Source organism: Salvia splendens, chromosome 10 (assembly GCF_004379255.2).
Source record: "Salvia splendens isolate huo1 chromosome 10, SspV2, whole genome shotgun sequence".
Lineage (NCBI taxonomy): Eukaryota > Viridiplantae > Streptophyta > Magnoliopsida > Lamiales > Lamiaceae > Salvia > Salvia splendens.
Window position 1 is genome coordinate 12,702,171 of NC_056041.1, and position 71,697 is coordinate 12,773,867.

At 38.5% G+C, this 71,697-nt stretch overlaps 6 protein-coding genes, 1 long non-coding RNA gene, 1 other non-coding gene and 2 pseudogenes across 8 annotated transcripts in view; 1 reads left to right on the forward strand and 9 right to left on the reverse strand.

The window, feature by feature from the left end:
- Positions 1 to 647: 647 nt before the first annotated feature.
- Positions 648 to 4,574, reverse strand: LOC121752086 (protein TIC 62, chloroplastic-like). Its single transcript, XM_042146968.1, has 13 exons — positions 4,293 to 4,574; positions 3,790 to 3,907; positions 3,629 to 3,701; positions 3,502 to 3,547; positions 3,197 to 3,373; positions 2,788 to 2,869; positions 2,594 to 2,666; positions 2,391 to 2,501; positions 2,012 to 2,161; positions 1,747 to 1,901; positions 1,474 to 1,671; positions 1,055 to 1,282; positions 648 to 933 (listed from the first exon to the last, which is right to left on the reverse strand). The coding sequence occupies exons 1-13, from the start codon at positions 4,459 to 4,461 to the stop codon at positions 885 to 887; spliced, it is 1,629 nt and encodes a 542-aa protein (XP_042002902.1). The 5' UTR covers positions 4,462 to 4,574; the 3' UTR covers positions 648 to 884.
- Positions 4,575 to 4,911: 337 nt separating this feature from the next.
- LOC121752087 (4-hydroxy-3-methylbut-2-enyl diphosphate reductase, chloroplastic-like) lies at positions 4,912 to 8,213 on the reverse strand. The gene is made up of 10 exons (XM_042146969.1): positions 7,861 to 8,213; positions 7,402 to 7,598; positions 6,801 to 6,980; positions 6,590 to 6,721; positions 6,433 to 6,507; positions 6,253 to 6,358; positions 6,082 to 6,176; positions 5,589 to 5,774; positions 5,419 to 5,505; positions 4,912 to 5,215 (listed from the first exon to the last, which is right to left on the reverse strand). Exons 1-10 carry the CDS (start codon positions 8,126 to 8,128, stop codon positions 5,150 to 5,152), a joined length of 1,392 nt encoding a protein of 463 aa, XP_042002903.1. The 5' UTR covers positions 8,129 to 8,213; the 3' UTR covers positions 4,912 to 5,149.
- A 2,978-nt stretch (positions 8,214 to 11,191) lies between these two features.
- Positions 11,192 to 14,156, reverse strand: LOC121750490 (annotated as a pseudogene).
- Positions 14,157 to 14,487: 331 nt separating this feature from the next.
- On the reverse strand, positions 14,488 to 15,674 carry LOC121752638 (annotated as a pseudogene).
- A 4,149-nt stretch (positions 15,675 to 19,823) lies between these two features.
- Positions 19,824 to 20,483, reverse strand: LOC121752639. The gene has a single exon (XM_042147755.1). The coding sequence runs from the start codon at positions 20,481 to 20,483 to the stop codon at positions 19,824 to 19,826; it is 660 nt and encodes a 219-aa protein (XP_042003689.1).
- A 1,210-nt stretch (positions 20,484 to 21,693) lies between these two features.
- TRNAA-CGC lies at positions 21,694 to 21,766 on the reverse strand. The gene has a single exon. It is a non-coding gene; the product is annotated as a tRNA-Ala (tRNA).
- Positions 21,767 to 23,921: 2,155 nt separating this feature from the next.
- Positions 23,922 to 28,321, reverse strand: LOC121750216 (extra-large guanine nucleotide-binding protein 1-like). Its single transcript, XM_042144709.1, has 8 exons — positions 26,821 to 28,321; positions 26,594 to 26,731; positions 26,403 to 26,507; positions 26,138 to 26,320; positions 25,641 to 25,815; positions 25,054 to 25,304; positions 24,789 to 24,952; positions 23,922 to 24,665 (listed from the first exon to the last, which is right to left on the reverse strand). The coding sequence occupies exons 1-8, from the start codon at positions 27,943 to 27,945 to the stop codon at positions 24,077 to 24,079; spliced, it is 2,730 nt and encodes a 909-aa protein (XP_042000643.1). The 5' UTR covers positions 27,946 to 28,321; the 3' UTR covers positions 23,922 to 24,076.
- Positions 28,322 to 28,908: 587 nt separating this feature from the next.
- Positions 28,909 to 29,844, reverse strand: LOC121751335. Its single transcript, XR_006040057.1, has 2 exons — positions 29,300 to 29,844; positions 28,909 to 29,164 (listed from the first exon to the last, which is right to left on the reverse strand). It is a non-coding gene; the product is annotated as an uncharacterized LOC121751335 (long non-coding RNA).
- A 25,590-nt stretch (positions 29,845 to 55,434) lies between these two features.
- LOC121753385 (protein JINGUBANG-like) lies at positions 55,435 to 57,387 on the reverse strand. The gene has a single exon (XM_042148676.1). The coding sequence runs from the start codon at positions 57,280 to 57,282 to the stop codon at positions 55,873 to 55,875; it is 1,410 nt and encodes a 469-aa protein (XP_042004610.1). The 5' UTR covers positions 57,283 to 57,387; the 3' UTR covers positions 55,435 to 55,872.
- A 12,959-nt stretch (positions 57,388 to 70,346) lies between these two features.
- Positions 70,347 to 71,697, forward strand: part of LOC121752249 (cold-regulated 413 plasma membrane protein 2-like) — a 1,646-nt gene continuing 295 nt past the window's right edge. The window contains exons 1-4 of the mRNA XM_042147222.1: positions 70,347 to 70,587; positions 71,226 to 71,333; positions 71,422 to 71,492; positions 71,588 to 71,697. The exon at positions 71,588 to 71,697 is cut by the window's right edge and continues 295 nt beyond it. Of these exons, the coding sequence (XP_042003156.1) occupies positions 70,397 to 70,587; positions 71,226 to 71,333; positions 71,422 to 71,492; positions 71,588 to 71,697 (480 nt within the window). The 5' untranslated portion in view covers positions 70,347 to 70,396. The remainder of the gene's footprint in view (positions 70,588 to 71,225; positions 71,334 to 71,421; positions 71,493 to 71,587) is intronic.

The window sequence follows — 71,697 nt, forward strand, 5'->3', positions numbered from 1 at the left end:
CCACCCATTGGGTTCTAGTCTTTTTTTTTTAATTGGTGATACTAGTCGTAAAAATTGCAAGTAAATTTTTGGTTGTTTTTTATGCACTGGTTGTTAGAATTGGATAAAAAATTAATATGGAGAAAAATATTAAAATGTTACTTAAGATGACACGTTTTCCTTTTTAGTTTGTCTCAACTAAAATGACACATTTCCTTTTTTTGAAAAACCCTCTCTCCAATTAATACATCCAACCCCTTTTTTCACTCATATTAAAGTATGCATCTTTCTTTCTCTCTCTATTTTAACCCTTACACTCACATCTTCTCTCTCCAATTAAACATATTAACCAATAACTTCTAAAATCTCATGCCGGCCAAGAAATATGTCATCTTAGCCGGGACGGAGGGAGTACAAAAATCACTATGTATCTTACACTGGTTTTTTTTCATTTGCCAGTATGCCAGTAGACAGTAGTACCTTTCATGAATTTTGATCCGCGATATACTTTATTACTTCACTTACAAATTTGTAGCAAATAGGCTCGTCCTATTTAAATTTTTATGAGAACGCTTATTTTACTTAATCGGTCATAAATGATGTGATCAAAAAGACAATTATAGGCAACAGTTTATCATAGTCATAAACAAATGCCATCAAAACGAGAATTACAGAAAATGGTTTGAAATCTTCACGATGCAAATGAGAATTACAGATGGCATTAATCACCTCAAAACATAGCCGATGCATCATCAACTTGCTCAGAATCACATAGTAAGTAACTATTTAGACAAAGAATGATCTCTCATTCAAATAGTCATTGAAAGGGGGAGAGTGTGTGTGCGCTGAAAAAAGAATGCAAAACCTGCACCTCTTTACCGAAGCTTTTCACTCACACTCAGAGCTTAGTTTGGAGAAGGTGTTGGGGTACTCGGTGGTTTCATCTCCTCATACCTGCTCATCAACACAAACGCAAACTATTACGCTGCATTCCTCTATATACCGATTTCCTTAATCACATTTTCTTTTCTTTTTTTGCTTGGGAATATTTTATAAACAATAGGAATGTGCTTACATTGTGTAGGGTGATAGGGGTTTGGCCTTTGGTTCAGTATGGGTTTCTGGTGTCTCATCAACTGGCTTTTCAGGTTCGCTGTTTGAAGACAGTGTTGGCGAACTAGGAGAAGGAGAAGTTGGGACATCATTCCCCCCAGTGAGCTGTGGTTCCACTTCTACAGGAGTCTCCTTTTTTGAACTACTAAACGTTGGAGTTGGCGAGCTGGGTGGTTTTAAGTCTTCATAACTACCAAACAAATCAAGTGGTTCACAAACAGAGACTCTTTCTAAGAGGAACTTGCACGATTAATGGAAAGGATCAAGTTCCGAGAACGGAAGGTAATTAAGATAAATATGGTGATTATATCAAGAAAATGCTAATGCAATATATATGATAGATGAAAAATCATCCTGCACGCTATGGCCAAATGGACTTACTTTATGTACGGCGAGTAGGCATGTGGTTTCTTGGGTGCAGTCTGAGGAATCACATCTTTTATTGATGTCTCTGAAGAACCGGCTTCAACTGATGATGGCGTGGAACTTGCTGCAGCTGGTGTGATCTCTGGCTTGGTGGAACCAGTACCGGTGCTCGCAATAGGAGTGGGAGATGATGGTGGCTTTAGATCTTCATAGCTATAAGAAGAGATTTTCGATGAAAAATAGCACAAAGCAAAAAACAAAATTTTGTAGACGCTAGTGCAAACTCACGCAGCATAGGGAGACAGAGGTGTTGCTCTAGTTGCCTTAATTTGCTCAGGTTCTTCCTCGGCAGGCTTAGGTTCTTCCACGGCGGGCTTAGGTTCTTCCACAGCGGGAGTGCTGTCTGAAATAACAGGCGGTGATTGATCTGATTCATCTCGTTCCTAGCAGCCAGATAAATTTTCTAAACGTTAATCATTTAAACAAAAATTGAATTTGCTAAGTCCTATATAACTCAAATACAAGCAGACAAAGGAACATTGAATAAAGTTACCTTAACACTGTAATCTGGTCTCTGAGATGGTATCTTTTTCAAGAGATCTCCGAAAGGAGTCAAAGGAGCTGTAGTTTCTGCAATTACTTCGACAACTTTACAGTAAGAAAGGCTGCGGTTCTTTGCCATGAATGCCAGTAGTTCTGCTACCTGTTATTTATCATGAGTCGACAAATTCCAGTAAAACATGCGTGCAGTTTGTAATCAACTGAGGGTATAAAAATTTGTTGCCGACTACATAATACAAGAAGACCAGCCATCGAGAAAGAGCATGAAAGCACATTACTGCTGATGCTAAAAAAGTTCATTCTACTTGATTACCCTAAAGATACGGTTTATAGGTATCTTGTGAACTGAAAAAATGTCGAAAGAATATAACCTGCAGGTTTGACACTAGGCCGCCAAATAAAGTATCCTCCTCTGATAAGGTAACATTATGAGTTTCCTTGAACGAATCAGTAGGCCGCTCCATCCCTCCAGGCCTTACTATCTGCAACAATTTTGTGCAATGAGAAAGTTTATATGAAAGAAATTAACCATCTTTATCTTGCTATGTACTAAAGGTGCACTGGAGAAACTCACTGTATAAGGAAGACCACTCGCAATGAGTGCTTCTTCTGCTTTTCTTTTCCATATAAGGACTCCCCAGAACAGACTTTGCCATGTAAGGAAAGGCGAGAATCAATAAAGGACGGAAGATTTCGTTGGAAATTTCTGCTATGCAGCCTATAGAAGAGTATCTGCACTAAGATGTTGAAATGTAGGAAAAGCCTTACTTCAAGATAGCAGCAGGAAATCCAACTTTGTTTGTTCCCAGAGATGTGACCAAAATGAAGTGGTCAACTTTTGCAGAGGTTGCTGCATGGAAAACCGACGTCACTATAGCATCTTTTTATATTAACATGACAGATTTCCGACAGCATAAGGAAAAGATGCTGACAATATCAAGTCTTTGATAACCCTAAGGTTAGAAACCCCAACTGAGACTGCTACTATATAAGCATACATCATTAAGAAATCAAGAGATTGTGTCCCTAATGAATGATGGCAAGAACAAAAGGAAAATCCGTTTTGTTTTGGGCGTCATTTGCATATTATTTCTGTGTGTTTAGACACGTGGCTTCAAAATTTGGAATACTTAGACTATAGCAATAAATTCCTGTGTATCATTAGAACTTATTTTACCTGCATCAATCAAATTTTTGGTAGCCTGGTAGTCAATTCGGTAAGGTCCAGTAATATCAAGAACCTCCTTCTCACTAGCACCGATACAACATATAACAATTGATGAATTGCCTAGTGCTGGCTTTATCCGGTCCAGCTGCTCCAAGTCACACTCCACGAGTTCAAGCTTATCTATAGCTGGGCTAAAGACCAAAGTAACATAAATAATTTCACTACTTGCATATAGCCATGTATAACATATAAATCGTTAAAAAAAACTTCTAGGGGAGCAAAATAACTATCTCCCGAGCCATCCACAAGCTTACGTTGAGTGCCTCCTGCAACATCCTCAAGTTTCAAGTTCCGGACACTCTGTTTAGAGAGAATATTTTCATGAATAATAAGTTTGCAAATATCATGCTGTTAATGAAGCTTAATAAATAGAACTCATACTTGCACAAGAGGTTCAGCTCTCTGAACACTCCTAACACCAGCTCGAACATTTACTCCTAATTTTAAGAGCTCCCTGCAGGAAAACGAAATATTTCAGAAACACGGATCTTTAATACGCCTACATTGCTGCAGCTTCACATTGAGATAAGCCAAAAGCACACCTCACAGTTCGTGATCCAACTTTTCCAGTAGCCCCTGCGACAAATACAAGATTTCCATCCTTTTGGTCTGCATTACTCGGTGTGGCAGATTGCGCCTGTGATCTGATTGTTGTGATTCCTTCACAGAAGAGAACAGAAACAAGGTACATTAGTTGTCAAATGCACCATTCCAACACCTTTCACTTCTACATTCATTGGGATATAACTTAGGAAGAATGGCCATAAAACAAATATCATAGAAATTCCACAATATGAAATTGCCATAAATTTGGCAATAGTTACATTTCAACAATAACTTAAGTAGATATTTTGTAAGAAACTCTAAAATAGGCGGCATTGATATTTCCCCACACAAAAATACCTAACTCTTGTTATTCTATTGGAAAAGAGATTGAGCCCTAAAAAAACAAAATTCCGAATTTCAAAAAAACAAATCAAGCAAAAAGGTTTCCCCACAACTCACCCCCCTAAATCACAGAGAGTCAGAAAGATAGAGTAACTACCTGGTGATCGAGCTCCGAAATCAAGAAATCTAATCCTCCTGGCATGGAGACAGGCCTTCTTACCAGCGGTCAGACTGAAAACAGGTTGGCCACATGAAAAGGGCTTCTCAAACGGCAGGCTCCGAGGAATGCTGCTCACTACCGGCGACTGAATGCAGTGAAGCTTCATTGGCGCCAGATAACAGCAAAAAACTATTATCTCAGAATTGTTTTTTTTTTTTTATTTCAGCTTTTGTTATGGAGTAGGAAATACGGATGTCATCTTTAGACGATCACGTTTCTGCATGTTCGATTGGTCATATTTGAAAGTGAATTGCAGACCACATATTTTTGGGGTGATGGATTTTAGCTGATTTTATTCAAGAATTGGATTGGGCCGTTTTTACCTGCTCTAAATTGTTTTTCCTTTTTAAAGTTTCACTTTATTATTTCCTTTTCTTTTATGTCTTACAATATTATGACTCTGAAGAAACGACTTCGCGAATTCGTGATTTTCATGTCACTCATAGCATATTCATTATTTTTTGTAGTACTCGATATCATGTTTCCCCATAACTAGCAGATTGTTTATTACAAAAGTAACTGAGAACAAAACTACTGCTTCTACAGCCACAGAGCATGCTATCACACGTGCTAAAATTTCTTTATCATCAACACTTAGTATTCGCGCATACTTTTCCTTACAGAGAGAGCGCATCTGAGTAGAAAGGAAGGCAGGGAACTTTAGTTTACGCGATATTCATACAGACATCTACATATGGTTTACACAGAGCAGGGAAACAAGATGCGCTACTACTCTGATTAATCAACGAATGCATTCCAACTGATCACAGCAATGTTGAACCGTGTAGCAGAGTTTAAGCCGATTGCAATAGCTCCGCGCTCTTTAACTTGAAAACCTTTTCAAGAACATCTTGAACAACCTGGATTAGATAACACAGAAAAGGAAAGAAAGCATATTAGCATATCATTGAATGTAGCAAGCGTACTTGCAAGAATGGCATAATCGTAACGCGTGAAATCAGAGGGAGATGCAGATGCCCGGGAATCCCATATCAAGATGGTTATCACGAGTTGCAAATGAGTTTGTGGCTTGGTATGGGAAACAAGAACAGAGTAGACTCACCTTGTCAGGAGTGGATGCACCGGATGTGACACCAATTGTGACAGGACCCTCTGGCAACCAGTTCTCTTTCTCCACCAACTCACCATGCTACATTGAGAATCATTTAGAGTTTTAAAGATAAATTTTCATCTCAGAGTCAATCATGAGATAAGATAGATAAGAAGACATACCATCAATTTGTGACTAATTTTGTTTCCAGGGCCTATCCTCTTCTCAGTGTCAACCCAATATGATGGAATTCCACGCAATTCTGAAATTTCTTGTAGATGTGATGTGTTACTTGAGTTCCATCCTCCAACGACTAGGATGAGGTCAACCGGATCATCAACCAATTTGTACATTGCATCTTGCCGTTCCTAAATATAGGTACAAAGCAAAATGTGTTGAGCTGAATGATATGTAAATAACAGCTCTGTCTGTCATGTGTTCTGAAAATAAACATTTGAGATGGATACACCACAATAAAAGCACTTTCAGATATTTCTCTATAGTGCATGCACACACACATACTGATACACACAAGAATAAGCAGTCTTTTGGATCCCAAAACAAGTGAAGGAATTGCACTGTCATTGAGTCCATAAAACCCAATAGTGCATAAGAGGCAACGCTTGGAGTTATACAAGAGTAGCAAATAACAATTTATTGAGAGAAATATTTTACCTGAGTTGCATCACAAATAGTGTTGAAACTTATGAAGTGTTCGGTAGCATTTTCCACCCCGTACTTGCGCATAATGGTCCTCTCAACTAATTTTCCTGCAGAATAAAAGTATTAGCAATGCAAGTCACATAGTGCAAAAATTTAAGCATCATACTGCAGATGATCACTGACCAATATCCTCTGTTTCTCCTTTCAACATAGTAGTTTGGTTTGCAATACCAACTTTCTCAAAATCCGTGTCAGGGTCAAATCCCTTGGATATTGCAAATTTAAATTTCTGCAGAGAAAACACGTCACATGAAATCCAAGCATATAAGTAAATTCTATATTAGTGCGTTATAATAAGCCTACCTCAAGAAATGCTTCTTTAGTAGAGCTGGATCCATCGAGTCCACCACCCAAGATGTAGTCACATACATATGTTGCCTGCAGTGTGTTATCATGTCCATTAATATGCTGGTGATCTATTGCATATAGAACTACAAATGAAACAGAGATTTCAAACTACCTCTTTCATGTTCTTGACAATGACAAATTTCCCGGCAAAGGAAGCAGTGGCTACAGTCTCTTCATGAGAATATTTACCATGGATTATAGAAGTATACTCTCCTTTCTTGTGCTTTTCAACAGTATTCCAAACCTTATAACAGAAACATGTATAAATTAACATAGCAAATTAAACTTCAAATAGCAGTTAGGGGTAGGAAAGTGGTGAATACCTTAGACACCCATGGGCAAGTTGTATCAACTATTTGAACATTCTTGTCGTTCAGAATCCTCATCTCATCAACAGCAGCTCCAAAAGCAGGCAATACCACCACATCACCCTTGTCAACCACATCAAATTCTTTCTTCCCATCGAGATGAGGGATGATCTTTACATTCATATCATCAAGCCTCTGGGGTGAAAATATTAGTTGGTAACTATGTCGATTAATTAAAAATTCTGTCTTCCAAATAGTGCGTGACTTGACATCAAAGACCATCAAGGGTCAGGCCTTAAACACACACCAACTCAAACAAGCACAAAATATATATAAACTCAGACTGGTGATATGAGCAAGGCAATCCAAAAGTAGAAGAGGTTTTAGAAATAGAGAAGTGCTTATTACTGATCAGACTGCAAGAGGTTGGAGTTAATAGATTCTTATATACAAATGCACAGAGCCGTGAAAATTTGACGCCCAAAAGATAGATCCTTCATGAGAAAATTTGACCTTTGAACCATGAAATGCACAGGGATTGCTACAAGCCAATCAACATAAACAAGTTTGAATGGAACCCTCTATATCGAAAAGAAGGTTGAAGTAAACAACAAACCTCATTAACCGTGGGGTTATGGATGACTTCATTAGTCAGCCAGATGTTCTCAGATGGAAACTGTTTTCTAGCTTCATAAGCGATCTGAACCGCGCGCTCGACTCCCCAGCAGAATCCATATGCTTCAGCAAGCTTCACAGTAACATTCCCCCATGTGTATTGGTAACCGTTCTCCTTCAATTTCTTAATAATATCACCTGAAATTATCCAGAAAATGATCGATCAATTACCAAAAACATCATAAATCATAGTCAATTTGTAAAAATATCAAATACACAAAACATCGCGTTATTCCATAAAATCGCTAAAAATAGTAGGTAAGCGAACGCAGAGGATCATCAATTCATCAGCACTAACAGACTAAAATTAGATTCCTGAACGGATAAAGCTAAAAAAATCACGTTTATGTCCAACAAACTAAAAACAAATGCGAAATTGGAGAAATCTAGGAAGTCACACTCGTAAACTCTTGGCTCATTTGCTCGAGAGTCTCCTCTTTATGGCCGAACCCCTTCCGATTGTAATTCTTACTCCTAGTGAGGTTGTGACGGAAAACCTTGGAGTCAAAATCGGCGGATTCAGGTTCCACGGCGGAGGAGGAGGCATCGCCACCTCTGGCGGCGGAGCAGCGGAGGAAAGAAGGCCTCCGCGGCTGGGAAAACCTGGCCTTGGGCAAGGGGATTTCAGTCGTCGTCGAGATGCGACAGAACTGCAGGGAGATCGCCATGGGAAGGGGTGGATTGTTGGCGAATTGCAGTGGGACTGCGCAATTTATCTGTTGCCTGATTAATTGAATGAGCTCGTTTTTGGCGAGTTGCATTTATTTAATGCTGTCTGTAAATGCTGACGCATATTCGCCAACTAAACTTAATTAAACGATTATTAGTAATTTTTAATTGGATTTGATTTCCCAAATTTTCTTGTATTTGTCGCTCTCGTATATCTGTGATTCCACGAAACACGATGTTTGACGCTGGCAGATTCTTAATTTGTTTGGAGAAATTTAAATTGTTAAATGTGTCAAGTGTGACTGCTAGAGCAGAGCAGCTATCATCATGCAATGGTCAAAATAATTGAACTTTTGTATGAATTCAATTTTTAGTCAATTGCCTGAATTTAAGGTAAAGCGTATTGTGAAACAAATCTAGATTTTTATTTTTTTTATAATTTCAACTAAGATATCTTTTAACTTTTGGCAATTATCTCAATCATCAAAATCAGAACTAATATGATAAAATCAAATATGACGTGATTACAAAACAATATTGGTTTGAACAAAGTATCATTATCATTCTATTTGAGTGTTAATTAAAACGCCGGTATCATATTATTTGTCAAGTAATTTTGATTTTAATTAGATAAGTAAGTTTTTATAAATTATAGGATCGACTAAAAGTGAATAAAAATGTGATTTAAATAACAATTACGGTATCTTTTTATTCTTTGTAAGACTAGTTGTCAAACACATCCTTTATTAAGCTGGTATATTAGTATATGCAATCCAACTTTTAATTACTCCTTTCATCTTATTTTAAGAAAATTTGTCTCTTATTTTACCATTTCTCTACTTTAATTATTATTATTATTTTATAAAATGAATGCAGAAAAGTAGGGGTGGCAAATCGTGCATGTTGGGTCGTTATCGTGTCGACATGATAACAACAAACACGAACACGACCCGTTAAGAAAACCTCAAACACGAACACGAACACAACCCGCTACCCTCAGACACGAACACGACAGGAACCCATTAACGACACGAACCACTTCGGGCCAACACGACACGATAACAACACGTACATGAGATGACACGATAACGACTCGATAACAGCACGGCCTGATAACGGTTAAACCTATTAAAAACATCCAATTGCTAATTAAAAATTCTGATCTAAACATTAAAACATCAATAATTTCTTAGTAACAAATTCCAACAAAAATTCAACAAAATCCAACAAAAATTTAACAAAATTAAAATAATAAGAATTAATAATATTATAATATTATTTCTTAACGGATAACACGAACACGACATGAAATTTTTGTGTCCTTAACAGGTCGACCCGATAAGGACATGAACCATTAAGCTTTGACTCAAACCCATTAATTTCGTGCCGGTTCGTGTCGTGTTAAAAATTGTCAGCCCTACAGAAAAGTGACTGAGACTCATAAAGTGGGATGACTGAGGCATGAGGGAGTATTGTTTTCTACAAGTATAGCTTAATATATTAAAATTACAAATTAATCACATGTACTACCATTCATTAAAAACATATAACTATATCGCTAGCAATTATACCCTGCCAATGCCATTATGAAAGAGCTAAATTTATTTTCTTACAACTTCAATTTGAGTGATCAATTTTTGAGAGTTGTAATCGAGACAGTTACAAAAAACCTCTTTACCTAATCTACGAAACACTTGCACTAATTTCTCGATTCAACATAAACTTAAATGAGAATTTTAAGTTTTACAACCCACACAATCCTAACTCCTAAGTTCCTAACAAAAAACATCAATTTAATAACTCCATCGTATAGCTAATGGACTTTTCCGGCAACAATACCCATAGTAGTAGTCATATTTTCACAAATACTCCTATATAGGTAAGTGATACATTAATGCCTCTAGATCACATTAGACGAGCGGCTGACATTATAATTTTGTTAATGTGTGTGTGTGCGCTTATTAATGGTTATTAATAGTGTTGCTAAACACTTTGTTAATAGTGTGTGTGTGTGTGTGCTTATTAATAGTTTTTGCAACTATACCGTCAGTTGCACATGATCAGTCAATATATGTTTATCATGTATTTATAATTAATAGAGACTCAAGTAGCATGTGGCAACTGGCAAGTGCAGGTGTTTAGAAAGACTAGTTCACTAATATATGCATATAAATATATTTGACTTCAAAGCACAAAAAACGTAGGTCATTTTTGTCTATCTTTTTGTCTAAATTCTATTCAAATGTTGCTAGCGTGGCTACTCCGCCAAACATATTAAATACTCATTTTCAAACGTATAGAATTAGTGTTCGACCAAACCTAATAAATACGCCGCCAGTTAGAATTTAATTGATATAATTAAAAAATCAGCACTCTTGATTAATCACTTGACTTCGAAGTCAATATTAATTTCGTACTTTCTTTTAACTCCATATTCCTTTTTTTTGGAAACTAAATGTTTCATTATTATAAATGATGACGGTAATGGATTTTTAAATTCTAAACTTTAATAAATTGTACAAATACTACTGCACTACTAAATTGAAGAGACTATATTAATCATTGTTAAAAGAATACATATTAAAGGATTGAAATAAATTGGAAAATATAGATGGAAGAAAGTCAAATTCATGTTTAAATTGTGTGTTTTTTCGTCTTTCAAATCCTTGACTAGCTAGCCGCCTTTCGTCTAACGATATTAAAATTAAATATTTACTCTTATAGTATTTCTTTTAAAAAAAATTGTCCAATATAATTGACCGGCTGATGGTTATAAATTAATTATAGTATTTCGGTCATATTTATTAATGTTACTTTGAACTAGTAAATTAGGAGTAATTTCTAGTGAAATACTTCCTGAGTCCCAACTAAATTGAGTCAAAACTTTTAGACACAAAGATTAAGAAATTATATTAAAAACACATTCTCTAATAAATAAAAATGTCAAATAATAGTAGTTGGCTTTTGAGAAATTTTAAAGTAAAAAAACGACTGTAATAATAGAATAAATGGTGGTCGTTGTAACTATAAATAATTTTCATAATTTAAAAGGATCCCAATAATGGTTTTCAAAGCCCACTTAATCTCCTTGTTATTAACTGAACATTACAACATTTTCGTTCTGTATTTGGCTTTGATAAGATTATTACATACATTCGATAATTATCAAAGCTACCTCCTATTAAAACCATTCACATTCAAAGTTTACAATTAAGACTATAACTCTGTATATATATATATATATATATATATATATATATATATATATATATATATATATATATATACACAACTAGCAACGAACTTCCACTCACCTAACTGTGTTGATCTTTTTCGAGCTAATGTGGAATCACGAACCAGTTTACGCCGTTTGCAATACTTCATCGCGCTTCAAGAGAAACACCTTTTTCAGAACATCTTCAACAACCTGGATGAAAAAAAACAAAAAACTGGATGAGAATATTCACAAGAAAACATATTGGCAGATGCATAAGTACCAAGCAAACTCACTTTGTCAGGAGTTGATGCACCGGATGTAACACCAATTTTAATAGGACCCTCCGGTAGCCAATTCTCTTCTCCACCAACTCGCCATGCTGTGTGAAGAACGATTCAGACGACGATCATCAAGGTTCAAACACATTCATAAGAGAAAGATTAGAAGGCATACCAACAGCTTGTGACTGATTTGTTTCCAGGCCTATCCTCTTCCCACTGTCACACCAATACGATGGGATTCCACGGAACTCTGCAATTTCTTGTAGGTGCGAAGTGTTACTTGAGTTAAATCCGCCCAACCACTAGCATCAGATCAACCTTATCTTCAACCAATTTATACATTGCATCTTGCCTTTCCTAAATATAACAAAGTATGGTTAAATAAGAGTGATGCTAGTCTAGATAGACCCTACTATATGTATATCCCTCTCTACACCAATTTTTACAAGAAAGCACACAACTGAGAAATACTAGCATCTAGGGAGAGATTTTACTTGAGTTGCATCACAAATGGTGTTGAAACTCATGAAGTGGTCAGTAGTATTTTCGACTCCATACTTGCGCATCATGGTCCTCTCGATTAATTTTCCTACACGATACAGAATTAGCAATGAAGCCACATGGTGAAACGGTTTAAGCAAGATGCTTTGGGGTGATGAACAACTGACCAATTTCCTCTGTTTCACTTTTTAACATAGTAGTTTGATTTGCAATACCAACTTTCTCAAGATCCTTATCCGGGTCAATCCCTTGGATACTGCAAACTTAAATTTCTGCACAAGAAGCAAGCAACATGAAATCCCAGCATAAGCAGATGGACTAAAATCAGCAGGTGACAATCATCGTACCTCAAGAAATGCATCTCTAGTAGAGCTAGATCCATTCAAGTCCACCACCCAAGATGTAGTCACATACATACGTTGCCTGCACAATCATGTGTACGTAAGCAACAACACTCTATTACATCCACAGCTTAAAAGTAATGAAGGAGAAACTCCAACTTACCTCTTTTAATGTTCTTCACAATGATATATTTCCGAGCAAAAGAAGCAGTAGCCACAGTCTCTTCATGAGTATATTTACCATGGATTATCGATGTATAATCTTTTTTCTTGTGGCTTATCAAACAGTATTCCAGACCTATTAAACACTAATACATGTTAACATAAAAGAGAATGACTACTTCTTAAAGCTGTTGGGTGGGGAAGAGGGAAGTACCTTAGACACCCATGGACAAGTTTGTGTCAACTATTTGAACATTTCTTTTCACTCAAAATCCTCATCTCATTCGACGGCAGCCCCAAAAGCTGGCAATACCACAACATCGCCCTCATTAACAAGTTCAAATTCTTTCTTCCCTTCGTTTACGGGAAGGGTTTGTACTTCCATATCTTCAAGCATCTGCAGATGGAAAGTTAGATAACTAACTATATTAACTCGCAAGCATTTCTTCTTTCCTAATACAGATTTCTAACCGAACAAAAGTAAGAAGTGCATTCTATAAGAGTAAATTTGAGAAAAAAAGACCCTCAAAAACCACAGCTCACACACACAGCACATATGACATCAAATGATTAAAAAGAGGCAACAAACTAAAAGAAGTTTTCATTCAACCAAATTGAAATGGTTCATTCTTCATCAATTCTAGTAGTAGTAAACAACAAACCTTATTAACCGTGGGATTGTGGATCATTTCATTAGTGAGCCACATGTTATCAGAGGGGAACTGTCTTCTAGCTTCAAAAGCAATCTGGATCGCACGCTCCACCACCCAGCAAAATCCATAAGACTCTGCAAGCTTCACTGTAACATTCCCCCATGTATATTCATTCCCATTCTCCTTCAATTTCTTATTATTCACCTGAATTGAAACAAATCACAATAAGGTCACACACACCAAAAATTCAATAGATAATCAAAACAACCAATAGATATGCATACAACCATATGCTTAAAATATAAGGCATTATTGTAGAAAAGCTACTAAAATAGTAGGTATAATAAGTCAAAGCAGGGTCAATCAGCATTAACATAATACACAGATCCATTTCTAACGATAAATCTTCAGATTAATCTCAAATACATAAAAAGTTGTCATAAAAAAAACGCAGAAATTGGGGATTTCAGAACAACATACTTTGTAAACTCTTCGCTCATTTGCTGGAGAGTCTCCTCTTTAAGCCCAAACCAACCTTCCGATTGTAATTCTACTCTCGTCAAGTTGCGACGGAAAGCTATGGGCGTCAAACTCGGCAGATTCAGAAGCCACGGCAGACGACGAGGCACCATCACCGCCGGCGGCGCACCGGAGGGAGGAAGTCCTCAGCCATCGGAACAACCTGGTCCCTGGCACCGGGAGCTCGGTTGGAGTTGAGATGCGGAAGAAGTGAAGAGAGATCGCCATGCCGATGAAGTCTTCTACTCAACGCGAACAGTTGGAATTGGAATTTCTTCACAGTGAGTGAGCGGTATTGATTCGGCGTATGATGATTATGGGAAATTTCATGGCATTGCCAATCACAAACTGGATGACATGTGTCGTCATCGAATTATTTTTATTGATATTTTTGAGTGGTTAAGAAATTAGAAATTTACACGTGTGAAAATTTATCATCGCGCAACACTCCGTGAGGAAGTAGCGCCACACAAAAAAAATAAAAAAAAATAAAAAATAGCGCCACACAAAATATGTTATCATTTCTGTAATCGATATTTTGTCCATTCTCAAATAAATCAAAGCCAAAAATGGCATCTTTAAGAAGTGTCTATGCTTCATGCCCACATCCCCCCAAAAAAAAAAACCACACAGAAGCCCAAGGCAAACAACCACCCCACCCCCCCAATCATGCATAACCAGATCTCACTTGGTTCCACACGCACCATTCTCTATTCTCAGACTAACCATACCCCCAAAGTAAGCTTTTTTGCATCCATCATACCTGCACAATTAGCATACATATCTATTACAGCTGAACCAACAAAGAGATCATCTTGCAAACCAATTTTCAAAACCAGACCGTGCATTCGCCTTCCCTGCTCCAAAGCTCCGAAACAGCTACAAGCCGAAAGCCTAGTTATAAGAGATACATAATCCAGCGCTATCTTCTCTTCTCCCATCATCTTCTCTCGAAATGTTCAAGGGTCCTTCTCCAATTTCCACTCTTCGAAAACCCTCTCAACATCAAAGTCCAAGCAACCAAGTCCTTCTTACCGATCTCCTCAAATATACTATAAGCATCATCAACAAAATTTCCATTTATATACGATCCCACCAAAGCCGTTCTAACTAGTGGATCATTCTCATATCCACTTCTAACCACCAAGCTATGGATCCCTACTCCTACTCTGAAATCCTCCACACTAATCAAGCTCATCGCCGTAAAAATATCCCCAGGCAGCCCATTCCTCCTCATCCAGTTGAACATCTGCAACGCTTCTCCTCCATATCCGTTACTGGAGTATCCCGAAATGATCGCATTCCACGAGACTACATTTCTTACAGTCATATTGTCAAACACATTCCTCGCAATCCTCATGCACCCAAATTTTGAATACATATCAACCAAACCTGTTTCCACAAACACATTACCACCAAAATTGCGCCGTCTCCAATAACAGTGTACAGATTTCCCCAACAAGACCCTCCCTAACTTTCCAAATGCAGGCAAAACAGTCGCGATTGTTCTCTCATTCGGCCTAATTTTTAGTGCCATCATCTCATTAAAAACCTCAGCAGCTTCGAAGAAACGGTCATTTTTCGTGAGCCCAGATAGCAAAATCGTCCAAGACACCAAATTTTTGTCCGAAATTTGAGAAAATATAATCTGAGATATCGATACAAGTCCGCAAGAGGCATATGCGTTCATCAACCTGTTGCATAGGAAAACATTTTCAGAGAGATTTGACACGATTATATGAGCGTGGGCTTGATGCAGAGGCCTTATATCTCTGATCTTTTGGAGAATCGATGTGTGCGACATTTTTTCAGTTGAATATAAACTAGGCGTATTTTGAGAACGTTTTGGCGCCATGAATTGGATGCTGGTGAAAGCAAGTTCATTTACAACTGCTACAACAGATTTTAGTGGTTTGATTTTGAGGTGCTAATATTCAATTTCAATTCAACTGGTAGAAAGTGCTGTGATTCAATTGCAACACGCTTTTTGGGAGAGGTAAAATATTGAATTCGTTTTATTCATTTTTGTTGACATAATAGTAAACGATGGAGAACAAAAATGTACTTATAAAATTTAGTACAAATAGTACTACTACTACTACCAATGAAAATTTATAGTACTAGTACATGTAAATTACTTTTGGTGCAATGCAAAAAATCGAAAATTTGGTCGAAATTTCAAATTTGAGATTGAATCAATTCAGTTGATTCAAATTTCAAACGGAATAGGTGTTTCTTACTGAAAATATCTATGTATATTTATAACAATATAATTTATTAAGACTACAATACGTTCAATTAGGACATTATTAATAGAACATTAAATTTTTTTGTTAATTATTAAATGAATTTAGGTAAAGGGAAAATAGTTGCAACTTGCAAAAACAAATTAACTTTGTACAAATAGTAATCCAATAATAAGTCAATCTATTTGTAGCCACTGGTAAGAGGTGAGGAAACTACTTATAAAATGAGCCTCATTCACATATTCTCCACTACCTTATCCACACTCACATCATATCTCTCCCATACAAACTCCTCCTCCTCCTCTCATTCAATTCCCGTCATCCCAAATTTCTTGCATCAAACAAAGGTAACAACACACATTCATTCATTCATTCATAATTCCTTCACTCACTCACCTCACTTAATTATAACACCATTCATTATTTAATTGATTATTGAACAGATTGCAAGCAAAATGGCAACGGCTATATCTCCGGTGACGGCAGTGGCGGCGGTGGTGGGCCCCAGCAGGCCATCCGTGGGCCGAACCAGAGTGAGGTACATCAACGGGCTCACTCATTCGGAGGGCTCAAGGCACACAACCACGTGGCATCATTAGGCCTTTCTGTCACCAGCGACCAGTCTTTTGCAAAGATAGTTAGCTCTTTGAAGCAAGCAGGGGAGAAAGAGCGGCGGCGGCGCTCTCAACCTCCACCTACAGTAAGGTCGCGGAGATCTTCCGGATCGCCGCCATCATGAACGGCATCACTCTCGTTGGCGTCGCCATCGGCTTCGTCCTCCTCCGGATCGAAGCCATCGTCGAGGAAGAATGATCAATCAACAAGGTGTTTGTTGTACACACACAACTTATCTATATTATCTTGTCTCTTTCTTGCTTCTCAATTGCATCTCCTTTTATTTGCAATGTACAACTGATTCCATTATTTTACATAATACATTGAGTTGTATATTTTTATTCATGTTTAATAAATGTGCAAGCAAAATCAAACCCCTACATCGTAGCGTGTGACGGTGACGCCTTTTGAGAGTGTCCCAAAAACAAAACCGTGCATTTGTTAGGGTCGGGGCCTTTGGGAAGTGTCCCCAAGAATAAAACCATGAGGCTTTGACCCATAAAGCACACTATTCAGTACTAATGTGGAATTCTGGTGTGAATCAATGCATCAGTATCAGAGCCTTAGTTTAGGTCGGTCATGTAACGTTTGGGATTCAGTCGATTGCTTAGCACATTCCCTGTTGTTACCCCAGCAATAGTAGCTACAAGCTGTACCATATTTTGATAATCCGTTGAAATGAAAAATTACATAAAAGATCGAGTTGAAAACAGAGGATTCACAAATCATCCCCTGCGCTAAAGGGCTTAGATACTTAATAAGTCTCTCCATTATCCTTAATAGAAGCCCTCCAATCTCTCATGCCAAAATATGGCCACTTTAGACCACAATGGAAACGGCCCATACCTCTCAAACTTCGCCTTCACACCGTCAACGGCAGCCACAAATACCCCGAATCCCGCAAATTCGCCGGATTCCACCTATCCGCAATAAAATGAACAAACCACGGTCACCTCATTGGGCAGCCACCCGCTGCACCCGGACGTGACCATGATACGTGTATATCTATATGAAGATCCTCATATCTTTATTAATTAGTTAATTAGTGATTTGTCATATTTTTTCCATATATGTTTAGGATATTTTCTTGTTCTTTAAGTTAGGGTAATTAGCATTATAAATAGGTGTCATTGTTATTCCTTTCAATCATCGAATGAATGAATTTATGAATTTACGTTTCTTTCTGTTTTATTTTACGCACTTTGTTTAAGCTTGAGTTGTCGACGAGATTCCGCCTCCGGGACTTCACTTTTATCTTGTTTATCGCCTCCGGCATCGTGATAAGGGAAATACCCTTATCAAATTGGTGCTTTCATCCTCGAACTCATGGCCGAAGTCAATCTTTGTTCATGGCCGGAGATATCGCAAGCATCCGAAAACTTGCAACTGAATTCAATAGCTGCAATGTTGGAATATATCCTCGCTTGGCATGCCCGACTAGAGACCAGATTACGGGAGCATGAGCATAGGGCAGCAGCCACACTCCTTCCGTTGCGCCCCGAGCCTGACCCACCGGACGGCCCCCCGCTGTACGCCGTTGCACAGCCACCTTACCAGCCCTACCAGCCACCATCGGCTCCTTATCAGCAAGAGATATACCTGCCACTGGAGCGTTACTACCAGCAGCCGCAGCCGACGTATGGGCCTGCTCCGTACTTTTTGCCGCAACCCCATCACCAAAATCCTAACACTTATGGGTACCCGCCCGCGTCGCCTCGACAGCTACAACCGGTTCGAACCCAACTCCCGACCTGCTTTGACCCACCGCAAGAGTGGCGGCCCTCCGGTTGGGAACAACCCGCTCCATACCCCGACCAGCTTGATTGGCAGAAGGCATATCAGCCTTACACTCAGCGCCCACACGCGGACCGTCAGCCATATGCTTGGCCGCAACCGCCAAGCCATCACCTTCGACACTACGATCTCCCTCTGCCTGAGCAGCCTTACCACCAAGGAGCACCGCAGCAGCAAAGCACATCATCGTCTATTGAGCTGCCGTCCTACCATGCCGCACCAAGACCTTGGCAGCCCTTGCAACCGCTGCCGATGACAACCCCATTATTTGTCTCAAGCTCAAGGAAAAAATAGGAGGATGTGAATCTGCCCGATGGTGAAGAAAAACTTTGTGCGAGGAAGAAGAGGTTGATAGAACTTAATAGGATGTTGAAGCAGAAAGAGAAAGAGAATGACTCTGCTGAAAAAGAGGTTAACAAGGATTTTTCGAAGCTGATCGAGAAAGGGATAAAATATGAAGATCTTAAATCTAAGTTAGAGAAGAAGGAAAAATATTTAAGGGTGCTGCTTGAGAAGCCGAGAAAAAATAAGATGGAGATTCAGAGCCTTGTTGCAATCAAGATAAAAGAGCACGACCTTGAAAGTGGAAATGGAAGAGCAAAAGACTGGAGAATTGGTTCAGAAGGAGTGCGCAATCAGCCATATTATGAAAATATTGAAAAAAAGGGGTCTGACTTGTGCGTATGATCCAGGAGGGAATATCTCGCCAAAGCTTATGTTCGCGATGTTCTTCATTGTGTCATGGTTCTCACCTTGAGGGCAAGGTGGATTTTAACCGTGGGGGAGTTGATACGTGCATATCTATATGAAGATCCCCATATCTTTATTAATTAGTTATTTAGTAATTTGTCATATCTTTTCCATATATGTTTAGGATATTTTCCTGTTCTTTAAGTTAGGGTAATTAGCATTATAAATAGGTGTCATTGTTATTCTTTTCAATCATCGAATGAATGAATTTATGAATTTACGTTTCTTTCTGTTTTATTTTACGCACTTTGTTTAAGCTTAAGTTGTCGACGGGATTCCGCCTCTCGGGACTTCACTTTTATCTTGTTTATCGCCTCCGGCATAATGATAAGGGAAATACCCTTATCAGACCATGTAGTACACCCCTCCGTGCTTGAACACCGCCGGCGCCTCCCCGTGCATTCCGATCAGCGCCCTCACCGTCACATTCTCCACATCTGTATAATCCTCGCTCAATCGGCTAATGTGCATCTCTTTATTCCTCGCCGACGCGTAGATCAGGTAAGCCGCGCCGTCGTCCTCGTCCTTGAACACGGTCATGTCGCGGCTGTTGGTCGCTTATAGCCACCCCGGCCGCGGCCTTGCTGTACGTGGCGTCATCGACATGCATCCACATCACATATTTGCTTTTTTCTCATTGTATATGACTTTAGGCCTTTCTAGAACCTTGGATTTGTGGAGGTCGTGCGTGGGGTCGGAGGGATGCGGCGCCAGCACGATCCCTTCGAACTTCCACGCCCAGAGGTCTTTGGAGGAGGAGCAGGCGACGCCGATGATGTCGACGCGGGCGGTGCCGGTGGATTCAGCTTGGTAGGTTTTGCCGTTTTTGTACTCTCCGTACCAGAAATAGGTGTGATCAAAGAGGATGCCGCCGCCGTGGGCTTGGATGGGGTTGCCGGCGGTATCGAGCCAGATTTTTTCGGGCAAGAAGAAGCGGGTGGTGGCGTTTGTGTTGGTGTTAGTTGGATCGAAGGTGCCGTGCCAGGAGCTGGGGAAGAAGAGGGAGCGGGCGGGGGAATATTCGATGAGGAATTCGTGGTTGAGGTTGATGGTTTGAGGGTGTTTGAGGCCGTAAGGGGAGAGGAGGGTGAGGTACTCGACTTGATCGAGCTCTTGGAAGGATAGGAGGGGGGGCTGAAGAGCCATCAAGCTTGCTACCTTCTTGTATTCGGCGAAGAGGGCGTTGAGTTGGATGAGGAGGAGGAGGAGGGCGGCCACGCCGCAGAGAACGACGGCCCACCGCCACCAGAGGCGGATTCGGGCCCATGAAGCCATGTGCTGTTTGTGATTTGGGATTGGATAGCTGTGCTTGGTTTTTAATTTATCAAAGTCAAGATCCAGGTTTATTATTATTTAGTGGGCATGTTGAGTTCAATTTTTAGAAACAGATTCCACGCCAGTTCTTGATGAGCAAGGAAGATTAAACAATGGATTAGTTGATAATTTTTTAAAATCTCGATGCAACTTGGAGCTCTAATATGCGTTGCCTTGTTGTACCACTTGGTCAAACGGCCTTAACTTTAGGGATGTCAATGTAGCCCGCAACCCGTGGACTGACCCGAATAGCCCGCCAAATTTATAGGGTTAGGGCTGGAAATTTCTAGCCTGATAAAAGTAAAACCCGATTAGCCCGCACCCGATTAACCCGCGACCCATTAGGGCTAGACTCGAAAACCCGATAAAATTTCTATTATTCTATTTTTTACTCCTAATTCGACACTTTATTGATTAATTTTATAATATAGATAACTAAAAAATAACTTTCAATTTTATATTAAATATAAAATTATATATTGAATTTTTATTAATATAATAATTGATAAATAAATTAAAAACTTCGAATTCACTTAAAAAATATTTAAATTTCTAAAACATGCATTAAAATTTTACGAAATATTTCAAATATTAGTATTTGATCATGTTTATGATTGAGTTTGACCATATATCTCAAATTTATCATAATTAAATATTTTACATTTTATGAATATAATTAATTTTCATCATTATTTATTGGATTGATAGCATGTTAATCTTATCGGTAGTAACCCGATTAACCCGCTGGGCTAGCCCGAAACCCGAGCTTTTAGGGTTAGGGTTGAACTTTTACAACCCGAAAGAATTCACAACCCGATTAGCCCGCACCCGATTGACCCGCAACCCGAGTAGGACCGGCCCGAAACCCGACGGGCAGGCCCGATTGACATCCCTACTTACGTTACATGGGATACATTGGACTTGATGCAACCAAATTATAAGATCGTACAAGGTCACTAGGGAAAGTTTATTCGGTAACAATATTTTGTGGAGCTTTCTCATCTTTAGCTCTAAAAAACTAGTTGTGTTTCTTATATAAAAGTGAATAGTGTTAAAACTGATTATCTTGATGAATAAAAATGATAAATTATTTTAAATAAAAAAATACATTTCTCGCACACACTAGCAAGGAACTTCCCGCTGCCGCCGGAAAAACAGTGAAAAAGGGAGATGGAGGTGCGGGGAATCGAACCCCGTGCCTCTCGCATGCGAAGCGAGCGCTCTACCATATGAGCTACACCCCCTTTGTTCGATATTCCAGCTCTATCTTATTTATAATCATATTTGGTTCAACTACGATATAATTAGGCCATCCACAATAGGCGCCCAGCGACCGCCCAGCCGAGCGCCGGCGCTGGGCGGTTCGCTGGGCGATCTATTGCAGCCGCCCAGCGGGCGATTGGAGAGAGAAACCGCGCAGCGCTGGGCGGTCGCGTGGCGCTGGGCGGTCCGTTCGGCGCTATTGCAGCGCCCGGATCGCCCAGCGCGATTTTTTTTTTTTAAATTCAAATTTTTGAAATTCGAATTTTTAAAAAAAAATCAAATATAAAAAATATTATTTATTTATAAAAATTATTTTCTATAAATAAAAATCAATTTTTATAAATAAATTTATACTAGAAATTCGTAATAGCCCATATATATTTAATGGGCTTGCGAATTTATGAAACTCATTCTTGGTTGTCTCTCTTTTATAGAGACATCCTTGAATGTTTTATGTTCCACTTTCGATGTGGGACAAACTCATTCTTGGTTGCCTCTATTTTATAGAGACATCCTTGAATGTTTTATGTTCCACTTTCGATGTGGGACAAACTCATTCAAGGATGTTTCTCTTTTATAGAGAGATATCCATGAATGTTTTATGTTCCACTTTCGATGTGGGACAAACTCATTCAAGGATGTTTCTCTTTTATAGAGAGATATCCTTGAATGTTTTATGTTCCACTTTCGATGTGGGTCAAACTCATTCAAGGATGTTTCTCTTTTATAGAGAGATATCCTTGAATGTTTTATGTTCCACTTTCGATGTGGGACAAACTCATTCAAGGATGTTTCTCTTTTATAGAGAGATATCCTTGAATGTTTTATGTTCCACTTTCGATGTGGGACAATCTCATTCAAGGATGTTTCTCTTTTATAGAGAGATATCCTTAAATGTTTTATGTTCCACTTTCGATGTGAGACAACCTCATTCAAGGATTTTCTATAAAATTGTATTTTAAATTATGTCATTTTTATTTTTTTAAGATTTTAATTATGTCTTTTTTTATTTTTTAACTTTAAGTTGTAATGTTATTTTAAATTTTCATTTGTAAATTTAATTAATGTAATTTTTTTTAATTATGTACTTTTTAAATTTTATTAATATTAGTGAATTTTCCCGTATATGTCTCGTAAATTAAATTTCGTATATTGCGTTATTGTTAATTATTGCATTTTGTATATATTTGTTAATAGTGATGTGGATAATATGTGGCTAGGCTATGGCTGGGCTATTGCTGGGCTATTTGCTTGTTTTGATGATGTGGCAGAAGGATTTTTAGTGCTGATGATGTGGCAGTGGCTAGGCTATTGCTGGGCTATTGCTGGGCTATTTCTATTGTGGATGGCCTTAGAGATTGTGCAAAAAATCTTGACTGCTGGTTAACTTTATAAGAAAGCCCCGATAAATATCTCTTTTCTTTTTTTGCCATTTGAGTCCCATATGTGACAAAACCCTCAATCAATTCTAACGAATGAATGGTAGCAAGCCTCCCTCCACAATTTTATGTGCAAGCATGATCCCTTTTGCATATTCCTTTCACTTATACATTCACTCCAAGCAAGTGAGCATGCTTTTCTTGACCCTCCCCTCCTATTTCAGAATAATCCGCGTGTTATGGGCCTCCACACATTGATTTTTCATGCTATTCCAAAATAAATATCTCCCCACTGTGTTTGTTTGTGTGTGTGATGAACTTCAACCTTCATCACTCTTTCCTATAAATACACTCTATCGAAGTGGAGGAAAAAAAAGTAAAAAAGAAAAGAAAAGACTTCTTGAGTGTTGATAAAAAAAATGGGAGCTGCAGGTGAGGTTTGCATTGGAGAATCAGGGAGAGGAATGTTCGCAAAGGTGAGAGCCAAAAACCCGTTCCTATCAAGTTTTATGAAAACTGATGAGAAAAGCCAAGAACCAAAACAACATGGTTCTCCTTCTTCTTCATCACCAGCGACGACGACGGAAAGAAACGAGGATGCTATGCCAGAAACAATCGTTTTGTTGCTCCTTGATCGGTTCGCCCCCTCTTGAAATTCAATGTGCAAAGGGGATTAGCTCTTTGTAGAGTCCAAAATGTAGTAGCAACATGTATATTTGTATAAGAATGTTTTCTTCATGTATTCCTATGTACTCTATTGAATGAAAGAATTGTCCTTTACTCCAAATGTGGAAACATACTTCTCTTACAATTACTATACTTTTGACACATTTGCCAGTTTATTACACCACAAATAAACTTGAATCTATACACATTTGCTATCTCGGATTGCATCAAAACTCGAAAAGGGCTTCAAGAGGTGTAAGCAGAGGAACTTGGATCAAAGCTCTCACTAGAATCTTGATTCATGCTAACAGTATGTCTCTCATCTTCCCACTTGAGGATCTCCTTACCATACCTAAGGGCTTTGTCGACGCTATCTGCCTCCAGCCCTGTTGCTTGTACCACAAACAGCTTTCGCCCGGTCAGGGAATAGAACAGCCTCTTGAACTTCACACCAACATAGTGGGAGGCGCGCTGTGCCAAAGAAGGGTTGTTGTTGCTGTAGGGATTGTGAGGGTGTTTGCTCATCACCGGGTTGAAATCTTGGAACCACTCACACCGCGACAGGGGAGTTTCATAGATAATTTCATCCAGCAGGTCGAACTTATTGAGGATCAGAAGGAATTGTTTGTCAGCAAGGGTGGGATGAGTGATGATCCTCTCAAAGAGTCGCTTGGTCTCCAACAGCTTGTTTGATCGTGTCCCGTTTATGTCTTCGTGGTACTCAGCGTATTCTGTGAGGGAAATGCAGAATAGGAAGAGGTCGGAATCTTCAAACATCTCCAGCCACTTGCAGTTCTCTCCAAGGCTGTTTGCATGAACTCTGATGAGCTCACAGCTGCATTCACAAAATTTAAATGATTAAGAAAAAAATCATTTATTTAAACCAACTTGAACAATCTCTCTGTAATGTTTGGGTATCAATTTGGATGCAGTAAATCAGAGTTCCGATGCAACTCACCTCAACGGTGGCTCATTATGATCTAGACTTTCCATGTAGCCATCCTGAGATGATTTTGGAAGAGAAAACTCCATGGATGCAACTCCATTTGAAGAAGTTACACCGTCTGCATATAGGATATCCAGTTCAGATGGCTCATAGTCCATCCGCGAAATTTCAACTGCCTTTTGAAACAGAGAGAATCTTATAAATATGTGTGGATAAAATTAAGGTTGAACGAAGGATGTAGCATCTTAAAGAGAAAAGAACATATATCACGACTCACTCTATCTAAGAAGTAGTTAGCAACTCTAGGCAGCATAGGCAGCTCATTCCTTCGTTTGAAAATGGCTTGAAATGCTTTGTCTTTCCATAGCTCCTCGACTAGAGGTGAATACTCTCGAGTAGCAGCTGGAAATATAACCTCTAAGTTGCCTGTCATCGTGATTTGCTGTAGCCAACTCGAGAAATTTTCCAGATTTCGACTGAACGAATAAGCATTCTTCTCATCTACGTGGTCAGATTCCTCTCTCACCACTGAAGGAAGACAACAAAAGGATTTAGTTATACAAAATATAACCAAACTAGGATTCTTTTATGCAAAAATATTCTAAAATGTGTAGGACATTGATGTATATATGTTTCATCACATTTTGTTACTAGCAAGAACACACAAATCAGTGAAAGTTCGAATTCAATCTATTTTGCAAATATGAAGACTTCACATAGTTTCAGAGTATCTTTGCATTTGTTAGTTTTCTAAATGTGGAAGTGATGCTTGGCCTATTGAGAGGAAGGCCCTCTTTTAAGGAAATACTCCTTATCTAAGAGAATACTAACTGGTGTCAATAAAATAACAAACTATATGTATACCTGAAGGACCAGGCTTGTCAGCACGTCGCCTTCTTAAATCCATTGCATCTTCTTCTCTGAAATGCTCGCGCCCCTCAAGAAGAATGCTAATGTATCTATATAAATTTCTTTGGATCATGTCTTTGATGTTTTGCTTCTCATCTTCTGAAAATGGGACATTGTACAGAATTTTCGCCTGGACGCAACACAGAGGCAAACAAACAGATCGTCATAAAATGCACCTAAATAATATTAGGAGTACGAATTTTCATGCAACTGAATCTCAAGTTCAATGCATCAACTTGCATCATATATATGCAGTTTCAGACCATATTGCTAATTTTGCTTCTTTTGAAACATATAAATCCAATTCACATTACAGAATACATTTAGCAGATCTGAGCTCAAAAGGCCAAAACAAATACGGATTTCAAACTAAAGAGCATCATAGTATCACCAGCGACAAACAAATTGAAGACTCAATTAAAACAAGATATATTCCACCACCTACGCCTCACCTGTTTGAATATCGTACTCGTTCCAGACTGATCACAGCCTACAAGGAGAAGTTTATTCATCATGCTCCGCTCTATCCTCTTTGCAACATTTTCGCTATCTCTGATGGAGTCTTCACCAGCAGGATTAGCCCTATTAGAAGGAAGTGGCAAAGATAGAGCCATGCATAACATCTTGGCTTGTTTCTGTCAGAAATTTTCAGCACAATCAAGAACCATACAATCCAATACATCAAGTGAAAAGAACAAACAAAAATATTTGGCTTACCTTTTCCCATAATTTCGCAATCACATTATTCATGCCTTCAAGCTTACAGGATCCATCGGCAGTGATCCAAAAGTGAGGCTCACCCTCGGAACGGATTCCAGCAGCCTGCAAACATAACAAGAAACTGCTCAGCTTTCATCTACACCTTCAAAACAATAGTGCCTCAAGGGAATCCTTTACACATGACATACCCATAACAGCCAGAGCTCACGATTGGTTATCTCCCGACCATTGATCAGCACATTTGTTGCACCATTGCTAACATCTCGCCTAATTTGATAACCAGTCTGCAGCAGAGGACTGATAATCTGGCATGGCGGCTCTCCTTCCTGCTCAATTCAGCCAAAAAGTATTATTCACAACTAAAAAACAACACACGAAATTAGCCTAAAGTCCAAGAAACAGCTCTCCCTCGCACCTTTCCCCAAAATCCAGACACCTTGTCGTACCAATATCTCCCAGGTCTAAGCTTCTTGGGAGGATTCGAGCAGCTCTGTAGCGTAACCAGCTCTTCCATCGACAATGGCTTGTCGTTCACATAGATCAGATGAGGTGGCAGCTGGTTAACTGGACATGAAAGCTCCGCGCTCATGATCTGCTTAACAGCATCATGTGTCAGCATCTTTTTCATCATTCTTGAACTCTTCCCAAGCGATCCCCTCTTCGGCTCATGAATACGGTGACCAATGCAGGAAGTGCACTTCCTCCCTTCTGGCATTGACCCCATTGCTCTCAGTAAACACCTGCTGCAATACTTCGCAGTGCACACGATGCAAACCTCCCTATCTGCAAACCGCTCTTTCCTGCTGCACCTGTGGCACAGCCCCTTCACGTCCTCCACCAACGGGGGCCTCTCTGGTGACATTGCAGCCTCGTCTTGATCACTCTCCTCAGACGCTGAATCAGTCAAAGACAGGTCACGGAATGTCACAACCGGTGCTCTGCTGGCTGCACCCGAAGCTTCTGCCTCACATTCTTCTTCCAGTTCTTCGATTGAATTGCACGTGGTTGTCTCCGAGAGGTCATCATTCAACACATTGGCCTTGTTCTCCTCCTCCATCTCCTCACAATCCGAGCTCCCTGACAGCTGATTGGAATCATCACGGCCATCAGAGAAAACCATAGTGCCAGAGCTGCTGGAACTTTCACCGAACACGTTGTGTGCATCACCTGATCTCCCTTCCAACACACCTCCCTTCTCCGAAAAACTCGAATAAACCCCTCCATCCTTCACAGATTCACCAACACGTGAGCCAATACTCAATTTCCGCTCAATTGACGAATTATTGCCAGATTTATCGGATTTTCTTCCAATTGGCTGAAGAACTGGTATGGCGAGATTGCTTATAATCACGGCATTGGCAGCCACCGCGGCCGTGGGAATGCGGCGGACATCGACTGGAACCACTTGAGGAATCTCGTGGCTGAGCGGAGGGCCGCTGTACTCCACCGCGAAGGAGTACTCCACGCTGTACTCATCGTCGTGATCGTCGTTCTTCGACGAGGAAGCACCAGGCCAAAAATTCCTCAAAACGCTAGTCATATCGACTGAAGCAACACCCACTCCTCAAAATCAGAGAAGTTTGGATTTTAAGCTTGAAATCAGAAGTGCAACAGATGAATCATTCATTGACGAGGACCCATTGTCTGTTTCAGTAGGGGGAGTAGGAAATGTGTTATCTTGTAGTGTGGAAACTTGCCATTATCTAAAGAATTTGGAAATGGTGGAGAAAGATTGAAGAACAAAAATAAAATAATGGAGTTTGATTGGACTTGGTTGATAATTGAAGAAGACTTGGAAATTTCGTGAGGCAGGAACGAAGACTTGAATTGAAAGTAGACATGGCTGCTTGGAGACCGATTCTTCATCAAAATTTTCAAAGGCCATAATTTTCTTGATCAACGCGTTTGGATCAATAAATTTTGACTGCAAAGTAATAGTGGGAAACGAGCCAGCCGAAAAATGGCCACTATTTTATAGTAGTATTGTCATCATTCTGAAACTAATTTAATAGTAGTATTTTTATTTTGAAATTCTAGTAATATTCAAATAATAGAATCATAAAATAATTACTCCATATTAAGAATTTTAGTGTTATACTGTATTATTTATTATTGTAAGCAGTATTTTATCAGTTAATAACTTGACAATCTTAATATAATTATTAAAATTTTGGATCATGATAATAATAACTATTACTACTATTATTATTTTGTCAATAAATAATTTCTGCTTAAATTGTAATTTTAAAATTATATATCCTATTACTATATCAATTAAACGTTTATTACAAATTTTATTATTGTCAATTAGTTAATACAATTATTAGTTAATTAAAGATAAGTATGTCTCGATAAGTTTAAATTTGCTTATATTCGAAACACATGATAAGGAGTATAACTGTACAAGGAATCATAATCTTAATAAGTTCTAAAGAATCATAATCTTAATAAGTTCTAAATTCGTTTGTTTGGTTCGTGGACAACAAATTGGTTGACACGTAACTTATGCAAAATAAATACGAGTTGGATTAATATAGTGTACATTTACATTAGATAATATGAGATGATACAATTTTATGTGGGTCATGGGTGAGACCGTGAACGACGAGAAATAGATGAGGTTATTTTTGTGTTTTCGATTGCAATAGTAGTCCACAAAATTGGTGACTCTGTCACATTTCCATTTAAATATGTCTTCAACCATTTTCTCTGTTCCCATCCCTTTTCCAGGTTCCTAACTAAGGGCATCTCCAAAGCCACTGCAAAACGCAAATTTGCCGTGAAAACAACCTCCAACCATACTCAAAAACGCATCCAAATCTGTCCTTTTTTTGCGTTTGTGAACAGTACTACTCCATCTTTGCAGTAGAACTGTAGCTAGACGCAAAACTTACCAGAAATTGCCATTGACTCCTTTCTTTTTTATGATATTTGAAGAAGGCCGAGGGCCGAGAGATGCAGAAACAGAAAATTGGAGAAGAAGAATTAGATGAAGAAACTACTTACCTAATTATAGAGAGTTGTAGATGGTTGAAGAACTTGTGAAGAATGTGGAGATGAAATCGAATGTACAGAGAAGGAAGAAGGGAAAGATTGAAAAGTAGCGGCGATGGGAGAGAGAAGGGGAAATTACAGAGGAGGGGAAGATGGAAGAAGGTAGCGGCGATGAGAGAAAATTAGGTTTAGTAGTATTAATATAGTTAATTACGAGATGGGCTAATTAATGGCATGGGTTAAATAATAATTTATTGAGTATTAGTTATTTTATTGAGTGTGAATTGTAATACTAGTATTTAATATTATAATATAACAAATTAAATAATAGTACAATATTTAGTAATAAAAGTACTCATATTACATAATACGTCCTACAAATGGAAATTACGTTACAACGACATAAAACTAAAATAAAAACAAACGACATATTACAATAACAAAATGAAAAACATAATCTAATAATCCGGTAAACCAGAACCAGAACCTCCTATATTATCGAAGTACGAAGGATATGTTCCAGTTGCATAGTCATTTGGTTGTTCTTGTTGCTGAGCTCTTTTTTGTAAAATGTGTCTTCTCTCTGCTTGAAAATAAGCACGACTAACAGGATCAACTATGGAGCTCAAGTCCATAGCCATGATTTTATTTTCTTCCTTCACAGTTTTTAGATCATGGCTATTCTTTTGTTGTTTCAAAAACATAGACATATTATCGTTTGCTTGTTTCATGTCCACAACCAGAAGTTGAGATGACGACAAATGAAGATGTTCAATTTCAAGAGTACTTGACTCGGTATGCCGCAATAAGAAATAAAAATGCACATCTAGAACTTTGAAATACATTAGTTGATCATTTGTGGGAAAATTTCTCAAATACGCAATCTTGAATTTTAGCTACTTTTTATGTGTTGTCCTATGTTTTATATAAACATGATGTCTTTGAATGTATTTTAATTGATGTATAATCATGATGTCTTTGAATGTATTTTAGTTTATGTTTGAATGTTATTATAAGTACGTTTGATTTATTATAATTTGAAGTTAGTGTATATTTTATTGAATGCATAGTATATTTAATATATATATTATTATGATAAATAATTGTATCAAATTATTTAATTATATTTGGAAAATTATTGACAAAAATGTTGTGGGGTGAATGTGTAATTTAAATAAATATGTAGTTAAAATTGAAAAAGTAAAAAAAGTAGGTGAATATGGAACATTCTTTTGAGTTTTGAGTTTGGTGTAAATGGTTGGAGTAGAATTACTGTTTGATGTGACAGAACTGGAAAAATGGGTTTGGTTTTGGTGTAAATGATTGGAGACGGCCTAACACTTGCACATCTTAACGATGGTAATCGAGAGAGGCGGAATTCCTCTTGCTAGGCATTGGGAACACAAAGGATTTAGGAGTAGAGAAGGTGATTGTATTTTCGTTGTTATTTCTGAAGAATTAGACCATCCGCAGCGGTGAGCAGCATGCTCACCGCCGTCCTTGCCGCTGGCAAGGACATAGCTCGTCCGTTGATGCGCCCTGCCGCTGGCAAGGTGGTGCTCTTAGCTAAGAGCACGTCCGTGCCAGCGGCAAGAGCACGAGGTGGCGACGTGGCAGCTTCTGATTGGCCCGTTGATTTATCATTTTTTATTATTATTTTTTTAATAAAATCGAAAAAATCTGAAAAATTCAAAATTAATAAAAAAAATATTTTCTCACTTCCTTATAATATATATCCATTTTTTCCACACTTTTAATTTGTTTTTTTTTCATTATTTTTACCCCAAAATTCATACTTTCATCTATAAATACTCTCATTTCAAACACAAAAAATGACACTATACTAAACAACTCTCTAAATCTCAATTTTTATGAGTTTAATTATGTAATTTTTAATTTTTAGGAGTTTAATTATGTAATTTTTAATTTTTAGGATTTTAATTATGTAATTTTTAATTTTTAGGATTTTAATTATGTAATTTTTAATTTTATTTGTAATTTGTAATATTTATTGTGGTTTTTAAATGAATTTTAATATTATGGAAATGTTTTTGTTTAATTGAATTTTATATTAATTGTGCTCGTACTTGCGGAAGAGCACAGTTGTGGGTATTGTGCTCTTGCCAGAGAGCAGGCATGAATAGTACCGCCCGGGCCCACAACCGTGCCGCTGGCAAGAGCACAGTTGTGGATGCTCTTACAGCCCTCATGATATAGGGATGATTTGCCACCATCTATGAAAACTATACCAATCTATTATAGGACATAATATGATTTACATAATTCCATAATTCTTGCAATCTTTTCCTTCCGTAGATGTTTCCATTGATGCAGTTTGACACTCCCCCTCAAGTTGAGCGACGGTATCTCCGATACTCAACTTGTCCAGAATTTCCTTGAAGACTTTCGGATGAACTGCTTTAGTTAGGATGTCTGCAAGTTGTTCTTCTGACCGAACGAACGGGAACTCTATGATTCCGCTTTCGAGCTTCTCCTTGATGAAGTGACGATCAACTTCAACATGTTTGGTTCGGTCGTGCTGCACTGGATTTTCTGCGATACTGATCGCTGCTTTGTTGTCGCAGAATAATTTGCTCTTCCGTTTAGGTGGAAAGCCAATATCTGTCAACAACCTTCTTAGCCACATGATTTCCATCAGTCCACTTTTAATTCCGCGAAACTCTGCCTCGGCACTCGATAGAGCGACCATCTTCTGCTTCTTACTTCTCCAAGTGACTAAGTTTCCTCCTATAAAGGTGAAGTATCCCCCTGTGGATTTTCTGTCGACTGGATTGCTTGCCCAGTCAGCATCCGTGTATCCATCGATTTCCAAATCATTTCTTTTAGCTAGGAACACTCCATAGCCAATGGTGCCTTTTAGGTATCTCACGATCCTCAAGGCAGCATCCATATGGTTGACTTGCGGTCGGTGCATGAATTGGCTGATAATGCCGACTGCATACGTGATATCGGGTCTAGTATGTGAGAGGTATATGAGTCTCCCTACTAACCTTTGGTATCTCTCTCTGTCTGCAAGATCAGCTCCTTCTTCGATCTTTAATCCATGACTGGGAATCATTGGAGTTTCTGCAGGTTTACAATCCAATAACCCGGTTTCGGTGAGCAGATCCAAACATACTTTTTCTGCCTTAGGAATATTCCGTGTCTGGATCTCAACACTTCAATCCCAAGAAAGTACTTTAGTGCTCCTAGATCTTTCATCTCAAACTCTTTGAACAGATTTTCCCTCAAATTCCAGATTTCCTCTGCGTCGTCTCCGGTAATGATCATGTCATCTACATAGATGATCAGACACGTCACCTTGCCGTTCCTTCTCTTTGTGAAGAGTGTGTGGTCAGAATGGCTTTGCTTAAACCCGTGTTTAAACATCGCTTGACAGAACCTCCCAAACCAGATTCTTGGAGACTGTTTTAATCCATACAGCGTCTTCCTGAGGCGGCATACTTGTCCAGCTCCAAATTCTGCTGAACATCCAGGGGGTACTTCCATGTATACTTCTTTATCTTTCTCCAATTCACCATGTAGGAATGCATTCGTCATATCAAATTGGTGTAGAGGCCAATCTTTGCATGCTGCTACGGACAGTAAGGCTCGAATAGTGTCCAATTTTGCAACTGGTGAGAAGGTCTCCTCATAATCTACTCCATACACCTGTGTGTATCCCTTGGCCACGAGTCTCGCCTTATATCTCTCGATTGAACCATCTGCACGCCGTTTTATAGTGAATATCCATCGGCATCCGACTGGCTTCTTCCCTGTCGGCAGTGTACACTTATCCCATGTTTCATTTTTTATTAGAGCATCTATTTCTTTCTTCATGGCCTCCCTCCAATGTTTGTGTCTTGAGGCCTCCTCAAATGACTGTGGTATCTCCTCTTCTTCATATAGGGAAGCTTCAAACGCACGGGCCATTTCAGAAAGTTGCCCTTGAGCAATGTTTGCCACTGCATATCTGGCCTTTCTCCCTTTCCAATCTGGAGAGTATCTCCGTGGAGGTACCCCTCGTGTACTTCTTGGTGGTAATTCATATAGTTGCCCTGTGTCTTGGTCTCCACTACAGATTTGGTTCTCATTTCCATCGTCCCTGTCACCATTAGTACTTTCTAAGCATATATTATCCAGATCAGAATTGTTTACCTCTGGATTCAAAGAAGGGGTTGACGGTTCAGCCATGGCACCTAACTCCTCGTCCTGTTCAATGGGATTCGACTTCCCGGTGGTACCACTACTTTCCTCTGTTAGACCAACGTCTGTGACATGACTTGGCTTAGGCTCGTCTTCTCCCCCTGACTGGTTTCTCCCCGGGTTAGGCATAGGTGTAGGGAGCCAATTTAGTAGGTCACTTGTAGGATTGTTGTCCGGTTGAGTCTCCCCCTGACCACTAGATTGGCTATAGAAGTATTCTCCTTCCACAAAGTCACAATTCATTGTCGTATGCATACGTCGTGTGGCCGGATCATAACACCTATAACCTTTTTGATTTTTTCCATACCCTAAGAAAACACATTTGAGGGCACAAGGTGAAAACTTAGTACGCTCATGTTTAGGAATATGGACGAAGACTGAGTAGCCGAAAACTCGAGGTTCAAGTGACAGTGAAGAAGGTAATTCAAAATGTTCGGAGAAAGTATCTAGGGGAGTTTTGAATTGTAGGATTCCAGTAGGTATGCGGTTCATGAGATGGACAGCGGTGGCTACGGCTTCGGGCCAGAAGGTTTTGGGTATGTTGGACTCGATTAAGAGTGCTCTAGTGACTTCAAGGATGTATCTGTTTTTCCGTTCTGCTACCCCATTTTGTTCTGGAGTATATGCACAAGAAGTTTGGTGGACTAAACCCTTTTCTCGAAAAAAAGTCTTGCATTTTTCCATTCACAAACTCTCTCCCATTATCTGACCTAAGGATTTGGATGTTGTGATTGTATTGGGTTTGGATAAGTGTATAGAAATTTGTGAATTTTTCAAAAACTTCAGACTTATTTTTCAAAAAATAGACCCACGTCATACGAGAGTGATCATCCACAAATAGTACGAAATAACGAAATCCTTGACCCCCAGTAACAGGTGCAGGGCCCCACACATCAGAGTGAATCAACGCAAAAGGTTTTTTCATTCTAGTATTATTCAACTTAAACGAGTGTCTATGGCTTTTGGCCAACAAACACGTTTCACAATGAAAAGACTGCATAGAAGTAGCTAATTTAGGATAAAGTAGACGAAGATATCCTATAGATGGGTGTCCTAACCGTCGATGCCAAAGCCAAGCCTGCCTGTCTGTCAGTCCGTGAGTCAGCATCGCAGTACTCTGTTGGGCTATCTCATCCACATATTACAGTCCACATCGTTCAGTGCCACGCCCAACTATCGTCCCCGTCTTGATATCCTGCAACATACAAAATTCCGGTTGCATAAGTAATTTGCAGTGCAGTTCCTTAGTCACATGACTAATGGATAAGAGCTTATGTGATAATGACGGAACATAAAGGCAGTTAGACAGGTGTAAAGTAGGAGAAATATTGATTGTTCCCGCCACCCGGACTTGCGCTAGGTCGCCACTGGCAGTTTGGACATAGGTTTTTTCCGATTTTGAAATGGATACAAAATCTGAGGCATCAAATGACATTGTGTCGGTAGCCCGCAATCAAATATCCATTGGGTGTCTTTGGTATGTGATTGTGAGGTTGAAAAACATGCTAAGGATTCAAAAGAATTTTTACACGGAATAAATGGCTGAATTTGAGGCGGTTTTGGCAGTTGGGGGGCAATCTGCAAAGTTTTGGCAGTTTTGGGGTCATTGTGAGGTTTTAACAAAATTCGTGGGGTATTGTGGGGTTTATGGAAAGTCTGGGGTGGTTTTTGATATATTTGGGATGAATGGGGTCGGTTTTTGGGTTTTTTATTTTTAGTGGGTGGATTTTTGGATTGAGTATGAGAATGGGGTGAGGTTTGTAATATAGGGAAATTGGAGGGGTTTAATTTTGGTAGTGGGGGAATTTGGGTAATTGATCGAAGACCCCCCCCCCCAAGATTTGAAACCCCAGCCGCATCTCCCAATTTCGGGAGGACCCTAGCGCCGTCTTCCTGTCCACCGGGGGGCGTCTCAGCTGCCGTCATCCGGTAGCCGCCGAGGGGTGCCGGTTTTGAGCCTTCTGACCAGGATTTGACCACCGATGCCGACGCCACGGTCTTCGGTTCGTCGTCTCCTCTGCGGGGTCTGACCTCTCCATTCACGGCTGACAGAGGGATGATGCTGCCCACCGGTTGATCTCCGGCGTAGGTAGCTCTGTCCCCGTTGGCCATGGATGCCCGGCCTCCGCTTCCTCCTCGATTTGTGCATACAAGTTTGCTCTTGTCTTCATCCTTTCGATTCGCCTGAAATTTGGGCGGTCGGGTTGGTGTTTTGGAGTTGGTTGTTATCATCCGCATAAGTTCCGCAAATTGAGCGGCTGACAGATTGATGAGGCTGTTATTGACGATGGCTACGGTGTTGTTTGAGTCGGTTTCGGTTCTGTCAGTTTTCTGACATTGTTTGTTGTTGGTTTTTGCAGGTTTACAAAGGTCGGGAAAGGTATTTTCGGGACAATGATGATAATTTTCTGAGTCCCAAGCAAGACCAAACCTGGCTCTGATACCATCTTAACGATGGTAATCGAGAGAGGCGGAATTCCTCTTGCTAGGCATTGGGAACACAAAGGATTTAGGAGTAGAGAAGGTGATTGTATTTTCGTTGTTATTTCTGAAGAATTACAGCCCTCATGATATAGGGATGATTTGCCACCATCTATGGAAACTATACCAATCTATTCTAGGACATAATATGATTTACATAATTCCATAACTCTTGCAATCTTTTCCTTCCGTAGATGTTTTCATTGATGCAGTTTGATAGCACAAAATTTAGAAGGAGATGGGTCGATCGAAACAATAAAATCTCCATTCATATTGATTCATGCAAAATGATACATTGATAATAATTTAAAATCATAACTTAAAGTATAAATTTATTTTGGTAGTGTGTTGATGTAGCGATCTTTTAAACATTAACAAAGAATATTTTTCCTTCAATATTTAAAAACTGCAACTGCCACAGATTACGACTAAGAAATTTATCGAGCTGACCTATGTAGGAAGGAGGGAGCTTCATATCTTGATCAATGAGAGTGGCCACAATGCTGTGGGCATGGCTGGTGCCACCTAAAGTTATCCACAGCCGCCAAAAAAAAAGTTGCCTAGTCCTATAGTGGACTTGTCCACAACCACAAATCACAATATTTTATCAATTGTTGATATATTTTTGTTCAATTTGAATAAAAATTATTGGACGATAATAATTAGAAAAACACATAATTTAACATTAAAAAAATTCAAACCAAATCTCCGTTGTATTATAGAGAGTGGAAAAAGTGTGTATATGTGTGTGAATGGGAGTGAAATAAGGAGAATTTATAAAGAAAAATTGAAAAAAAAAAAGTTGTCCACTACCGCGGTTTCCGGGCCCTGCTTTAGGCCGCCGCGGCCCCTCTCCCTACGCGCCCGCGTCCTCCCGTAGAGAGAGCCGCGGCTGCCTTGTCCACCCATAGTGGACACTCTGAGAAGATAAAGTCAATTATAAATTGAAAAATATTAATTCCAACTGCAATTGCAGAAAACAATTGACAGAAGATTATTGTCTTTACCTTCTACCACGTACAATTACTTAAAAGGGAAATATCAAAGCAGAGATGCAAAATTGCAAAAAACTTATACTACTAGCTTTCATATTCTTGATGAGTCTTTACACATTTGTCCATTGATAACGGATATATATTGTTGTGCTATTCTACTCCACTTATATACAGCAAATGAACTTTAATTAATTAATACTAATATAAATAATTATATCAAGTAATTAGGGCATCCGCAATGGGCGGACGATGGCACGCCCGATGGCGCGCATCGTCCGCGCCATCCATCGTCCGCACCCATTGCGGGTGCGCGCCATAGGGCGCGGACGATAGTCGCGCCCTATACTTCGGTCGCGGAGGATAGCGCGGACGATGGCCATCGTCCGCGCCATCGTCCGCCCCATTGCGGCTGTCGCGGACGATGACCATCGTCCACGGCCATCGTCTGCCCCATTGTGGAGGTCGCGGACGATCAACCGCGGACGATGGCACGCGGTTTCGTTTTTTTATAAATACCGTTCATTTGTAACATTTCATTTCACTCGATTTCATTTTCGAAACTTACATTTACATAATTACTACGAAATGGATTCAAGCCCCAATAGTCCTACGTTTAGCGCAGTGGCGCATTGGCCGGGTACAGAACCCGGCGATTATCGTTCGTTCGACACCAACACCCATTACGATCCCGATTTTAGTACGGAATCGTATGGGTTGTCTGACATGGAGCCGTCTCCGCACCGCCCAACCGCAGCGGCCCATCCCGACCCCGCCGCGACCGCTTCCGCCCCAGCCAGAAAGAAGCGAAATCGGCAGCGGGCGCAGAAGTTGCTGCCTCCCGGTGATTGCGATGAGTACGCCCCCGGCCGTACGAACTACAACGACGACGAAACTCTCACTTTGGCCCGGTGTTGGGTAGATATATCGGAAGATCCGATATTCGCGAACAACCAGCGACAGATCGCGTACTGGGAACGCATCGCGGACCTCTACAATTCGGTCAAGCCGCCGACCGCGTACAAGCGCAAACGTGAGCAACTCCGCAAGCACTGGGATCAAGTCAAGAAGCAAGTGAACTTGTACGCGGCGGAGTTTGAGAAGTTCACGCGGTCACAGGGGAGCGGCGAGAGCTTGAGCGACGTGCGCGCTAAAGCGCTGTTGTCGTATCGGTCGATGTACGGCGACTTCAAGCACGAGGCAATTTGGGCGCTCTTGAGGGACAAGCAGAAGTTCCAAGGTGGAATTCTGCACACTGTCGCACCGAAGAGGACGAAGACCACTGAAGCTGGTGATTACACGAGCAGCGGCAGCGGCAATCACCCGGTTGACCTCAACCGGACCTACGTGGATGAAGGGAGTTTCGGCATACTGGTGTCCGTCCGGCGTCCTCCCAGCGTCAAGGCTGCGAAGGCCAATGGAAAGGCGACCGCGACCTCATCGTCGACCGCTGCAACCCAAGCTCCTGTCCTGGTAGAGCTCCCGACCCAGACGGCCACCGCGTTTGAGTCGTTAGCAACAGCGTCGATGGCAAGGACGATATTGCAGACGCACAGGGCCCTCAAGAAGTGTACCGACCCCGACGAAGCCGAATATCTCCGGGAGTTACTCGATGAGCTGCGTCGGAAGTTGGGAATTGGTCCGACTTAGTTTTTTTTTTATTAGTTCAATGATGTAACTTTTTTTTATTAAAACTTCGCCGTTTTTTATTTAGACCGTTTTTTATTTACTCGTTACTTGTTATTTGAAAACAGTTAAATTAATTAAACAAAACAATAAAATGATGATGTGACGCGCCATAGGGCGCACCTTAGGGCGTCCCACTGCAGGTGGGGAGGTAGGAGGATAAAACTGCTGACGTGGCGCGCCATAGGGCGCACCTTAAGGCGCCCCATTGCTAATGTTCTTATATATAGAAATAAAATGTTACACTACATACATAATCTGAGTACAATCATTCATGAATACCGGTTCGTTTACCCCATGTAAACCTCATTTATTTTGTTTAATAGGTGTTAAAAATTACATAAGAATAATCGATGATCTATTCATTCATTCTCTCTGTAACTTTAAATTATGAATGAAAGAACAAACTGATCAGATACTATGACTTTTGTATAATTTCAAAAATCAATAATGTTAAAAACAATTTTAAAAATATTAATATCAAATTAAATGTATAAATAAAACCAATGTCTTGTAGACTAAATGATGGCGGTGGTCAAACAAGATGTGTATCATGTATCAAAAGAACATAGTAGTATAAAAATCAAAATCATGCTTTAATATCTAAAAAATGTAGTGTGTGTCACATGCTATTTAAGTACTACTATTACAATTCTATTTGGTACTATTAAATGTAAAAAATCATGGATTAAATATGCCCGGTCAATGGATTTTGACCAAATAATAAATGTGACGAGACATTTAATTTTGTGAAATTAAATGACATAGCGTCGATCTACATTTTACGTAGGTAAATGTAGTATATTCACTTTCTCAAATCCGATTTCCGGTGAGTGAGAAATAGTGGATTAAAGTTGGGCATAATTAGCTTTTAATTAAAGCTTGGAGATGGAGCTTAGGGAATAATTAACTAGTGTTAATTATCCCACATTGGAGGATTAACACATCTTTAATGTGTATAAATTAAGTGACTTTATGTTACTTAATAATTATAGTGGACCAAGATGGGTGAAAGAGCCCACACGCGCGCACACGCGCGCGCCGCCGCCGCCCGCCCGCCCGAGCCCGAGCCCGTGCCCGTGCCCGTGCCCGTGCTCGTGCTCGTGGTCGCGGGCGCGGGCCTCGGGCCTCGGGCCCGGGCCCGGGCCCGAGCCCGATCCCGAGCCCGATCCCGATCCCGATCTCGATCTCGATCTCGATCTTGATCTTGGACTTGGACTTGGACTTGGACTTGGATCTTGGATCTTGGCAATTGGTCTTTGGGTGGTCTTTGGGCTTGGTGCTTGGCCCAAACTATTCTTTTTGGACCACCGCCGAGTCAGCAATCCAAGTGGCTTGACACGTCGTCAAGCGAGGCACAGTCACGGTTGCCACGTGAGAAATCCACACGCTCCACACACGGATGGCACACTCCTGCCACACGTCTGTAACCGACGTCGGTTACGAATTGCCATGATGACAGCCATCATGGCTGTTGACCCCCTGCAGTGGACTGAGCCTATAAATAGGCCAGCCATTCCATGCATCACTACACAATTCAAAAAGCATTCTGCATCATAAGCTCTCTCCCTCTCCCTGCATAGTTTTTTCTGTCGAAGCTCTGCCCTCTCCTCCATCCAGTTCGCCGGAGCTCTGTTGATTGCGGTGCTGCATCAATAGAGACGTAGCCGTTTTACCTTTGGGGACGACACGCCAAACCGAAGAGCACTACCGGGGCGTATCTCGTCTTGCGGGAAGAGGCCTCCTCGACTCGGCTAATCACACTGGTTTAGTAGTTTCGATTATACGTTGTATTTTTAAGTTCAGTTCTTCCTTTCCTTTCTTTTGGGTTGTATTACGCCCGGTAGTTATCTTTGTAATCCCAGAATCCAACAATCGCAAGGCGAGATAACTTGCCTTTGAAGGAATTTGGACTTCTAAACTGAACTAAAACTTTCGAAATATTAAACACCTTTGCTGGAGATGTCTACCGACTCCAACACCGCCGCTGCCACCACCGCCGCCGCCATTCCCTCCACCATGGCGACCACTGGACCGGTCAACACTTCATCGATTCCCTCGATGATGCCAACTCCTGGCTTCCCAGCCGCTTCATCCACCGTCCCTTGGGTTTGGGACAACCCCTTCGGGGCGTCCACTGGTTCCACCTTTGGTGGTTCGGTTGGTTCCACTTTTAGTGGTTCCTTCGGATCCTTTAATGGATCGAGTGTTGGTGCCTTCGGGCTCAATACTAGTGTTGGATCTTTCGGGATCAACACGAATGCTGGGGCCTTCGGGTCTCATGCGGGTGCTAGTCCCTTCGGGGCTGGTACGACCATGGCGGGCTCTATGCCCAACATGAATGGTGGGGGCTCTATGCCCAACCAAGTTGTTGGCTCCTTCGGGGGCAACGGAATTGGTTCCTTCCAAGGACCAACTGCGGCACCTTTGGCACCAAGAATGATGCCACCTGCCGAGAAGCCACCAAAGTTTGGAGGATCTGACTTCAAGCGGTGGTACCAGAAGATGTTGTTCTACTTGACAACATTGGGCGTCGCCAACTTCCTCACGGAGAACGAGCCGCCCGCGCCAAGCGACCAAGAGACTAGGCTCGAAGTCATGGCGGACTATGAAGCTTGGAGAAAAGGGGATTATCTATGTAAAAACTTTATTTTAAGTGCATTAGATGATAGCCTCTATAATGTATACTCCAATGTAACCACATCTAAACAAATGTGGGAAAGCCTAGAGAAGAAATATAGCATAGACAATGCTGCAGGGACTGAACAGGTTGTAGCATCCAAGTTTATGGACTACAAGATGGTCGACTCTCGACCCATCATGGAGCAAGTCCAAGAGCTCCAAATGATCATCCACTCCTTAGTGGCTGAAGGGATGACCTTGCCCGATAAGTTCCTAAGGTGCACGATCATTGACAAGCTCCCTCCAAGTTGGAAGGACTTCAAGAGTTATCTCAAGCACAAGCGAAAGCAGATGACCCTTGAAGACTTGATCGTGAAGTTGCGCATTGAGGCCGACGTGCGCAAAAGTGATCAGAAGGCTAAAGGCTTCACCCCAAATGAAGCCAAAGCCAACCTGTTGGAGCGGGGCGGTCCCTCCAACAAACGCCCTCGCCCAAACCGTCCAAACGACAAAGGGAAGGGAAAGCAGCCTTCAAAGAAGTTTGAAGGCGACTGCTACAAATGTGGCAAACCGGGCCACTTTGCCAAAGACTGCCGCAGCAAGAAGAAGAAGCCGGCAGCCCACGTCGTTGAGAAGGAGTTCAAGGACTGGGATGAGAACGACCTCATTGCAGTGGTCACTGAAGAGGTTAACCTTGTTGATAACAAGGGAGGCTGGTACATCGACACCGGCGCTACTGCTCATGTTTGCTCCGACAGGAGCAAGTTTGCCTCCTACACTGCTGTTGAAGGGAGGAAGATCAACATGGGGAATCAAGCATCGTCAGAAGTCCTCGGCGTTGGCAACGTGATTCTCATGATGACGTCTGGCCTAACTATCACTTTGAAGGATGTGCTGCATGTCCCGGACATCCGCAAGAACCTAGTGTCAGGATCAATACTAGTTAATAAAGGGTTTAAACTTGTATTTGAGTCCGATAGGTTTGTCTTGTATAAGTTTGGAAAATCCATCGGAAAAGGTTATGTAACCGATGGGCTTTTCAAGCTTAGTGTAGCAACTCGAAGTGTTGCGAAGCCATTGGCCAATAAGAATAAAGCATCTACTTCCTCTTATTTGATTGAGTCTTCAAATTGTGGCATTGTAGATTGGGACATGTAAATTCAAAAGCCATTAAAAGATTAGTAAATTTAGATTTACTAAAGGCTAATGAATTGGATATCCAAGATAAATGTGAAATTTGTCTTGAAGCAAAAATGACTAAGTTGCCGTTTCACTCGGTTGAACGAAGCACAAAACCCCTTGAATTAATTCACACGGATGTATGTGATTTAAAGATGTTGCAAACTAGAGGTGGTAAAAAGTACTTTATCACTTTCATAGATGATTGCACAAGATATTGCTACATTTATCTTTTAAGAAGCAAAGATGAAGCAATAGAGGCGTTCAAAAATTATAAGAACGAAGTTGAGAATCAACTTGGTTGTAAAATCAAAATGATTCGAAGCGATAGAGGAGGCGAATATGTAGCCCCGTTTGAGGAGTTATGCAACGCAAGTGGTATAATTCATCAAACAACTGCTCCATATTCACCACAATCTAATGGTGTTGCAGAACGCAAGAATCGAACTCTAAAAGAGATGATGAATGCACTGCTACTCAGTTCAGGATTACCACATAACATGTGGGGGGAAGCTGTTTTGACAGCAAACTATATCTTGAATAAAATCCCTCTCAAAGGAAAAGATGTTACTCCTTATGAGTTGTGGAAGGGAAGGAAGCCATCCTACAAATACCTCAAAGTGTGGGGGTGTTTGGCAAAGGTGATGGTTCCTCCGCCCAAAGAAGTTACAATCGGACCTAAGACGGTTGATTGCATCTTCATTGGATATGCACTTAACAGTAGTGCATATCGATTTGTTGTTCACAAGTCTGAAATATCGACTATCACAGTAGGAACAACAATTGAGTCGAGGAATGCTGTATTTCTCGAAAATACCTTTCCTTGCAAAGATAAGGAAAATGTATCAACCAATTCTGAGACAAGAATTGAAGAAGCCACTAGTTCTAAACAAGTGGAAGAAGAAGCCACTAGTTCTAAATCAACAGATGCGGAACCTGAATCGCGCAAGCGTGCAAGGCCCGATCCAAAAGATACAGTACTAAGACGTGGTAATAGAGTCAGAACACCAAAAACTTTTGGTCCTGACTACATTGCTTTCATGTTGGATGAAGAACCAACATCGATAAAAGTAGCCTTTGCTGGCCCAGACGGGCTGCATTGGAGAGAAGCTGTTCAAAGCGAAATTGATTCAATTTTGCTAAACCACACATGGGTGTTGGTTGATTTGCCCGAAGGTGCTAAACCTTTAGGATGCAAATGGGTTCTTAAAAGAAAGTTTAAGGCCGATGGAACAGTTGATAAGTATAAAGCCCGATTAGTAGTAAAGGGTTTTAAACAAAAAGAAGGACATGACTTCTTCGATACCTATTCACCTGTAACAAGGATTACATCTATCCGGGTGCTTCTCGCTATTGCTGCATTGCACAATCTCGAGATTCATCAAATGGATGTAAAGACCGCGTTTCTGAATGGTGAACTAGAAGACGAAATCTACATGGAACAACCCGAAGGGTTGTAGTACCTGGACAAGAGAAAAAGGTATGCAAGCTCGTGAAATCCCTATATGGATTGAAACAAGCGCCATTGCAATGGCACTTGAAGTTTGATAATGTGATGTTATCAAATGGGTTTAAAATCAACGAGTGCGACAAATGTGTCTACATCAAGAGCACTAATAACGGTCATGTTATAGTGTGTCTCTACGTTGATGATATGTTAATCTTGGGTAGCAACACTCAAGTAATTAACGATACAAAGGCCATGTTAAAGAGAAACTTTGACATGAAAGACATGGGTCTAGCCGATGTAATTCTTGGAATGAAGATTCTAAGAACGAATGATGGAATCATCTTAACACAATCACATTATGTTGAGAAGATATTGAATAAATTCAAAGCCTATGATGGCGCGCCGGTTAAGACTCCAATTGAACTCGACGTTCACTTGAGCAAAAACAAAGGCGAGCCCGTTGCACAAGAAGAGTATGCACGGGTCATCGGGTGCATTATGTACTTGACTAATTGCACTCGACCTGACATTGCTTGTGCCGTGAACAAGTTAAGTCGTTACACGAGCAATCCAAGCAAAGAGCATTGGAGAGCTCTTGTGAGGGTTTTGAGATATTTAAAACACACTCAAAATCTTGGGCTACACTTCTCGAGATACCCCCCGGTGCTTGAAGGGTACTGTGATGCCAATTGGATATCCGATAATAGAGACTCACTTTCAACAAGTGGATATGTCTTTACTATTGGGGGTGGTGCTGTATCGTGGAAATCCACAAAACAGACCTGTATAGCCCGATCAACAATGGAATCGGAGTTCATTGCCTTGGATAAGGCTGGTGAGGAAGCCGAGTGGCTTAAGAACTTCCTTGAAGACATTCCATGTTGGTCTAAGCCAGTGCCACCAGTGCTGATTCACTGCGATAGCCAAGCGGCTATTGGAAGGGCAAACAATGGTTTCTATAACGGTAAGTCTCGACATATACGTCGACGACATAACACCGTGAGACATTTGATCACAACAGGGGTGATTACAATTGACTATGTGAAGTCAATAGATAATCTAGCGGATCCGCTAACCAAAGGGTTAAACCGTGATCAAATGAATAAGTTGCTAGAGGGAATGGGTTTGAAATCCACAAACTAAAGAATTGTCATAGTGGTAACCCAACCATGATGACTGGAGATCCCAAGAACTTGGTTCAAAGGGACAACTAAGCTATGAGAGTTCATGGAAAAACACTCAAACTATATCTATTCCCTAGAGAGCAATAGAGTGTTGGAGAACTTGCCTCGTGGTAAAGGCTAAGTCTATGACTTTTAATGGTTCTTAAGGATCTCAAAGAGATGGAATTCTCAAAGAGACCAAGTATGGCAAGGTACTTGACTAAGAATCACCTACGTAAGTGCGAAGTGTGGTCGCTTCATAAAAAAACGCACTTATGAATCCAAAGTGGTGTCCAAGACCGCAATGGACACAAAACGTGAGAACGGATGAGGTTGAGGTGTTTAAGTGTTAACACCATTGTCTCGGTGCACGCCGTGGGGGGATTAGTTCAAAGCATCGCGCTACTAAGCCGCCTGTGTATCCGATGGTGTCGACTATGGAGGGTTCAAAGTCAACAACTACCTATCCTTATGCTTATATACCTCGCGAGGGTTGAGCTTGTGTCTGCATGCATATGCATTCGGCTATTTCCACTCATGTGGGGGATTGTAAAAAATCATGGATTAAATATGCCCGGTCAATGGATTTTGACCAAATAATAAATGTGACGAGACATTTAATTTTGTGAAATTAAATGACATAGCGTCGATCTACATTTTACGTAGGTAAATGTAGTATATTCACTTTCTCAAATCCGATTTCCGGTGAGTGAGAAATAGTGGATTAAAGTTGGGCATAATTAGCTTTTAATTAAAGCTTGGAGATGGAGCTTAGGGAATAATTAACTAGTGTTAATTATCCCACATTGGAGGATTAACACATCTTTAATGTGTATAAATTAAGTGACTTTATGTTACTTAATAATTATAGTGGACCAAGATGGGTGAAAGAGCCCACACGCGCGCACACGCGCGCGCCGCCGCCGCCCGCCCGCCCGAGCCCGAGCCCGTGCCCGTGCCCGTGCTCGTGCTCGTGCTCGCGGGTCGCGGGCGCGGGCCCGGGCCCGAGCCCGATCCCGAGCCCGATCTCGATCTTGATCTTGGACTTGGACTTGGACTTGGACTTGGATCTTGGCAATTGGTCTTTGGGTGGTCTTTGGGCTTGGTGCTTGGCCCAAACTATTCTTTTTGGACCACCGCCGAGTCAGCAATCCAAGTGGCTTGACACGTCGTCAAGCGAGGCACAGTCACGGTTGCCACGTGAGAAATCCACACGCTCCACACACGGATGGCACACTCCTGCCACACGTCTGTAACCGACGTCGGTTACGAATTGCCATGATGACAGCCATCATGGCTGTTGACCCCCTGCAGTGGACTGAGCCTATAAATAGGCCAGCCATTCCATGCATCACTACACAATTCAAAAAGCATTCTGCATCATAAGCTCTCTCCCTCTCCCTGCATAGTTTTTTCTGTCGAAGCTCTGCCCTCTCCTCCATCCAGTTCGCCGGAGCTCTGTTGATTGCGGTGCTGCATCAATAGAGACGTAGCCGTTTTACCTTTGGGGACGACACGCCAAACCGAAGAGCACTACCGGGGCGTATCTCGTCTTGCGGGAAGAGGCCTCCTCGACTCGGCTAATCACACTGGTTTAGTAGTTTCGATTATACGTTGTATTTTTAAGTTCAGTTCTTCCTTTCCTTTCTTTTGGGTTGTATTACGCCCGGTAGTTATCTTTGTAATCCTAGAATCCAACATTAAATTGTATAAAGTGTGATTTTTAGGCGACAATACATCTAAATAACCATTTTACTTAAGCAAAGGTTAATTCTAACTACAACAAATTAATTTTAAAAACATTGCTTGTAAAGAGCCGAATTTACCCTTTTGATAAAATATTAAAGATACTTATTTTCATGATCTTCTGATTTTCGTTATTAAAAAGACCATTAAATATTTAACCGAGTCAGTTTTCTCTTTTGAGGTAACCACTGAACCAAGTAGATAAATAAGGGGCCATGTTTTAACTGGATAATTACAGGGCCGTAGGCCCAGAAGGCCCACTTGTTTAGCGCCGCCGACACTTCCTAAATCCAATAGTAGAAAATATCTCTCTTTATATACTCCATTAGTCCATAATATAAAAAGCAAAATCCTTGCTAATTGTTAGAAAATACTATTTTTATATTTAAATATTTATGTAGTCTGTAGATATAAGTTCTATGAGTATATTTATGAATATTATTATGAACAACGTTTGATAAATTTGTACACATATATGTTCTAATGATTGGTGTGTTAAAATTAATTATTTTCATATAACTATTAATATTAAATTTAACGTAATAATTATGTTTCGAATCTTGTGCCACTATTTTTCTTTAGTTTCATGAGTTGCAAAGTATTGCGTTACGTAATTGATGAATGTGGTCTGAACAATGTCGCATACGAAAAATCTAACTTTAATGTTCTTTCACAAAAATAACACGATTTTTTATTAAAAAAAAATTCAGCTTTTGAAGTAAATTGCAAGATTTAATAGAAGTCCAATTTTATGTAAAATTTCTCTACGATGCTCGATTCATCTTATAAGTGCAATGAACACATATTATGATTCAATTCATTTTCCGAATAAGGAATCATCGAAAACACACACACACACGGTTTTTTTTTTATAACAAAAACGCCCTTTGTGGACGGAGGATTTAGGCAGACCTCCAACCCGTAAATACGATCAAAATGTAATGTTCCAAAAGCATGATCTTAGCCCAAAAGTGACTAAGATTTAAACAAGAACATGAAGATGCAAAGTAGAGGTTCCACAAGCCGGGATCCTCCATTCCATCAAGTGGAAAAAAGATGACTAAATACACTAAGGGGAGAAACCAGAAAGGACCAAAATCAACCACCAGAAGAGCTAGATCACACGCACACACACACGGTTCAAAATTTGGAAAGATTGTTATTAAAGAAATTGAAGGTTAAGAGTAGGGGTGGCAAACCGTGCGGATTGGGTCGTTACCGGGTCAACCTGATAACGACCCAACCCAATAAGGCCTAACCCGAATCCGACCTCTTAAGAAAACTGTCAATCCAAACACGAACCCGATCTACTACCCTCAAACCCGAACACGATTCTAACCCGACACGAACCCGTTAACGACACGATATAATATGGGTTGACATGACACGATAACGACCCAAACCCGATATTACACGATTAAAACCTGATATTACACGATTTAACCTAATTTTAAACTTGATTTATATGATAAAAAGCCATTTTCCACGATTTAATCTTGATTTATAAGAATTTTGTACAGCATTAATTTTTTTATAAATAATAAAAATTAATGAAAATAATAATATTATTTTTTAATGGTTATCCGTGTCCAGCCGGCATCCAACCCGAACTCAACCCGAATTTTTCGAGTTATTAACGGGTCAACCCAATAAGGACACGAACCCAATAAGGCTTGGCTCAAATCCATTATTTTCGTACGGATTCGTATCGAATTAACGTATCGGGTCAAAAATTGGCAGAATAGTTAAGAGAGGGGGTTATTTGAGGAGGGGGGGCGTTATTGGTGAGCTGCCAATTAGAAATCGGCTATACTACTATATTAAATTACCCTTCAATTTTGTATTTATTTGGATGTTTCGAATAAATAGATTTAAAATGTGAATACAATTCAAACTGGTTGGCTTAAATAATGTTCTACCATTAGACAGTCCTATTAATCCTACATGGGGTAGAAGGCTACTCAAATTTGGTGTGCATTTATCTCTTTACATAAATGTACACTTAAACTCATTTATATTTGTTATGGCAATTTTTTACAGTAAAATAAATGAGGTTTACTTACATGGCATTGAATAAAAGCTCGACAATAAATTCTAATATATTCGTCTTTCCCAATCTCTATTGAATTACTCTACTGTCTCTTGATTTACCTTTTGTTATGAATATCGGATATGTACACATAAGGAGTGTTCGGTTTGTAAGACTTTTCGTGATTAAATATGTAGTGTACTTGATTCATGTGATTCAATCTTAAATGAATAATCATAAAATAATTAATCATATATAGCATAATTGACACGACTCAATCCTAAATTATATTTTGGTAATATATTTTTTTAGGAAACCGAACACTTAGCATAATTGACATATTGAGTATGGATATTGGATAATGAGCTTACAAATCATAATTAACGGCACATAATTAAATTTATGACTTTTTTTAATAATATAAAATGTCCATAAGTCAAAAGAATGACAGAGCCTCAAAAGTCCAAAAAACAACAACTTCACAACGGCTCAGAAGTTCCTAACAAACAAGTGATAAAATCACAAAATAAATACCAAAACAGGGTCAGTTCACCCAACTAACAAAATACAGAAAATTAAGAATAAGACAACAATGAATAAGCCAAAATAATAAGAAATACATTTCTCGTCAACACCGAAGCACTCATCCCAAATCAAACAACGCTACACAATCTTAGTTATCGCACCGCTTCTGACGGAATAGCAAAAAATGTGTCTGAGAGAATTGGAACATGGATCATATATACGCTATAACAGACACAGACAGCATTTTCCCACTTGGCTATTTCTACGTTTTGGGGTTACAATTGTACCCCTTTTTCTTTTCTTTTGATAAATAGGAAGGTCAACCCATTAAAAAATGATGAGCAAAAGAGTACAAAAGCTTGAACAAAAACTAAAGCTCCTCAAAAACAAAGAAGCAACACACACCAAGCACAACCCACAACCATCTCAAAAAAAACAAGCTCAATAAAAGCACTCGACTAACCAAAGGACCATGCACTAGCAATGGGCCAAACATCCACAGCAAAATTGAAAAGCCACAACTCACCACGTATACTAGATCCATTGTACCCCTTCTTCTTAATTAATTGTCTCCACCACCGAATACAATTTTGCTTTTTAATTCATTACTAGATCCACTAGTACTACAAGTTTGAGATCAACTTATTTCACACACTATTTGTTGTTGAGCACAAAATTTAGGCATACCTGCATAAAATAATTATTGCATTCCTAACGATATGTTATCTATCATCCCAAAAACAGAGAATATGAAAGCTGGAAAGTCGTATACATTTGATTATTTGAATAAATGAATTACTATAATCTTCAACTAGAATCTAAATCTTGAATATCATACATATAATAAGACTTCATTTGTATTTTTGTCATTTCTATTAGCTTATGTTTTCACTCACGTTTAAAGTCATTGATATGTCAATCTCACATACTAATGCGATACAAAAGATAGAATGATAGGTACACCAAAAAATAAAGTTTCGAAATTTAACAGAAAATTCCCAACTCACATATTCAATGAACACAACACCCCATCCAAAAAATGTTTCATCAACAGTAGAAGAATAACAGAAGGGAGCTTGTTTTAGGAGTAAACATAAACCATCTTTATTTAGATATTTTGTTGTACATACAATTTAAAGTATTACTCCATATATTTGACAAAACATATATAGAACTAAAAGATACTCTTATTCGAATATAATGTTAGACCTAGCTAGGGGTTTGAGAATTAGGTCACATTCCAAACTCCAAAAGTGTGAAAGTGAAAAGAAAATTTAGATACACGCAGTTTTGTAGTTTCGTGTAAATCCACACGTATGACTATTGAAATAGATATCGATAGCAATCATCAAACCATTAATTACATCATATTTTACTATTATTACATACTCCCTCCGTTCCATAGTAATGGAGGCGTTTCTTTTCAGCACGGAGATTAAGAAAATTGTGTTAGGTGAGTTAAATAAAGGGAGAATAAAGTGGAAAATAAAAAAGATAGAGAGATGAAAAGAGAATAAAGTAAAAGATAGTAAAGTAGGGGTGGAGAAATGTGTTGACTTTTATTAAAAATGAAATAACTCTATTACTTAGAACGTACTAAAATGGCAAAATGACTCTATTAGTACGGAACGGGGGAGTACACATCTAGTATTTTATGGCTTACCTATGGCTATATTTAATCAAGATTGTGTGAAACCGAAATTTCAAGAGACTAATTTTTCCGCTATAGATAAGAGTTTTCATTAATAACAAAAAGTCTTCGATAATTATAGTATAACTTGTTGCAAGATATTCAAATCATCTAGGAGTATTTCATTTGACTTATTGCCCATATATTTTATTTGTAAAGTATTCTACGTATCTGGTATTTTTCGATTTAGAATCAAGTATGCGATCTCACTATGTTAAAATATAGTAGTACTGGTTTGTTGATAATTCTAATATCAATTAATTTTCAGCAGTCTAGATAATTTTTTATTACTCCCCCAAATTGGTCCAATTTCCCTTTTGACCAATTTTTTTTAGTGTATTCTATTAACTCATTCCTACTCACATTTTATTATAAAACTAATATATAAAAGTAGGACCTACATTCCACTAACTTTTTCAAATAATTTTTCATTACAATTTTTTTAAGTGAGACAATTATGCAAGTGAGACAATCTTTGTGGGACGGAGGAAGTAATATATTACTCCCTCCGTCCCAGTTTAAGAGTCACTTTTTACCATAAAAGTCCGTCCCAGTTTAAGAGTCACTTTTAGAATTTTCCATATTTGGACATACAATTTTACCTCATTCTTCATCAAAATTACATCAAAATGCCATTATCAATATTAAAATAAACCAAAACAAAAACCCCACATTTAATTAACCCCAGCCCCCCCTCAACCCACCCAACCCTTACATTATTCGACTTTCCCCACTCTATCTCCACTCTCCCGATTGTCTTCTTCGAATTCGGGCGAACCCTAATCGGCGCCTCTGATTTTTCGCCGCTCTAAACCCGCCGTTACTCCATCACCGTTGCCTTATCATGGCTGATGATTGGGTTGCAACGCCGGAGGCGCAGCCAGAAACCCTAATCGTCCCTGACACTCCACCGGAAGTCCTTGACCGGTGGGAAAGCGAACGAGCGGTCGATTGGTACCACCGATCGGGAAAGCGACCACCGTTTGCTGGCGTTGATGGGTCTGAAACACCTCCATCATCTGAGGTCGTCCGAGAATCTGAATTTCCTCCATCGGTTGGGGTCTTCGACGGATCTGAAACCCAACCACCGTCCCACCCCTTTGCGGACTCCGAAGCTCAACCACCGTCTTCATCAAAGGTGGAGTACACCGAGAATGAGAAAGCTATGTTGTTGATCTTGTTGCCTAGCATGAAAGATTTCCTCTAATCTGTGCGTTTTTACTCTGAGGTAAGCCACCCCCTGTATAGGGTTTGGAGGCTGTTTGTATGGAATTGAGTGAGGAATGTTGCTGCATTGGCTATGTTGGAGGTTCTGACTTTATGTGACGGTTTGGAGGCTCTGATTCTATGTGATTGGTCATTTATGATGAAATTTTCTGAGATATGCATGCTATTATGTGTATACATTGTCTTGGTTGGATGATTATGCTTAGAGCCACCCCTTTATGGTTTGGAGGCTCTGATTGTGTGTGACTTGGCCTCTGTGATGAAAATTTTCTGAGAGATGCATGTTATGCTGTCTATACACTGCCTTGGTTGGATAATTTTGCTTATAGCCACCCCTTTATGGTTTGGAGGCTCTGATTTTGTGTCATTTGGCCTCTGTGATGAAAATTCTCTGAGATATGCATGCTATTATGTGTATACATTGTCTTGGTTGGATGATTATGCTTAGAGCCACCCCTTTATGGTTTGAAGGCTCTGATTTTGTGTCATTTGTCCCTTGTGCTGGTTTTTGAACAAAAAACACACACTTACACCAATTACACCTGCAATTCATACATACTACAGCTTATAATGCAGCCTATATACCCTTAACACCAAAATAAAGGCTACAAAACCAAAAAAGAAGTTTACATCCTAAACACCAACCTAGTTTGATGCTTATACTGTAAACCCCATGACCAATTGCCCTAGCTACTACCCCAACACATTGCTTAGATGTCTTATTTCATATGATCCACCCACATCATTATGAGGTAGTAGAAGATACTCCAAGCTGTCCCTAATCATATTCTCTTCAACCTCAAGTGAGGTAGGCAGCCCCACTGTCCTACTCAACCTATCTTTGTTCAAGTGGGGTATTTTGTAGTTGTTGCCCCATGGACTTCTAGGATCTTGGTTAAACAGCTTTGCAATGTTAGGAAAACCTTGTTCAGAGTTTGTGGTGTGAGTTCCTCAAAAGATCTCCAAACATTTGCCAACAATTCATCTATATTGGTGGCTAGTTTGTCATCTTGCAAAGACTGAATGACCCTAAAAAAGCCAAGGTCTAGTACATTTGTATCTGGGGAGTTGGTTGGTTGGCTAACTAGATGGAATTTAAAACCATCTGTACTTGCAATAGCCTCAAATTGTAAGTTAGAGGATTTCAAGTGGGGTTTGGCATTAACTTTTTTTTTTTTTTTTTTTTAAAAAAAAATTAACTTCATATATTTATATCATATATATGAAGGAGGAAATTACAAATCAACTCCTATAACAAGGACGAAAGACAAATTACGCCACCCAGGGTTCGAACTCGAGACCTCCAAGATGGACGCGGTATCCAGCACCCTTTACCGCTAGGCCAAGGGGCTTGGCATTAACTTGTTGGATGTATATCTCCTTGTTTGCGTTGGCTGGCCACTTTGCCTTGATTGTTGGTATAATCTGAGCATGAATTGTGATTGAATGCTTAGTTGCCTAAGTGATGACATTAATAATGTCTGATAGTAATGTGAAACACATAAATGTACATACCTGATTAAGAAGGCATTCTCTCATGGCTTCTTTGTTAACTGATGGGATAGGCTTTGTCTCTAGTGTCCCTATTGGCTAATTCTTTGACTTCCTTTTGGCTGGCACTTGTTGTGTGAATGGAAATATGCCTATTTTACCATCAAAGATGGGCTGCCCATCACTGCCAAACATTGGCCTACTGACAGCACACATGAACATCACTTTAGTGATGAATCTTTTTGACTTACAAGACCTGTAAGGCTCATCCTCCTCCGGCAACAGGTAGTATCTGTCTGAAGTCTTTGTCATGTAGAACCATTTCTCATCAATGTGAACAATGTTGTGCATTGCATGATAGAGAAGCTTTCATTCAGATATGGTTGGCTGAATATGACTAAGACTCCATCTCATTCTTGAAATTTTGTTCACATCAGTAAGTGCAGGCTTGATGGCATTTGTATGTGGTCTGATTTTGTTTCCCTTCACCCATCTGCCAGCTGTGGACTTGCTAACTTCCATCTTAATAGCAAGTTTTCTGATGGAGGATCTCTCAAGCATAGACAAGTGTCTAAACTTGTCTTCATCAAGATTTACTTTACCTTTTTTCTTAGTATAACCTGATGCTTTGCCTTTCATGACAACAGGTTGGCCTTGTTCAATTTGATGAGTGGCTATCCTCCACAAGCGGCTGGCTGTCTATGGATGCACTCTGAATTTTGTTGCAGCTTCTATGAGTGAACCATGTGGAAGTGCTCCAGCACGGCATTGCTGTTGAAGGAACTGCACAATAAGGTTTTTCTCTTGGCTGCTCAAACTTAGAGAGGCCCTCGGCCCTTGGCCAAACTCTGCCTCTTGTGGAGGCTCTGCCTCGGGAAACTGCATAGGCTCTGGAAACTCCTCTGGCTCTTGAAACTGATCCTCTTCGAACAGCTCCTGCTCCATCTCTTCATCCATCTCTTGCTCCATCTCCATTGCCAAATGATGAAAATTTCCTGAGGGTAAATTAGCTATAAATAGGTTTGCTTTCTTTTTTGGTAGGTGGAATAGAAGAGTTTGATAGTAATGGTGGAGTGAATGTATTTATAGGTTTAGCATTAGCATTTGTGGTTTCCTTCCATTGTTGTACTGCATTCCCTCCAAATTTTTTGGAGCTTGAATTAATGAAATGAAAATTCATTTTGTTTGAATCAAGTGTGGGTCGGATGGCCTTTTTGGGTTTTAAGCTTTAGTAAATGATTAATCATAATGAACATTACTTTACCTTAAGTTTATTTAATTTAATAAATTTGTCTTACAAGTCAACAATAAACATCTTTTAAATCCAAAAAGTCAAAAGGGACCCACCTTTCACCAACTCACCTCATTTATTACACCTTCTACCATCTCACTTCATTTATTATACCAACCAACTCTTCCTTAAAACCCGAGCCATAACTAAACGTGACTCCAAATGTGGGACGGAGAGAGTAGTTGTGAACTGTGTAAGCATTTACTTATCCGATCTTCAATTATGCAACTATACAATTATTCAAGATTCCAGTTGAATTTCCCGAAAACGGATAATGCATAATATAACAAATACTAACATATAAACACAATCGGAGAATATCTTGATAGTTTTTCTCCTCTCATTTTTCCCTATACAGTATACACCAAAACGAACATCACTATGAGCCTATACTAACAAACATCCCAACAATTAAAGATAATAAACTAACGAAGAAATTTACAATTTAAAACCAGTGTGGGTGTATATACAAATTGATGATGATCTCATATTCTCATGCCCAAAACTAAAAAAATGAGAGAAAATCTTCAAGCCTATGCATTTATAACCATAAAATTCAATGCCCGTTGGTTTTTACTCTTCCCACCTAAGAAAGAGTCATAAATCAACAATCCCGTCCCCACCAATGGTCGGCCCAGATTTGCATATGTCCCGTTCACACCACGCGCGTGGGAACACGCGCCACGCCCGTTCATTCACTCTTCTTCCTCCTCCTCGTGCTCGAGTAATTCCGCCTTGGCGCTCTCGGAGACCCTCCACACCTTAACGGTACTATCCAAACACCCGCTATAAGCAATCCACTGCTTCTCCTCACTCTCCTCCGCCTTGGCGGAGGAGTCTCTCTCCACCGCCAGGCATTTCACGGGGCCAGTGTGCCCCGTGAAAACCGTCACGCACGAGTGGATTCCGCCGCCCTCCCTCCGCCACACGCAGATGGTCTTATCCGCCGACCCGCTGAACACGAGGCTGCCCCCGACGGCAAGGCACAGCACGGCCAACTTGTGCCCCCTCAGCACCCCTCCGTACGTCATGAAGTGCTTCCCGCGCTCCCAGAAGCTGACGAGCCCGTCGGAGGCGCCAGCGTACACAGCACCCGCCCCCGCGTGGGACACCACCAGCGACGTGAGCGCGTGGTCCTGGCGCAGCATGGTCTCCACAAGCACGTGCTGCGTCGACCTCCCCATCAGCTCCCGCCGCCACGCCTTCACCGTCCCGTCCGCCGACCCGGTGAAGACGAGCCCGTCGAACCCCACCGCCACCGAGTTCACCGCGTCCTCGTGCGCCGCGATGGACTCCAGGCATTTCGAATCCGAGATCCGCCATACCTTCACCGTCTTATCCCACGACCCCGAGTACAGCAGGCCCCGATCCGTGTCAACGCTTAGACACGAAACGGCGTCGTAGTGCTTCACCCACGGCACGTTGCGGTGGCGTCTGACCTCCACGTAGTTTTTCGGGTTCATTGACTTCATTAGCAAATCCCGGGTCGTGGGTAAGCTCCCGACCCGTTTATGCGTATTTTTCTTATCCCCGGATAGCTTCCAAACCCGGATTTTTCCATCTTGATGACCCGTGAAAATTCTATTTCCGAAAACAACTATGGCTTTGACGAATCCGCTGCTGGATTTGAATCCAGAGAATTCCTCCAAATTCTTCCATACTCTCACATTCTTGCTGTCGGAGCCGGTGTAGAGGAGGCCGCCTGCGGCGGCGAGGGAGTACACGTGGCCTTCCTCGCGATAGAGCGATCCAATCAGGCCGTGGTTGTGCGCCGCTGCGTTTTCATCGTCGGGCAATGAGGAGGCGACGAGCTGGTGAATCCATGGGGATTTCGTGTATGGAGAGGGCTGAGTCCAGGGGGACATGGGGTTGTAGGGGGAGGAGGTAGCGCTACTGGGGTTTGAGTAGTAGCCGGCGGCGTGGTTGTCGGCGGCGGAGGTGGTTGTGAAGGAGGCATCGCTGAAGCGGTGGCGGGAGCTGTTGTATTCGTCGCTGTAGTCGCTGTCTTGATTGGAGGGATCGGCGAGGAGGAATCCGAGTTTCCGTCGCCTTACTCTGGTATTTTCCGGCGAGGCCGTTGCGGCGGTTTTAGGCATGATTGTCATCGTTTGTGATGGGGTCAGTGTTTGAGATTGATCAATTATTTTGTGATAGGGTGTTTTTTCGGGATTTGAAATTGATTTTTAAGAATTGAGAAAATGACTACATGAGGATGTGGGGTGTATCTATATATATAGTTATACACATTATTTTGATTTGATTTGATTTTGATTTTGAGAAAAATAAGTAGGTAAACCCAGGGTGTAATAGAGGAACACGTGGTGCGAGGATACGTGAACCTCACGAAGGAGTATTTTGTTTGCATATTGCCTATTGGTCTAAACTGCAATTAAGATTCATTGAATTACTAATTACTACTACTAATCTGCCTCGTTAACTTCGTAAAAGGTTAATTTTCATTTTATTTTTCAAATTTTACGATTGATAATTATTTTTAACCATTAACATTGAGTTAATAATTACGTTGAACTTAATAATTGATTCTCAATCAATTCTTAATTGATAGTAACACATCTTGATTATGAATTGTTATATTATCTAAATATATCTATTACTCCCTCCGTCCCAGAAAATTGTCTCATTTCCTTTTTCATACTCGTTTTGCAAAAACAATAATAAATAGTCAAAGTAAAGAGAGTAAAGTAAAAAAGAGAATAATGTAAAGAATAGTGTTACGTACATTATTCTTTCTCTTATTTTACTATCTTTCAACTTTACATACTTATTATTATTTTTGTAAAACGAGTGCACAAAATGAACTGGGACAATCTTTTAGGGATGGAGAGAGTAAAAAGCAATTGTAAAAATAATGAAGAGTATCCACGTGGAAACAATATATAGTGAGTCATCATGAAATTATAAAAATGTGTACTTTTATCATTTATTTAAAATCGCTTGACCTTTGACATTACTCTACTTTTGAGAATTATTGGTTTAATTAATCTCCAATTTGGAAAGTTGACTGTTTAATTTTATTAATTAAATTACTGCTTCTGTAGAGGATGCAATATTTGATGCCATATTATTTAATTGGCACTCTTAATATAGTAGTATAAATCTTTGATATCTTACTTCTCTTGGAGCGGCAAGGTTTACGTTTGTTATAAATAATTTTCAACATATGAACCAGCACAACCATTGATGTCATATAAGTTAATAAAGTTATCAACTCAAATAATCTTTCAACTACAATATCAATGAATATAAGCAGTATGTATTAATTATAAATACATATGGTCGTGCATAGCTGGTTTAGTTCTATTGGTTGATTAATAGTATTATTTTGGATAATCGGTAGACTATATATCAAGTACATGGTTAAGAGCTGCATTATGAGCACTAAAAAACTGCAAAAGTACAAACTAGGATCATATTGCTAAAACGACATAATATAATATAAATATTATTTAATGTTTGATTCGATTTAAATTAATCTTATACTCCCCTTTCAAATTTTAAATGACAAATAAAAAAAATTATTTTTCTAGAAAAAATTTCATTCAAATATAAATGGTTTAGCAAGTTCTACACCCTTCGTCCCTTAAATTTTGTCACACTTTGACTGGGTACGAGTTTTTAGAAATGTAATGGAAAGTGAGTTGAAAAAATTAGTAGAAAGTTAGTCTTATTTTTATATATTAGTTTTATAATAAAATATGAGTTGAAATAAATTATCAAAAATTGTAAAAAGTTAAATATGACAAATTTTATGGAATAGACAGAAATTGAAAAATATGATAAAATTTAAGGAACGAATTGAGTATCATTTATTGAACTAACGGTAAATTAACTTAGATTGTGAGTATACTATGAGAAATAAAATAATGATACTCCTATATCATAACAAATTGTAGGTTCATATTATCCAAATGTGAATCGTCAGCATTAATGTCCCCAAAATGCAACTCCAATAATTTCAAAGTTAGGTAAACACACAGATAGAAACATCGGACAAAAGAAGCTTCACATTTTGTTTACGCGCCAAGCAAATTACCGAGAAAATAATGCATAGTCGTCAACCGTCGAAAAGCCGAGGGCGGTGGGGCCAGCGTACTCCCCGGCCAATGAACGTCGTTTGCAGAGCCACGTAATTCGATCCTGCCCGTTCACTTACTTTATCAGATCCGAGATGGCATCTAATCAAGTGACGCCACGACTTGTTGGAGATGACGTAAGCAGACGGGTGAGGGTGTTTGAAAAAGTCAAAGCTCTGCAAATTGAAACCGAAACGTGTGTATGATGCGCTGATTTGTATGATTGTATTAACAATTTAGATGCATGCGCCGGAATAATTGTTACACGTAATTGCTATTTCCTTGAAAAACAATGTTTTGGTGTGAAAATAATATTAATCGTTTGTCCAAAAAATGTCATGAAATACAAAATGAATACGGAGTACTAAGTAAAGATCCAAATATCGACTTTAATTTGTTCCAACTTCAATGAATTTATACAAAATCACGAACGTAGGAGTGTATTCAAACAATTACAAAGATGAGATCTTTCAAATTTTTATCGAATTTGGTAAAAGTGACATGACACTCTTGACTTGTGCGAGGTTGTATTTGGTAGAATTGCAAAATTTCATAATTGATTATAATATCTTTTTGAGCATAGTAATTAATCTACTCGATTTGATCAAATATAACATATGATGCGGTTGGTTTCTGAGATTACAAGAGATACAGTCGGGCATAATACAACCCAAAAGAAGGAATACAAGAGGGGAAACTGAACTGAAATGAAATTACAATTGAGAAATCGAAACAGTAATCGTGAACAGTTGTTTAGCTGAGTCGAGGAGGTCTCTTTCTGCAAGACGAGATATGCCCCGATAGTGCTCTCGGTTTGGCGTGTCGTCTCCAAAGATAAAACGGCTATGTCTCTGGTGAAGCAGCACCGCAATCAACAGAGCTCCGGCGAACTGGATTGAGGAGAGGGCAGAACTTTCGACAGAAAACAATGCAGAGAGAGAGCTTATGATGCAAATGCTTGTGAATGTTGTGTAAAATGCAGTGGAATGGCTAGCCTATTTATAGGTCAAGCCACCATGCAGGGTCAACCAAGCCTTGAAGGCTCATCATGGCTCATTTGTAACCGTCGGCGGTTACAAGCTTGTGGCAGGAGTATGCCTTTCACGTGTGGATTTCTCACGTGGCAGCCGTGTAGGCTTTGACTGTGCCACGCTTGACGACGTGTCAAGCCACTTGGATTGCTGACTCAACGGTGGTCTAAAAAGATTACTACGGGTCCAGACCTGAACCCAAAGACCACCCAAGATCCAAGTCTGAGACCACGACCACGGGCTCGGGCGGGCGGCGGCGCGCGCGTGTGGGCTATTTCACCCATCTTGGTCCACTATAATTATTAAGTAACATAAAGTAACTTAATTTAAGCACATTAAAAGATGTGTCACTTCTCCAATGTGGGATAATTAACACTAGTTAATTATTCCCTAAGCTCAAACTCCAAGCTTTAATTAAAAGCTAATCATGCCCAACTTTAATCAACTATTTCTCACTCACCGGAAATCGCATTTGAGAAAGAGAATATACTACATTTATTTGCGTAAAATGTAGATCGACGCTATATCATTTAATTTCACAAAATTAGATGTCTCGTCACATTTATTATTTGGTCAAAATTCATTGACCGACATATTTTATTCCATGATTTCTACAGATTCCACTAGCTACTTTTGATATTCATGTGTCTGTCAATATGGTCCGATCTTAAAAGTGTGCATATTTTAAATAATAAACTAATAATGATTCTAATTTCTAAACTTAGTTTTCAAAATTATAAGCTTATTTCTCAACAATATATATTAACTTGTCGATGAGTTAAGCTTATATTCATTTATCTATATGAACAATTAAAAGTTAAATCTTAAATTTAGTCTACATATATCTTTCAACACATATCGAGCATAAATTTAATTTAGTTCATCCAATTCCACTCGAGGCGCCCATGTACAGGAATTTGATTGAAGTTTATATATTCTATAAATATGTCGAAATTAGCTAATTAAGCCTCAAAGATTTTATAGCTATGCTTGATTTTAATTGGTACTTATAAGAATAATGCTTAGGCTGCTCCTAATTTGCCTAGGGCTGGCTGGCAGGCATGCATTAAGTGGTTACTTTTAATTAGTACTAGTATTGTATATTTGGATATATGCACTATTCTCTTAACCTAACTGAGTTTGAATTTTGATTCAGACAATAAATTAAAGGTGCAAATTATTGAATTAAATCCTAAATTATTAGGTTTGTCCCATACATGTTATAAGCTTTAAAATATATCAGTAAAATACTTAAATTGTTAGCATTGTACTAGCTAAACATATCCTTACTTTCATAATTATGCAATTTTAGCATGATTGTTATATTATATAAAAATATTTTATTATTATATCTTTACTATATACATAATCTAATATACTTTATTCGCACCATTACTAAAAATGGGGAAAAATTATCTTTATATTATCCTCTAGTCTTTTACTTTACTCTCTTTACTTAACACACAAAATAAAACTGTATAAAATCTCGTACCGCCCAAAGAAGGAGTCATATTCCTTGGGACGGAGGGGGTATTATTTTTATTTATATCATTTCTATTTGCAACCAATCTTGCCAAATGGATTATTCTCCGAAATACATCATTAACACAAATATTACCATACCTGTTAATTTCTTTTCAGTTTGTAAGTTGCATGTATTACTTTTAGATATTACTGATAATATTAACTTTTATTCAGGCATTACCGATTCGATTGTTTGGTTGTGTATTTTATAGTGAATGATTTGATTTAGTCTAATTGTGAGATTGTCTTAATAAATAAATTATTTTGATAATTTGAATTATTGAGAATTTTTGAGAATTTTTGAATTATTTTTTGAATTATTTTTGAATTTTTGATAATTCTTCGATTATTTTGATAATTCTCTACACTAATCCTGTCTATACCATTCTTGAGAATTTTTGAATTATTTTTTTTATATACTTATAAAATTAACTAAACACTTAAATAGTTACAAATTCTAATTTGGGTATTTGGTTATAAAAATGAAAACACGAGAACCTTAGCATGCACTCTACTTATTTAAATTGTAGCTTCAAATTTAATGGATCTCAATCCTTACTGGTTAGTTTTTCGGAGTAATTAATTGTGTATGGAATAAGTTTAGTTTCTATAATTTAAGTTGAACTAGTTAATTGGCCTAGTAAATATTTCATCGAATAATATCTACGTTTAGCATGTTTTAGTTAGAGTCATAAGTCCACTAATATATACGTAAGCATACATACATGCATGGTGATACCATGGTTGACTATTATTATTTTCACTGGTATTTTTCCAATCTTATCTCTTTACATTACATAATATAATAATTGAGCTATCTCAAATTTTGATATTAGTCAAGGGCCTTATCATAAAATTGCAACCCATCTTCATATCAAAATTATATTTAATCTAATCTTCAATGGTAAATGGTCGAAAATATTTATTAACTGAATATGAGAAATGTTAACGTACCATAGCATATGTCATGTGTGGCAACACTCTTCTTTAATCCATGTTAACACTATAATATTATTTTATATATTTATTTTTAATACTTCAAAAAATTTTTGGACGGCATTAAATCTATACATTCAAATAAAATGAATAAAATAATAAATCAGGTTTGGTTTTTTATGTAAATTATAAAAAAGAGTAAAGGTCAAAAGTGGTCCTGAACATACGACAATTTATGATTTTGGTCCAGAACATTATCTTTTGAATTATTTGGTCATTCACAAATAAAAATGGGCTGAATTTAGTCCTTTTTTTGACAACACCGTTAAAAATTAACAGTCAACTGCTATTTAAATTATTTTGACTAGGTTAGAATTTAGATTAGAATATTTAGTTTTTTCCTTATTTTTTAAATGTCTAATTCTCTCTCTCTGAGAGCGCCTCTTTTTTTTATAGTTCAAAGTCCCAATAGGCTTTTTTTTAATAAATAAATTAACTCCTATATGTTCTTCCAAATTTTTTGTTGAATGCTTGAACATCTAAATCAGAAAGGAAAAAAAAAAGAATATCAAAAAAGGTAAGAACTACAAATAAAAAACAAAATAGATTATCTTAGAAGCGACATCGAGACGGAGAAATTGAAGATAGAAGGAGAAATTGAGCTCTCTGTTTGGGGGAGATTTAAATTGGGGAGACCAATTCTCTTTTAATTTGGAAATAAGCAACAAAGGAGAGATAGAGATGGAAGGCAGCGACAGCCCCGGTGAGGCCGCACTTTGACCAACCGAAAATCGGAGCTGGCGACGGCGCGAACTAAGATCAGAGTGAGAAGCGGCGACGTAAAGGGGGAGTCTAGCTCCTCTTCTTGGATGAAGTGCGTTGTGTCGTCAGAAATTTGAGTTCACGTCGCGAGGGGCTGGTCGGTGTGGGAGTTGAAGAGAGCGAAATTGAATGGACTCCGGGCAAGTTTTGGAGGTTGTTGTTGGGGTTGTGAGTGACAGGCTTGGTGCCGATGCAAGGGAGGAGGGGCGAGGTGGACCAGGAGGGCATGACAATGAAGGAAGAATTGGAGGTGATTTGGTGGGTGTGGCAGAGGAGAGACTCGTTGGCGGTCGAGAGTGGCAGGAGGTGGATTTAAGGTGCACCGCCTTTGCTTTCCATTAGAGATCAATGAGCGGCGGCGGCAGCGGGAGGGTCGATTTAAGGGGCAAGTAACGACGAGAGTGTTTAGAGAGAGTGAAATTTAATTTATCTTTAAAAAATAAGAAAATAATTAAAAATTCTAATTTAAGCTATAATCCAGTCAAAATTCCTAATTTAGTCGTTGACCTTTAATTTTTATGATTTTGGTCAAAAGGAAACCGTCAATTTTTAATGGTGTTGTTCAAAAAGGACTAAATCAGGTCCATTTTCAATTGTGAATGACCAAATAATTCAAAAGATAATGTTCTGGACTAAAATCATAAAATCGTCGTATGTTCAGGACCACTTTTGGCCTTTACTCATTTTTTATACGTTTTCAATCTTATCTACATATTTATTTAAAGAGTAAAGGCCAAAATTGATCCTGGACATATGTCCATTTTACGATTTTGATCTTAAACTTTATCTTTTGAATTTTTACTTCATGAACATTTCATATCAGATTACAATTGGTCTTGGACTAACTGTTCTGCTAGTTTTTAAGTGTCAACTGGTCTAATCCCGATTTTGACCAAATTAGATTGTTAATAATAATTTTTTTACTCCCTAATTATTTCATTAATTATTTTAATAAATATTCATTTATTAAAATGTGGGCTACACAATCAATTAAAATACATTAGTCAAATTACACGATCAAATTGTTTTCTCTGCAATATGCACATAAGTTACACGCTCTCTCCAATTCCTCAAGCAAACTAGAAAACGAGACGTGAAAGTTTGGGAGACTTTTTGTCAAATCTTGCAACAAGCCACAGGTATTAACTCATTCCCAACACCAAGTTCTCATCTCTTCATTCTAGCACACCAATTTGCATAATCTGTAGATCACGATTCGAATTCAAAAGAGGCCCAAACTCAACTAATAACTGGATTCAATCAAATAGATCGAAGCAACCCGAATCAAGAATCAAACATAAATAAATAAAGATCGTATCTTTGATGGAGTGTAACGGGGCTGTTCTTCACGGTGGAAGTCAGCAGCGAATTGGGATCTCGTTTTCGTTTTTGTTGGAGAGATCGACGACAGTTATGGGGTGGGTGGGGGGAGGGAGAATAATTAAGGAAATAATTAGGGAGTAAAAAAATCATAGTAATAATTAACAGTCTAATTTGGTCAAAATCGGGATTAGATCTGTTGACCTTTAAAAACTAACGGAACAGTTAATCTGGGACCAATTGTGTTCCGATTTAAAATGTTCAGGATGCAAAAATTTAAAAGATAAAGTTTATGACCAAAATTGTAAAATTGACATATGTTTAGGACCCTTTACTCTTATAAAAAACAATAATGTCCATCACAGTTTTTAATGTACTAAATGAAATTAAATGTATAAATAGCACAAAAAAATAAATGTGGATTAAAGAGATTGATTTTCACTGTTATTTTAAAGAATTTTTTGAGACTGATAATCATACGAAGGATGGGAATTTCAAATTTGATTTGTTAAATTTTAATTGCGTAGGAATTCATATGAGTAGTCATTCCTGGAGATGGGAAACACTTAATACTAATATAATGGAATTACACTATTATTAGTAAACGATGTCATTTTTGCTTAAATATTTAATTGATAAGATACGTAAGTTGCTAGGGGACATGTGTTAATTAAAAATGGAAAGAGTGCAAGTAACTTGGGACGCCCAAAAAGGAAATAAGTGCGAGTAGCTTGGGACGGAGGGAGTAATTCTTTTAACGTTCAAGGCCGTAACTTTGCTTATTATATATTGTACTTTCAACAAAATGATTTCCCTATTTCTCTTGTCTTTTTAGATATTTCTAAATATAAAAATTATTTCTTTTTTTTAAATATTTTTTGGCATAATGATTTTTATAGCGACAGGTTTGCATATTATATATCTAACATGACATAGAGCATTTAAATAAATACGGATACCTCGTCAATTGTATATTCCTTCTCCAAACATAAATAACCAATCCGTGGAAAGATAGTACTACTCCTTAGTAATAAAATTTATCAATGGTTCAGATGATCTGCATTATTACACTATAATGATGCATTATTAGTCGGTGTGCATTATTCAACTGAAAATCTGCATTATTACACTATAATGGTGCATTATTAGTCGGTGTGCATTATTCAACTAAAAATCTGCATTATTAAATGACACGTGGCACCAATCTAACCGTCGGATGGCAAAATCGTGGGGCTGAGATTAAAAAGAACAAAGAACAAAAGAAACAAAAAGAAAATGAATACACCCCCTCTATAGAATATTAAACATAGTTGGTCTAATTCTACATGGCCACGGGTATATATTCCAAATTGGCCTACTTCCGAGTAATCATTTAAAACACTTTTCGAATGATAGAATTTTATGATTTTGAAATACTCCACTAAATTTTTCTAAATCGAGACCATCGAATATGGTTTGTTTAATTGAGATAAAAAAAATATTACATGATTATTTCTAATTTCCGGAGCAATATCATTCCACTAAATTGAACGGAATAGTATTGACTTGGTTTCAAAATTAAGTAACGTGTAGATATCATACTAAAATAAAGACACGTAGAAGATTGTGTTCCAATATATTAAATGTTTATTTAATACATAAAGGAAGAAAACCAGTGGAAAGTTTATCCTTGCTTTAATATAACACACCTACCTTAAGAAAAAAAATGTGTATTACACCTAATGTCGGCTTAAAAAGTTTCAAGCTAACCTTTTATAACAATCGCAGGTGACACGTATCTCAGTGGCGGATCCAGGTGGGGGCAGGTGGGGGCGGTCGCCCCTACCCGACCGTCCGGAGAGCCTAAAGTTTTCATTGAATCAATCCGAAAATAGGATATCCGCCCCCTCCGTAGAGTGTAGAAATATTTTTATTTTCAATAAATGTCATATAAAATGTAGTAGTCCAATGATTTGGTTGTTGGATTTTTAATTAAGATGTCTAGGGTTCAATCCTCAACAAAAACATATTTATTTTCATTTTTCATTTTTTATTTTATCAATTCATATTTCTTCTTATTATCAAAATAATACCTTTAAATACTACTAAGTTGCATATATTATGTGTTATATTTATTCTTTAGTTAAAATCATTTTTAATTTTGTGTTAAAGTCTTTTTTATCCTAAAGTACTTAAAATTTGATCCATGCATCTTAATTATTCTCTATGTAACAAAATAAATATTTTAAATATTTTTGAAATATAAATATTTAGTGCTCTACTTATATCACTTTTGTATATAATATTTACAGTGATTTTAAATGTACATATATTTACACTAATTTTATATTTTAAAATGAATAATACATATTTGCAAGCTAAAGCATGTTTATATTTATATAATTTTTATTTTAAAATGAATAATATATATTTGCAAGCTGAAGCATGTTTATATTTTATTAATGAAGCTAGTGCAGTAGTGCTACTTAAATATTAATATAATATTTATTTATTTTATTATTAAAAATAATATTAAATTAAATATTTAATATTTAAATATAAGTTCCGCCCCCGCCATTTTCGGGTTCTGGATCCGCCACTGACGTATCTTGTAGCTCTACTAGAATATTAATAATTTATATACACATCTACCAAATTATAGGATGTATGTATTTATAATTAGAAAGACAATCAAGAGACTAAGCATGTCTTAGAATTATAATACACTTTTCCTCTTTGGTAGGCAATCTCTCGATTTTATGACGTTATTCTTTCTTTTCGTTTTTTTATTGTTGTTGCCAAATATCTGACATCCAATTTATAATTCTTACTAATACACTGAATATTGGAGTTTGATTTTTACAATGATGTTGCTCACCAGTCACCACTTACATACACTAGAAATTTAAATAAATTAATGCCGAAATTGTAAATAACAATATTATTTAAACATTCAATTATATTTGACGGAATGCCATGTTGTGAAATCGCTGAAGAATAATCTCGTTATCAATATATTTTGAAAAATTCTCTTTTATTACAACATTAATTCTTTCTTAGTTAACAATTTGAATAAAAATTGAAATATTAGCGTATTAATTAGGACACTTGACATTCACGATTCAGTACCATTCCTTACTTTTTTTAGATATTATGTTTGTGATATATGGTCACACTTTTGATATGCTCCATACTGGTACTTTGTTCATAATAGAACAATTACGAACATGGGCGGACCCATGTAGAAATAGGGTAGGGCTAAATCCCTTAATAAAAATATTTTTTAAACTATTTTCTTTTATAAAATTTTAAAATTTATTTAAATTTAATGTAAATTATTATATAAAAGCCCTTATAAATGATCTAAAACACCCAAAATATAACTTTAGAATAAAATTTAGAAATTACAGCCCCCAATCATATTTTTTTCTGCATCCGTCCCTGATTACGGATGATTTGCACATAGTTTTATCCTATAACGATAATAATTTAAAATTGTAAAGTAATAGAGAGAGGAGAGGATATGTTTGGTTTGAAAGTTAGTGGGCTAAAGTGAATAGAGACTAGGGAGCTAACACTTGGCGGGCGACTGGGCTTTCATTAATGGCTAAGCCCAATATTTGAAAAATATATGCACAAACCCAATAACAATTAATCTTCGTCTTCACAATTTCTCCATGTGTTTTCTCTCTCAGTCTCAAGCTTGCACACTAATTCTGGGGTGGGTTCGACGTACATCGGTTTAAAATTTTGAAATTCAATACTAAAACTAATTCTATAACCCAACCCTAATCAGCTATACCCAAAATATAGAGGCAAATTTTTATCCTCATATGTTATTCATGGGCTTAAATCTACTTTTTTCCTTCATTTTTAATTTTTTTTTCACTGTTTGTAGTCTCATCTCTTCATTTTTTTCATAAAAAATAATGCAATTTATACTTATTAACGTTTAAATTTTATAGCCCTATAAATGCAAAATAAAGGTACTTTAAGAATGGCAATGCCAGATAATAAACAATAGTTCAATGGTTATTCTTGTAAGTACATCATTATCATTTAATCATATAGGGCCCTGTATTAGAAATAAATGGTGATTTAAAATGGCCCAATTAGTGATAAGAAATTAAGAACGGGACTAAATGAGTGTGACGGCCCATTAGCCAATTTTTATTGCATTAATTCAATGGTTTGATAGGGACATGGGCCCACTTGGCCACTTCCTTGCACTAGTATGTGACACATGCCAATGTTCAACTTCCTAAATTTCAACTTAAAAACACTTATTTGATTACTAAAATCAGTTACAAGAATCCAGTTTTAATATTAAAATAAACAATTGTAGGTTGAAACAGTGATGATTCACTATATCTTAAAGTTGTCTCGTGCACGTAAGCTTCTTAATCTTCAACATGTCGCTTAAAAATCATGCATGTGCTTATCATCCAAATAATATCTATTTATTTAAGAAAAGCATCACATTTTCCAACTTCGTTGGTCAAATATTAATTACGCTTTCAAAATCGCAATTTGCAATTCCATTATCAGGTACCAAAAAATAGGTCCAATTTCTATTAAATTCTAATCACTAATTATAGTAAAATTTTAATTAAATTGAAAATTCCAACTAAAATATGATTGCGACGGTTCACCGAATTTTCTTTTTATTGAAAATGAAGTGAATTTACTTAGGACAAATTGTCAGAAAAGCTAGTAAGTACTTCTGAAATTTGGTTAAATTACTAATACAACAACTTTAAAAATACTATTCCATCCGTTTCATAATAATATTGTCATTTTGTCATTTTAATACATTCCATGATAATAAAATAATTTATACTTTTAGTAAAAATCAACACATTTCTTCTCGCTTACTTTTCCCCCACTCTTACTTTCTTCTCTCCTACTTTTTCATCTCTCATACTTTATTATATTTTTATTTAAGTATATTACACATCTTTTTCTTAATCTCCGTTGCGAAAAAAATATCTCCACTACTATAAAACGGAGGGAGTAACTATTAGTACATCCTAATTTTAACATTTTTTTTATCAATAGTTACATTTATTTATATTTGGAAAAGTTTGTGTATGATATTGAATTCCAAGTCCATGATATTTAAATTATATTAAAGTATTTTAGCTTCCAAAATATACATAATTTTCTTTCAAAATTAAATTAAGAAAAATATTAAAACTATAATATACTTAATTAACTACTTTTTAAAATTTGAAAGATTCATAAGAACTAAACCAAAATTCATAATTTTTTTTATAAATTTGACCATTTATTTAAAATAGATGAGGAAGAGAGAATGGGCAGCTGGCATAAAGTTGTCAGTGAAGATTTTGGTGTCATCCATGATCTACCCAAATAATTGAGATCCACGTGGCGGATTTGCCGCTCATTGTTAATATCTCCGCTATTCTTCAACTCCCTTTTATAAATGCTAACTCATCCAGAAATTATCAGTTCAATCTGATTAATTTTTCTTGAATATTCTGGTAATCAGTATGGTGGGTGGGAAGGTGGGATATTTGAAAATGAAGACTGATTCTGATTTGGGAGCAGCGAGTGAGTTGCTCACTTCTGATCTCAATGATGTCGGCACTGCAATGAAGAAGTTCGCCAATCACGCCATCCAGCTAGGTGGCCTTGGATTTGGGACTTCCTTTCTCAAATGGGTTGCTTGTTTTGCCGCAATGTTAGTTTTCTCTTCCATCCTTTTTTACTTCACATATTTTGATTGTTTTTCCTTGATCCGGAAGTTTGGATTTTGTTTGTTGAATCATTTATTTGGTGATTGGATTAGGTTTTGCCGTTTTGGAATAATTGCTTGAGAGATATCGGTAGTTATGATATGTTTTATTGATAAATGGTGGATTAAGCATGATGATTTGGAGCGAGCTTGCGAAAGAAACATAAATTGGGGAACTGATTAGGTTAGGTACTAATTGATTGGTGGTGGTCGTTAATTGGGGAACTGAACTAATATTCATCTTAGATTCTCAAAAGTGTGAAATACAATATGCTGTTTTTCAGATAGAGCCACACAAAAGTTGGATCACAAAATGAAACAGAAAGGGGTAAAACAAGTCACATCTAAGATTCATTCATGTAAAAAGGTAGCCAGAATCATCATCATCTAATAAGCTAGCTTTGATTATAATGATACTATAAAATAAGTGAAAACCTATCCTTTCTTGCCTTCTGTTTGGATCTAGTATTTGCTATCTTACCTCACATTACTTTACAACAGAAACAGCAAACGTTGTAGTAGTATTAGTTATTTTCTTGTATCCATTTCCAGCTTGTAAGTTTCTTCTCTGAATTCATGTGCAGTTATTTACTAATCTTGGATCGTACAAACTGGAAGACCAACATTCTCACATCCCTCTTAATCCCATACATTTACCTCAGTCTTCCCTCATGGTTGTTCGGTATACTAAGGTACTCGTCCTTGCCCGATATAACCCTTATTTCTGTTTTTTCTCTTTTAATGTACTAATTTACTACTTTCTTGCCGATCACGTTGCAGCGGAGAGATTGGCATGTGGATTGCTTTCATAGCCGTTGTCTTACGTCTCTTCTTTCCCAAGCATTTCCCAGGTAAGATCCACCTTTCCTACTACAAAATTTATGTTCCTTGCATCTTCCAACATGAGTATGATTTTTGACCCGCCCTCCCTCTCTCATTGCTGCAGACTGGCTGGAACTGCCTGGATCTCTGATCTTGCTCCTAGTGGTGGCTCCAAGCTTCTTTTCAGATACCGTAAGGGGTGGTATTATTGGACTATTCATTTGCCTGGCGATC

Coding starts and splice junctions, on each gene's coding strand:
- LOC121752086 (XM_042146968.1), bottom strand. CDS start 4,461: ATGAAGCTTCACTGCATTCAGTCGCCGGTAGTGAGCAGCATTCCTCGG. Junction 3,702..3,789: donor GTTGGATCACGAACTGTGAG/GTGTGCTTTTGG, acceptor GTTTTCCTGCAG/GGAGCTCTTAAAATTAGGAG. Junction 3,548..3,628: donor GAGCTGAACCTCTTGTGCAA/GTATGAGTTCTA, acceptor CTCTCTAAACAG/AGTGTCCGGAACTTGAAACT.
- LOC121752087 (XM_042146969.1), bottom strand. CDS start 8,128: ATGGCGATCTCCCTGCAGTTCTGTCGCATCTCGACGACGACTGAAATC. Junction 7,599..7,860: donor AATGAGCCAAGAGTTTACGA/GTGTGACTTCCT, acceptor GGATAATTTCAG/GTGATATTATTAAGAAATTG. Junction 6,981..7,401: donor ATAACCCCACGGTTAATGAG/GTTTGTTGTTTA, acceptor TTTTCACCCCAG/AGGCTTGATGATATGAATGT.
- LOC121752639 (XM_042147755.1), bottom strand. CDS start 20,483: ATGGCTTCATGGGCCCGAATCCGCCTCTGGTGGCGGTGGGCCGTCGTT.
- LOC121750216 (XM_042144709.1), bottom strand. CDS start 27,945: ATGACTAGCGTTTTGAGGAATTTTTGGCCTGGTGCTTCCTCGTCGAAG. Junction 26,732..26,820: donor TGTCTGGATTTTGGGGAAAG/GTGCGAGGGAGA, acceptor TGAATTGAGCAG/GAAGGAGAGCCGCCATGCCA. Junction 25,816..26,137: donor CGAGTACGATATTCAAACAG/GTGAGGCGTAGG, acceptor TGTTGCGTCCAG/GCGAAAATTCTGTACAATGT.
- LOC121753385 (XM_042148676.1), bottom strand. CDS start 57,282: ATGACAATCATGCCTAAAACCGCCGCAACGGCCTCGCCGGAAAATACC.